At 42.4% G+C, this 71,841-nt stretch overlaps 1 protein-coding gene across 2 annotated transcripts; it reads right to left on the bottom strand.

Moving 5' to 3' along the window:
- Window positions 1–16,836: 16,836 nt before the first annotated feature.
- Window positions 16,837–41,839, bottom strand: cnih3 (cornichon family AMPA receptor auxiliary protein 3). 2 transcript variants are annotated; one of them, XM_027022445.3, is made up of 6 exons: window positions 41,220–41,839; window positions 37,277–37,345; window positions 33,603–33,650; window positions 24,867–24,979; window positions 22,318–22,461; window positions 16,837–18,446 (listed from the first exon to the last, which is right to left on the bottom strand). In XM_027022445.3, exons 1-6 carry the CDS (start codon window positions 41,295–41,297, stop codon window positions 18,419–18,421), a joined length of 480 nt encoding a protein of 159 aa, XP_026878246.1. In that variant the 5' UTR covers window positions 41,298–41,839; the 3' UTR covers window positions 16,837–18,418. The 2 variants fall into 2 exon arrangements, with proteins under 2 accessions (XP_026878246.1, XP_081574385.1); XM_081718259.1 differs by having other exon boundaries at window positions 22,318–22,465; window positions 24,868–24,979.
- Window positions 41,840–71,841: the final 30,002 nt, after the last annotated feature.

The raw sequence follows: 71,841 nt of genomic DNA, 5'->3' as shown, positions 1-71,841 counted from the left end.
TCTTATCCTGAACGCGCCCATCACTCTGGAACAGGGTAAATCTGGACTCATCAGACCACATGACCTTCTTCCATTGCTCCAGAGTCCAATCTTTATGCTCACTAGCAAATTGAAGCCGTTTTTGCCGGTTAGCCTCACTGACAAGTGGTTTTCTTAAGGCTACACAGCTGTTTAGTCCCAATCCCTTGAGTTCCCTTCGCATTGTGCATGTGGATATGCTCTTACTTTCACTATTAAAATTATCCCTGAGTTCTACTGTTCTACGATTTGATTTCACCACACGTTTAAATGATCACCGATCACGATCATTCAAGATTTTTTTCCGAACACATTCTTTCGTCGATCACGATGTTTCCCCACTGTCCTTCCACTTTTTAATAATGCGTTGGACAGTTCTTAACCAGATTTTAGTAGTTTCAGCAATCTCCTTAGATGTTTTCTCTGCTTGATGCATACCATACAATAATTTGACCCTTCTGAAACAGATTAACATCTTTTCCATGACCACAGGATGTGTCTTTCGATATGGTTGTTTAACAAATGAGAAGCTACTCACTGCATCAGTTAGGGTTAAATAACTTGTTGCCAGCTGAAACATTATCACCCATGCAGTAATTATCCAATGGGAGGCTCTTACCTAAATTTAGGTGGCGACCTTTATTTTTGGCCAGGCAGTGTGTGTGTGTGTGTGTGTGTGTGTATATATATATATATTTAGAGGTTATTTTATGCACTCTGCAGTGACCAGTAAATATTGAATTGAAGCAGGAGATAATCACATACTTCCTGCTATCATAACATTTTGAGGAAAATACTGTGCAGGACCTTTAAGAACAACAACAACAATAGATGAAATTGTATGGCCATGGTTACCATGACTACATCAGTGACTGTTGCATGGCTTACCTTCACTTTCACTAAATCACCATGAATGACCAAGTTTGATTTTGTTTGTTCATCCAGAGAGACGAGCTAATATTGACCGGCACTACCTCCTGCTTTATTTTCTGAGAGGTTAGTCAGATCACACAAATTATTGCAGCTCTGACCACACAATTCACTGTATTTTTAGAAACATGGCAGTCAAGAATCTCAGAGAAGAAACCTGACTTGATGGTTTATCTTTGCAACCAAAAGCTTCGGTTTAGGACCTTGGTGTAACCCATGATAGTCAATTATCATTAGTTTCCCATGAAGAAACTCAGGAATATTGCCATTTGATCAGAAGTTATCCAGTGACTCAGTGAAAGCATGTTTCATGTTTGAAATGTTAATCATTCAGGGAACATGGATAAAAGAATCAATTTACATCTATGAAGTGGAGTTTTTTTTTGGTTGTTTGTTTAATGATACTATTAACTTTAATGCAAATTTCCACAGCTGTTGACTATGAAATGGCTTTACAGGCCAGCGGCTCAGGTGTTGCGGGACCCACTCCATCCTGTCCTACCTCCTGAGACATGACGCCATGGAAACCAGCTCTGCAGCACACTGTTTGTTCATGGTCAAACTGACAGATTGTATGTTGCAATGTGTTACTGGAAGGAAAGTTGATAGCACACACTTTAATAGAGGAATGCTACATGTCCTATACAAATCTGGGTAATTCTGGATCTGTTTTTGGCTCTGCATTGCATAACATGGGCTTGTCTGCATAAAAAGTGCTCTTCATTAAAAGTGGAGTTCCTCATAAAAACGTTGGTAGAAACAGCAGCATGTCTGGGGAATCAGCTATGAATTCTTTCATTATTGTGAGCAGGCAATAAAGCAAGCCACCTCTTGGCACAAAAATGATTACAGAGGAAAGACAGTCGTAACAACTACTGAAGCAGTAGACTTCAACATATTCCAAAAAGTGCCATCTCATTCAGAAAAGAAAATAACTGCAATCAGCCTCTCCTCCTGTTCCGTTACTCATCTTACACATATTCATTCTGAAGCATCATGAGACAGTAGGCAAAGCTAATGTGGCAACCGCTGGGGTCACAGAGAAGAACAAGTCTGGAGAAGATGTCTTGTGACCTTGAGACCTTTCCGGCTTGCCCTTTTCTTCTCCATACTAGTGGAACATTGCAAAGCAAACATGTCCATTTTGTAATGGCATGCAAGCTGAATTTACCACAAGTAACTGCAGAAGAAACACCACAGACAGGCTAGCACTCTGGAATGGTGTATTGCATGGAGAGTATTGATGTCTTCTCATATGCAGTGCATTTTTAACGTGACATTTTAATTGATCTCTCTCCAAATGGCAAGCAGAAAACATGATAAACACAGGCCAGAGAAAGCAAATTTTAAGTTGTGCATAACAATGAAATACGCTTTCATGCAGGGTGGCACAAAAAATGCTTTTTACTTCAGTTTAGTTTTTTTGGTTGTGCTTGCTAGATGCGGAGATTCTGCGGTTTACTTGTGTACCGATCACATTTTTACTGACCCGTGAAGACTCTCTTAACAACCTGTCTTAACAATCAGTGTTGACTTACTCAAGAGGGGAGATCTCTTGAAAATAACTATCAGTAAGTGCCAGTGATCAATGGGTCACCAGCAGATGGAATGCCAATGAACAGAGAGCAGTATCCAGTTCAGACAAAAGCCTGGATTCTTTTGTAAGTCTTGATTTCACCTTCAGTGAGGGTCCAAATGCAGATAACATACCTGCAGTACAACTAATCAACAGTGTCTCAGCCTGGTAAATTTTTACTGATTGATTTATTTTTTGCAAATAGCTTTATGAATGGAAACTAACCACTCCTCAAGCTTCTGAACAAAGTACAGCTGAGGTTATCTGATTGGGCTGTCATCTTCCCTTGAGAGGGCAAGGGACCTTCTGCTTTAGTAAGCCTATTGATTATAACCCAAAATGTATGCTGTAGTTGGGCCATACCTGACTGCACAAATTAAATTGCATCCTATTGTCCAAATGCATGAATATAAAAAGCTGCTTCTGAAAAATTATATGACTATGTCCTTTCTTCTCAATCAGCGGATGCCGCAGAGCATTGTGTTTAACTGTTGTTCCTGTATTTGGCTGAATATTGGGACAGGATAGGAAAAGAAAAGGTTTGTCTGTGTGTGTGTGTGTAATGGTAGTGCACATCAACCTTATTATCTTAAATGAGGCAAGAATGTGGAGGCTGAGGGTGTCCAGACATTCTGCATATGCACAACATGAACATGTGGAGTAAATGTTTAATGCTTGGCTGAAATTATTCTCTGCTCCCTTAATGTTGGGCATCTTGCTGCTTCTAAGTGCTTTCTCTATACGTGTGTGTGTTTATTATGATAGTATACAACAATAAGACACAAATGAAGAACTGAAAACCCCACACTTTCCTCATGCCGGTATCATAATTGCTTTGATCACTGCACCAAGTATAATTAATGTGTCCAAGAAATAAATGATTACAGAGATAACTCATTCAAGCGCAGAGAAAAGTAATCTGTTTTTTTTTTTTAAATTTATTTATTTTTTACACTTCCCTTAACAGACTGCAGCAACCAGTTCTACTGTTTCTGTGCTGGGTATTTGGTTGGCCCAAAACAACCATAGAATACTGCTATGTTCAGAACGATCTCAAAACCTTTATTTTATACTGAAAAATCAGCTCTATGCAAAGCATTATTATATTGAAAATATTTTGTGATTAAGTAAACATTATATTGGTTTGCTCAACACTCTGCAACTCTAGTCACACTCCATTGCATAAACATACAAATCATGTTATCATGCTCCCACCTGAGCTACTAAGTCCACATCTGTTACACTAATCCCAGCATACACCACCTGAGCTATTCTATCCACATCTCTTTTACGCTAATCCCATCATACAGACCAATTGTATAATGCTCCAAACTGGTGAAAATCTGGCCAGCAGGAGCCATCTATGCTCTTCAGGACTGTTTTGACATTTAAGTTCTTCAGGACACTTGTTCATAGTCATGAGTTCAACATTCAACACAATCATTCCTCAGGGTCTGATTGAAGAGATTGCTAGGCGTCAACACCTCTCTGCAACTGGATCCTGGATGTCCTGAAATGGAGACATCAGTCCATCCAGATTGGGACCAGCATTGGGTCCAGGGGGACTAGTAGCTCAGTGGTTAATGTACTGGATTAGTAATCAGAAGGTTTCCAGTTTAAGTTTCACCACTGCCAAGTTGCCACCTGAACAAGACCCTTTCTCAAATTGTTTCTCAAATTGTATTCAGTTGTATTCATTATTGTAAGTTGCTTTGGGTAAAAGTGTCAGATAAATGCTGTAAATGTAAATCTACAACACCTCAGGGCTGTGTGCTCAGTCACTCTTCTGACTCACGACTTTGCAATGCACATCATCAAGTTCACTGATGACCAAAACATGGTGGCAAATGGACTGGTGCAAATTCAACAACTCTCAATGTCTCTCAATGAGGATAAATTAAAAGAGATGGTTGTTGTATGGGGTGATCACTCTCCACTCCACATCAATTGCTGCTCGGTGGAAATTGTGATGAGCACTAAGATCCTTGGGGTTCACCTAGCAGAGAACCTCATATGGGCCCTGAATGCTAGCTTCACCGCCAAGAAAGCCCCGCAGTGACTCCACTTCCTGAGGGGGATGAGGAAGGCTCTTCTCCTGCCCACCATCCGCACTATGTTCTACAGAGGGATGAGAGTATCCGGAGAAGCTGCATCACTGATTTAGGAAATTTACCATCTCGGACCACAGGAGCCTGTAGAGAATAGTGAGATCAGCCAAGATCACTGTTCCCACACACCCCTCATATGAACTCTTCCTTCTCCTACCGACTGAGGAAAGGTACTGAAGTGTTTGGGCCTTTTCTGCCAAACTGTGCAACAATTACTCTTCCCAAACCATCATATTCCTCAGCTCCCAGAGGCTGACCTTACAGTCCACACACACACACACACACCATCTTACTCCCTGGCTTTTTCTGCACCTCTCTTAACTGGATTTAACATAATACTGAATCTCACACTCCTGCAATATTTCACATTTCCTAATAACATCTGCTGCTACAATATTGTACTTAACATACATTGTATCACATTCAACAAATATTTTATTCTTACATTGTTGTACTTACTACTACCTTAGTGATTGCTGTGTTCATATATGCTAAAGAACATCTGCTAAGTACTTATATGTCATAGTATTTTACTTACATGCTACACACATCATTTCCCTTCACCCAGTCCCGTGTACTGGTTGTTAATGCCCTATATGTTATCATGATTATTGGTCCAGAATTTCATATCTATTGTTTGCACAACAATAAGTGTAGGAACCTTATTTAATTGTAGTATATACATTACTTGCATGTAGCTGGAATGATAATAAAAAGTCTCTTGACTCTTGACTGTTCTTTAGAGTAAAGGTTCAGACACCTTCACTTCACCCACATCAGCAGTGCACTGTGGCTAATCTTGCAGATAATCTTGTTTTACAGTGTAGTTTAGTGGAGGTGAATATATAAGTAAGAGTGAACCACACATAACATCTGATCCTTTATAATCTGATAAAAGAGCCACTAAACTATGATGACTTGGCAATTTTTATTTTTGGGTGGGACAAAATGGCCAAAGCACTGCAGATGTAAGCCATTTCCGAAGCCTTGGGCACCCAGCCCGAGTGATTTGACATGAAAGGGCTGGTATTCAGATGTGTGGATGGCTCCAGAGACAGGCATTGTGTTAATGAGAGTGCATCTGCCCAGAGAGCTGAGCTGTCAGGCGTACGGCTTGGAGCAGGCAGGTCTCTTCTTCACAAGTCCCTTGCACTCTAGATAGACCTGCAGCTGCTACTCTGTGATGCTGGTCATCTTAAACATGGCTTTGGAATGAAAGAATGCCTGACATAACAGTGTGTCATTCCGTGTCCAAGGTATCTTCAACTTCACCTCAGTATTTCAGTCTTATTTCAGTAAAGATTTGACCATGGTTTAAGACCACTGCAACATTTTAGTTAATAAACAGCCTCTTTTGCATTTCTTTCATTTTATTCATTAATAAATAACACAAAATTTGAAAATTTAATTTAAGGTTCAGTTTCAACTAAATCATGCCATAATGTTGCAATGAGGTTAACATCTTGGTGTCCAGTGAGTAATCTCATAGATCACAAGGCACAAAATCATATTTTATTTTTTCAAAATCATTCTGTAAAAAAAATCCTTTAAAATCATTCAAGACCTACTTGATGTCCCTTACTGGTTGCCTGCAGTTATTAAAAAGTCATCATGTAAGCGGAGGTCGCATTTCCTGGGAAGTTCATAAATATTTAGAGGTAGCATGAACTGAGGGCTTAATGCAATAATAAGGTCATTTCCACCACATGGCACTGGTACCCAGTGTGTGACCCCTATAATGAGGTCGACTGGATTCTCTCCCTCTCGCTGTGCACACGTCTTGAGCTGTAGACCTGTACACAGTGAGAGAGCGAGAAAAACCCAATCGACCTCATTATAGGGGTCACACACAGTAGCTGCAGCATTAAGCAGGCTGTGGGAGCACAAAGCATGTTTATGTCTAACAAAAGCTTCAGAGTGTTATATGAAGCTAAGGTCCAAGGATAATTAGAGTTAGTGAGAGAAACTGCCTGCTTTATTAGAAAAGAAACTCAAGAGAATTATTGTTTCTAATATATGCAAGTTTACAGGTCATACACACAAACATTTATTTTACTTTTGCTTTGAATACCTTACTCAAGCATATTTGATTCTAGACAGATTTATGTAAAAGCCAGCACCAACTGAACTAATTAACTCAAACCATTTCTGTGGCTTGTACTGACTTTAAAGTGCTTTAAAATACCACTTTCAAAATGTTCTTTACCTTCAAAGCTAATTCTAAACTGGGTCTATTCTCTAAGTCTCTTAATCCTGATTCATACAATGTCCATTAAAGATGTGATTAAAATAGCTCTTCATCCTGTCATTGTACCATAGCAACAGAATACCTTGGCAGGATCTGGCTATCCACACTAGATCGTAGCATCATATAAAAGCCATTAATCAGCTGAAGGGTGCATGTCCTTTGAGGGTTTACAATGTCACTTGTTACAGTGGGATCAATACCATTACTATTGTGTGTAATAGATCAGTTTTCCTGTCTGAAAAAGACAAATTAATTAAGGCATTTGGTCACCTTCCATGGCGCGGCAGTATTCTGGAATCACCCAGTGCTCGACACAAAAGCAACAAACTTGGTTCCAACAGACTTGGTCAAGAAAAGATGAGTAATCTTGCTAAAAGGCTCCATTAGACTGTAAGGAACCCGACGAGATGCATGGCTTTCAGTGAGTCTTTAGCAGTCTGGTGCACAGCTGATTTATCAAACGCATTTCAGTGGATGTTTTCCCCCTCTGTTGAAAAGTTCAAAGCTGGTGGTGCACAAAGGCAGCTCACCCAGGAGTCTCTTCAGAAGCTCCCGCAGAACCCGCATGCTCTCTGCTCTTTGAAGCTTGCTGACGACCGAGAGGTTGGAACAAACACTTGAATTATTCACTCCTGGTGGCTTTATTTTTTTATCACTCACTGGCACAGCGTGATGTCTTTTTGAACATTACATAAGCAAAATATATGTGGTTATGTCACAAACGTAGATGGACTGAACTAAAATAATATAGTATTCACCAACCCAACTTAGCAAGTTTATCCAGGAAATATTTTTTAAATTAGTCATATTAAACTACAGTAAATGGTACATGGTACATGCTTTCCTGGGTTCTTGTCTGAATTAAAGGTACAGAGACATGACTCCCAGACAAAATAAATAGTTTATAAGCCTCTGTTGACCTCTCCCATATTACCTTATCAAGTAAGATGTCAACATCAGTTGTGAATGATGGTCAGCCTTGAAAGTAGAGAATGCCGGAACATTTGGGATTCCCGTTGCAGGTACTTTGTAGTTACTAGGCTACAGTAAGACTGGATTGTGTGTCAGCTGCCATGGACGGTGCATGAAGAGGTGCCTCTGCTTTTTGCACAAACGTTAGGAGACGTTATTTATAACTTAAGAAATGACAGAACAAGCCAACAAGTAAGCAAATCTAGGCAAGCACAGACAATACAAGACAAGACTAGCCAAACATGTTTGCTACAAATGGAGAGACACATTTGAACTCTACTAAAGCAAAACCGAGCATAAACAAAGCAAAACTGAACCTACTTCAATAAATGAAGGTAAACCAGAGCACTTCTGTGTTAAAGCAGCCTAGCAACATAGCAACTCCAAAAACACAACAGCTACAAAAACAAGAAAAGACAATTAGAAATGTAGATATTTTTTAGCCTAGTTTAACCAGTTGCCATTTACTGCCCAGTATCCATGTGTTATTAAGCCAAACTAGCATCTGTCTTAGCAATGTAAACTTCACTCAATTGACAAAAGTGTGATATGTACTCCAGGATATCTCTGATGTTAACGGTCTTCATTCTTACTTCTAAGAAATATGTTTAGATTCATAGATCCATGCTGTCTTGATAGCTGTCTAAACTGCTGCTTAGTGTGTCAAAATAGTCAACTTAGTATTTTGAAAGCTCAACAAAAAGTTCCTTTGAACTCATATTTATGCTCACTTTGGCAAAGGGGAGGTGGTCAGTCATGTAAGACGCCAACCGTGTCCTTATGAAAAGAACATTAGCTAGCTAGCTAAGCATTTCAGTTTGTTATGTAAGCGGCCTTCTGGCTGTGACATACATGTTTTTATTCATGGAATATAGAACTATTGGATCTTATTGGCTATCTGATTCACCAATGTCTCTAGGGCAAGCTCAGTTGACTCCTCCCAATTCCTTTGCTGAACCAGTTGCTGAACCCCTAAGTCCACTTTAGTCGTTAGTCTTTGTCGGTGTTTGACCCTATGTATACTGAGTAGCAGCTGTTTCGCTGAAGTCAGCCTGCCTGTTACGCTCTTGGTGTTGCTAGTGCTGAATGTTCTTCGTGTTCGGTTTTGTTTTATTCCATGTTCTCTGAGACGTCTGTGTATGTTTCACATGGCCTGTTTTTGCATCCTGCCTCGCTTCCCCACATTACAAAAATGGCCACGCAGCAAAACCTAAATACAATGTATGCTAAAATATGGATGTATATGCCAGGAATGGTCCAGTCAGTATAGGTGTCAAGTTTCACATACGGAAGCAAACCGCAGGTGCTAGATCACACTGGAGGGTGGATAACAGTATCTGGAGCAAAGACATTCGCTGAGGTGCCAGGAGAAACAACGAATATATGTGAAGTGAAGTGACGTGAAAGTGCTCTCTCGTGTCTAAATGGACAATCGATAGCATATATTACTTGCATATTACTTATTATCTGTGCAGAGAGGTCTGACAGAGAACCCTATTGAACACAGCACATGTCCATCAGAAACCTATGGACCTTTTCCTCATTATCACATGCCAAATCTAGTCCAGACTGGGACAGAAGGACATTACACTGCTGCGATTATCATTAGACAGGATGATGGGATACTCTTTGCAGTCTGTCTTTGTGTAATGGAGAGACAGAAAATGAGAGATCCGAAACAGGTCCCATGAACTTGGGATGCGAGTTTGCCATTGGTTATATTGAGTTATGTAAACTGCACATTGTTAACACATACCAGCACATAGAGCACAGATTATGTCTTAGTTCAGAGTTACTCTGATATCATAGCTAAGCCATGTCCTGCAGAGCACCTGCACAGAGCTCAAACCAGCACAGCACCTGCAGAGAGGTGATACCTGTGAAAAGGCAAAGGTCCTAAGGGAGAACTCTGAACATCACAGACGGTATACAACAAATAGCAGTAGGATTTCGGTCCAGGGAAGTTGTATCACGAAAGACGAATCATTCCCCAGTGATTCTTAAGATCAATGTTTAATGATTGTGCTTTCCTCTCTCCAATATATTTCCCATCTTGCCATGATACCAACCACGATTTTACATAGAAGCTACACATACTGACCCGCCAAGCTTGTGTGGAATGGTAAGTTTAAACAGATCCTGTGGCAACACAAATCTAAAAGCTCTAAAGACCAATATCGAGTTAATAGTACAACACACTGCCTTAGTTCAGCCTAGTTGTGTGTAGTATTATATTCATTATTAATAATTTTAATAGAGGCACTTCAAAACGACTCCTGTATGTTACAGAATTACGTGTCATTAGAACAGATACATCAATGACCAGCTTCTTGCTTGGGTTTGACTAATCTATTGCCACCAAAACTACTACATCTATTCGAGATATTGTGTTGAGAGCTAAGCGTCCTTTTTCCACTACTGCATTTCCTTCTCAGGGGCTGGCACAGGAATAGTGAATCTGTGAAATGCTGTGGTCTGGCAAGGCTTTTAATCCACCTGTAACAGCCACAGAAAGGACAGAGGAAGGACTCAGTAGGTCCCACTGACGTTGTCATTACCGCCGCACCAGTCATTATCGTGTGGAATGACTTAAAGCATGACCAATTATGATTAATACACCACAGGGTATACATGTTGTACCGATACCATCAAATGCCAGAAAGTCAACGTTCAAGGTAAGGCTTCCGTAAAAACGGTTCCTCTCGGCTTTGTGTCCAGTAGACACTTAAATTCGTGGAAGATGTAAGAGCAGCTTGTTTTCCCACATCCCTGTGCTGTCATGTCAGAGTGGCTCCTGTGTGTCCTGTGAGTAGTGAAGAGGAAGAGTCACATTCTGTCCAGACAGAAATAGCAACCCGTTGTACAGTCATGTGCACAGACACACAGACACAATACAGAGCTCCAAAAATACCCTGACAGGAGCGCATGACAGGCACACGTAGACCAAACTAAAGTAAATAATGATAAAAAGAGAGAGGTTGCAAAGCAAGAGGTGAAGAATGGAGGGAAATGTGTGTATGTGAGAGAGAGAGGATAGAGGGGAGAAGAGGGGAGAAGAGGGGAGAAGAGGGGACAGAGGGGAGAAGAGGGGACAGAGCGGATGTAGAGGAGTTCTCTCTGTCTCTGTACGCTGCTGCGGGACAGTCCAGTAGCCCCTCTCTGGAGCCTGGAGTTATTTCAGGAGCTCCACCTTGCTGGCCATGGGAGCCTCCGGCCTGTTTGCAAAAGATTTGTTTGCGGGTGCCCAGAGCCCTCTTGTGCCTGCCAGTGTGGTCTTTAAGGATGAGGCTACAGTGTATGGGGAAACAAGAACAGGCTAGTCGCTATGCTGTCTGGGTCCTACTGACAGACAATCTGTACACTATATATTAATTCAGATTTGTGAGAATAAATGTGTTTTGTCTGTAAGCTGGTTTATGATGTGAATAATGACAAGAACGGCATCAGGCCTGATCTGGTTTGGATTTACTTGAATTTACTGTGTAAATGTGTGTGTGTGTGAATTTTATTCCAATATTTATATTTATTTGTTTTTGAGGCTGACTTGGGCAAAAGGTTTGTTTTACATGTGTACCTACATTTTATATGCAGCCACTGGTTTCTGGAGGAAGATTAAGTATAGTGCAGGACTACAAGGATTTTCAATTAGCAGTAGAATATTTTGTGTATTCTGTAAGTGGGAGAGTAATCCTGTATGTAAACATGCACTAACATTCACAATGTTTATGCCTGACACATTACAGGAAGCATGTTGCTAAGCACATCTGCCTGGGACTATGGTGTACATGTGGTGATGAGCTGAGTGTACCCCCCCCCAGGTCAGCTCTTCTGCTGGCCAGTCTTCAGAGCTCAGTCCTGGGCACTCTGATGAGACGCGATCTGGGCAGACAGATGGTCCCTGGATGCCATCGTAAATCAGGCGAGCATCAGGGACCCAGATCGCACAACAGACCAGAGGTCCATTAACTCCAATTGTGTCCCTCCTCGCTCCCCAGGCACAGAGGAAGCCTATCACCAATACCACTGTCCTCCTAGATACAGAGACACCGCAGTTGGAGGGAGCCAGCTGCACTCACCCCTGCCGGAGGGATGAGCGGGACATAATGTGTCTGTAGTGTAGAATAAGATGGGCTGAAGGCTGGTTCTGCTACTGTGGAGGATGGGGCTCAAAGAGACATTTAATGGGTTAGAATGAAATTTGAATATGACTAGAAGTTATGTAAAATGTGTTGACCTTATACACATGAGATTTATGCACACACACACACACACACACACATACACACACACACACACACACACACACACACACACACACACACACACATTATATATGTGGGACTTTAAAGTTTTCTTATTGTAATTGTAAAATTAGATCCTATTTTGTAAACTGCCACACTCCACTGGCAGGATGTAGAAGAAGTGCTAATAATCCATGGACAGTTGAGTGGTATAACCTTTTAAAAGAACAGTAGCCAGCAGATTTGGCTGGAAAAAAAACATTAAAAAAAAACACTCTCAGACTCCCCTCTCTCTCTCTCTCATTCACTCGCTCTCTAGGTTTTCGTTTCAAAAACAAATCCGACAAACAATTCAGCTAGCACATTACAGAACTGCTACGACTGTTCTGTAACGGAAACAAATTCTGTCTCGCTGACAAAAATCATTAGCTCCGCATTCACCAGGCGTCTAATTAAAATGCTTGTTTCCAGGCAGCAGCGGGTAAAAAAGCTTTGCTCCTCTTTCCCGCTCTTTTTTCCGCAGCTGCTATGCCCACACTCGCTGCAGACACGTGCACGTCGAGTAAGACCCCGGGCAAATGGGACAGGTCAGAAGGTCAAGGCTGCATGGAAAAGCAGTGGGAAATCGGTCCTAATTAAAGGACTCCATGAGGGCAGGCATCTGTGTGGGATCATCAGCTCTGTCCATGCCAGGACTGGAGGCATAGGCTTGGCACGCGTGCCTGCTGATGGACTCCCTCCATAGATGAGAACCGCCTGTTAACGCCAATAACTACTGTTAATGGCTGTTAATGCTGAGCTGTGGAGGGGACCTTGCTGTCCATCCTGAGCTAGTCAACATATCCTGAAGACAGAAGTGACATCCTACCGAAAGCTATAGGCTGTTGTTGGAATGCAGAGCAAATATGCTGGAATATGGAAATGTTAGTGACTTGCCATCATTTTCAAATGTCTCCTGTAATGGCTGTAACATTTTGGTTGTTCATGCAGCTTTGATTATATGTATCATATACTGATCTGAGATCAGATCTGATCTACTTTGTGGGGGAAAAAAAGGATTCTTAATCTAAAGTAATGAAAGATCACTGATATGAAGCGTCCAAAATGAAAAGCGTCTGTGGAAACTCATGTTGACCCTAGTCCATAGTTGGCCATATCTAGATTATTGCCTTCTGGCTTCTGACATCTGCTTTTCAACATGATCCAAGTGACTCTTCCTAATCTTACTTATTCACCCCAGAATGTCACTCTCCGGAGTCACTCAGAGGAAGATGGATTCCCCCTCTGAGTCATGTCCCGTGCCGAGGTTTTTTCCTCATGCCATCTCAAGGAGTTTTTCCTGAACCCCTGTCACACTCCGCTTGAGCTGGATTTCTGCAAGGCGGCTTTGCTTAAAGTGCTCTACAAATTAAAATGAAGTGCTTCTTTGAAGGAACAAACAGACTAAATATTTTCATGTCATACCATCTATTAGCAGTTCATGAGGTACATTAAAAATGCATAATAAAAGAACTGTAATCTACAACTACAGTAAAGGACCTAATAGAGTGGTATAAATATCAAAAAGAGTATCGTGCCCTTGGGGTCAGGGTTGTTTATATAAATTCAATTTATATTGAATTGTATAAAGTAATTTTTTAAAATATTTGCTACAGATTCTTGAGATCTAGCAGTGAGGTAGTCATGTGTGAGCACTCCAGGGACTCGAGTGACACTGCCTGCCTGTCACTTTATTATGTGCAACTGAGTCAGTCAGACTGATAGAAGCAGCAGTGTTTCAAAAGCAGGGCCTTCACTGGAGTCAGTCAGACATTGCTGTGTACCAGCTGAGTTTACATCTACATTTACAGCATTTAGCAGACGCTCTTATCCAGAGCGACTTACAAAAGTGCTTTGTCATTTACTCATAGAATAGTTAGCACAAAATACCTGCAGCACGGGGTGAAATTTTGCAATGAACACATGCTGTTTTCAGCATTACAAACAGTTGTTTGTAACAGACATTACATGTGTGATTATTTGTATTACAACGTCTGTATTGTTGGACTGCAATATGCAATGAGGAACAGCAACAACAACAAGAAGAAAGAAGTGTGTTTTAACAGTCAAAGATCTGAAATGAACATTGTACCACCTTTCTGACATTTTATTATAAACTATTTTGATATTATTTCATTAGTATTGTATATGGGTGCTATGTGGGGTGTTTATACTGGTGATATGAGAGGTGTTTTTACTGGTCATATGTGGGGTGTTTATACTGGTGATATGAGAGGTGTTTTTACTGGTCATATGAGAGGTGTTTTTACTAGTCGTATGTGGGGGATATTTATATTGGTTCTGTGTCATGCTTACAAAATGAAAGTCTCTGGGTACCTGGGTAGAAACAACACCAGGAAATATTTTTGCAGTTTGTATCACACTGCTTCACCATGTTGTGGCCTTGGTTGAGGTCATTGTCAAACCTTCCCAGTAGTTTTCCCAGCATAGAGAAACGTTAAGAGTAATGGAAGCACTCAGCACAGTAGGGCAGCACTGCAGGCCATCAGTAGATAGTAGTAGATGTTCTTGCTCTCTCTCTCTCTCTCTCTCTCTCTCTCTCTCTCTCTCTCTCTCTCTCTCTCTCTCTCTCTCTCTCGGCTAGTGGTGGGAAATCAGCCTATAAGCAGTCGCGGTGTCTGCGCCCAGCATCTGATACTGCAGTTATCGTCTGAGTGCATCTCCCACCGCTGTGGTTTGAAATGAATCTAAGAAGGAAGTGCTGGCTTGGGCCCTGTTTCTTCTCCCTGCCCCTGGGGTCCACCAAGGGGCTGGCCAGCTTATTAACCTTCCCGTAGACAAATGGTCCAATTTAGAGAGAAGTGGATTCTTTTCTTCCTGGAACAAATTTGACCATATCTTTTTGTGGTCCGCTGGTTTTTATTTTTCTTTCAAAACCTCATTTAGATATAATGAAATACTAGCTGGGTCAATGAAGGGAAGTGCTAGTTGTCCCCTGTAGAAAAAAATTCTAAGTTCTGTTTAGATTATGGAATACAACACATGTTCCATATGGGTGTTTTATAAGGGTCTTCCATACTGGTGTTCCATGGCATTGTTCCATACTGGTGTTCCATGTCATTGCTCCATACTGGTGTTCCATGTCATTGTTCCATACTGGTGTTCCATGTCATTGCTCCATACTGGTGTTCCATGTCAGTGTTCTTGCATAGCTATTTTCCTCTTTATTATATTTTTTGCTACTATAATACTAGAACTAAAAATGCTAAAAAAGACTAAAAATGCTAAAAAAAGCTAATGTTACAGAGGTTCATACTTTTTAAGTCATTATTAATAGCGGCATTGTCCAAGGGGAAGCTTATATGTGACACATAATCTGAAAGCATGCTCCTCTGTTTAAGGAGAATGTGTGTGACCATTGATTAACTTGTCTTTAACATCAAGGCTGATTGCCAGTTCATAATCTCAGATATTGTTCACTGCAAAACCAGTACATGTAGATTTGGAACCAAGAAGTCATTGTGTCTTTCACTGAGCTGTTCACTGGAAAACTTGAAAAATATATAGAAATTGAAAAATTAAAACAAACCTAGTTATGCAGTTGATAAATGTGGCATTTATTTATGAGACATTTGTAATGAAAAGAGTGAAAAAGTCACCCAAGCTTAGCTTTAGAGGAGGCAGGCAAAGCCCCTGCTCAGCTGGCCTTCTGGGTAATGCAGTCTGACAGGCTGGGCATTTGGGGCACCCATGAATCTGACAGTTTGACCATCCATTACTGTGGGAGGGATGACTACACTTGTCAAACCACATAATGCTTAGAGCTGTCTGTTCAAGGGCACAGGGGAGTTCATGAAAGGACACTGAGTCAACAGGACAAAGCCGAGAACTTCAGGAAGTGGATGAAGACAAAGCTTTGGAGAAGCACTAACTAAACCCAAACTAAACAAAACCCAAAGGGCACAGTTTATTACACAAGACAGAGATAGATGGCTATTCGTGAATGTCGCCAGCATTCATTATGACATCTTGGCAACTCTCTTTGCCCATAACTACCTATTTGATTCCGCTCAGAAGCAGGTTATTCATTAATTGCCCCATGTTCACTACACATGTCAGGTGCTGCAGCAGACCAGTCTCTCACTTCATTGGGAGGGTTGGAGGGGATGCAGATGGTACAGACAAAACAGTGGTGGGCTTTCCAACTGCCTTCTCATTCCCCTGCTCAGCACGCCTGACACACTGTGGTTGAACAGGTGGAATTGGGAGGAATGCCTGCCACCGATCTGTCACCAGCATGCTGTGACATGGGCGAGCTTGGCTTAGAAAACACTCAGAACTGACAGGTAGGAGCTGACATGCACAAGCCTCACCTAAGCCCCGCTCACTGAGAGCATCACTGAGCAGATCGTAGGACAGGTGGAAAGGACACAGAAGCAGGAAGAGGGCCACGTCCATGTAAGGCTAAGAGATGATGTGAGAAACTGCAGGACACTAACTGATCAAGGATCCTCTGTGCAAATAGCTGAGAAAAGTTCTAAATTTGTGTAATGAAATTTGGAACTTTAATCATCTAAGTAGAGCAATCACATGGGGTTGAACTACCACATGTGGTCTGAAGCTTTTTGTATTTTATTTAATTAACTAAACAACTCTCCTGCTCTGACATAAGGCTGCATATGAAGTTGTTTTACTGCACTGTTTACATCGATAGCCTTTTACTACTGTAAACTGTGGAAACAGTTGATTTTAAAATAGCATTTATTTTTTAATATACAAATATCTCAAACAATATTCAGAGGACTTGTACACAGTAAGGATATAAAATGTTTGGTCACTGTACATCAAGAGTAAGTATACAAGGCATACTGAAGACAGCAGGCTACAAGAAGCTGCATCACATATTTCTAAAGGGATGAAGTCTTATCCCCTTACGTCTTAACCAACATCAGAAAGGATCTCCTTTCCAGTGAACTCCAGTGCTTACAGCAGCATCACACACCTTATATTGTTGAATAATGATAATGTGATGTATGCATCGTGTGGCTCCACTATGTCTGTAGTGTGACATACAACAGAAATCAGATGGCTTGTTCTTCAGAATCTTAGGCAGTAGATGGGAAAAGGAGCAGGTGGGGGGGGGGGGGGGGGTCTGTCCAAAAATGGAAGTGACATTTCTAGAGATGGAATGAACAAATAAATAAAGAAAGAAACATTTTCAGAGAAGACTACAGGCAGCGTTTGCTGGAACCTCTTGGCTTTAGTTTTGTAAATGTTCAATCTGTGATTACTTCATATGATATGATTGACTTAACTATCAGATTAATTCCTTTATATTGCTATTGTTATGCAAAAACCAACCAACCAACAAACACAAAAATAGCTTTAATACTGATCTTGTAATAATGAACAACTGAAATCTTGATAATGTGTTTTGGTGAAAATTCCAGTGACCTTAAGACAAATGCAATACTGAATTTTTTGTTCACCAAGATAGCTTGATACACTGTAATACTAAATATTGGAAGACTTTACTGGTATTCTGGGTATATAAATATAAACTATTTCAACACATTCAACTACTGTAACAAATTGTGCAAACTCATAACGGTTGTGCAAAGATGTGATATTTTGAAAATTAGCTCTAGCATTCTACATAAAGCCTTAATATAAGCATATATGCTTTTAAAATCTGAAAATGACTGACAACACCAAAAACATCAGAGCATTACACAAATTTTGCTATGTACACAGAAATTTCAACATGTACATTTCATATTAACATTTGCCTAATGTAGAACGCACAAATACACATATATCACAAAGCCATTCACATAGAATTTAGATTGTATAACCAATTGTTCTAGTTTGTGTCTAGTAAAAATTCAGCAATAAGGTTGGCCATAATTCCTTCAATTTAACCTCAAATCTACACACAACGTTTTTGATAGAAGTGAGGAGGTGGTTCGGCGCAGCTTCCTGATGTCCTGCGGGATGTGTGCTATGCCTGAGACAGTCTGTGCAAACGTGTGAGGATGTGTGTGATAGCTGTGTAGCATCCCACAAGATATCGGCCCAACCCTTCAGTCTGCAGCAGCTGGGTGGCTCTGAAGCAGGGCAAGTCCACAGTAAACTACTGGGTCTGTGGTTCTGCTCTGCAGGGTTCTTCAGGAGGCCAAAAATGTAAATCAAAAGTTCTCCTTTGAGATTCAGATTGTTAGTTAATCGCCTAGATATACAGATTTCCATAGATTAGTTTAACACACAGATTTTAGGAAAAAAAGTCTTTGATATCCGGAAATTTTCTTCAGTGTCAGGAATAGTGTTATGAAGTCACCAAATTGTAGATCATACTGGAAGACAAGAATGGAAAGCAGTTAAATACTGTCAGTGTAAACAAGCAACTCATGCGCATTAAAAGTGGATTAAAAGAGGGGAAAAAGTGGCCCTCAATAGTTGCACAATAAACTGATTTACATCTCAGATTTAATGTCCTGCTGGCCTGTCTTTAGGAAATGGGGCAGTTTTGCAGCAAGTGGTTTGTATTGAAGTCGTTAAAGAACAGTCACAGTGTTGGTGCCAGAGAAGGTCTGAGTCTTCAAAAAGCTCAAAGCAGCTTGGAGCAAGTTCCACTGAATCTATATTTAATTAATAACATCAATTCAACCAAGTTTGGCATTAGTCATAGATTTCGGGAGATCAGAGAAACCAGGAAAGAACATGTGTGGAGTTACATATACTCACAAGCTGTGTGAACACGTCTGGAGCTAGATTTACCCACAAGTTGTGTGAACTGTTCAGGAGGAATCTTCCAGTATACACCTATGTTTCTTCCATATTAAGGTACGGCAGATATGTAACAGTTGCCAATTTAAGGAGGTGTGTTGAATGGTTCCTGACTGACCACACTTTCTGACTCATCTCATCTCCACACTTGCACTGCAGGTCAGACTGATTTGAGTTGGGCTCTGGGTGCTTGCTGGAGGTCACACTCTCATTACTGTAACCACCAAATAGGTGTTAGGTATCAGCACTAATTAACATGAAGTGCTAAATCGAGAGCGTGGAGAGCAAACAGCCACAGTTAAATCAAACAGCCACAGTACATACCGGACACTACAGACATACCAGTGCATACTGGACATTGGATGCCTCCATAAGACTTTACATGTTAATTATGCTAATGTTGTATAATATACAGCAGTATGCTAATGTTGTAACCTTTATTTTAACATAACAAGGACTGTTCTAGATATGATCACTGAGCTGCTAAGTAAACAAACAAACAAATACAAAAAAAAAAAAAAAAAAGTACTGTGCCATGTTCTGCTTTCCTGTTAAAATCTCCTTGGTAAGGAATAGTAAAGAATTAATCAGCAAATATGCATAGCATGTTTTTCTGGACTTGTGATGATGAAAGAAGTGCATGTCTATGGGCGTGCTCGGTCTGTCTGTGTGCATCTTAATTACAGCTTTTCTTTCCTCGTTTGCGCCGGGTGCCAAGAGCGCTTTGTCACCGGATTTTATCCCTCCTCCAGACAGCAGCCTCCCTCTGTCTCCCTGCCTCCAGAAGGCCAGACAGTGGGCTTCAAAGCTTCCACCATAGCCACAGAAGTGCACTGACCCACTGGCCGCAGGATCCCTTCAAAAGACCAGGGCCCGCCCCAGGGTGCGCGCCTGGGTTGTGTCACGCCAACATATGCTTCACTTGTGCACGCCGGAGGTTCTTGGTCTCCTGCGCCAGGCCCTCAGGCTCATGCTTTCATGAGGAGACCCCCTGCTAAAAACTGAACTAGCACTTTCTTGCATTTACAGTTGCGTGACCAAAGCATGTGCACAACACTAAAGGTTCTGGTATTCTAGGACTTCCACATGAGCATGTATACAGCATGACATGTATATACAGTATGATAATAATAGGCAATGTCTCTTTAGATTTATAGCATACATCAAAAATATAAATATTTTTATTAATGTGCTCTAGAAATGGTGTAAAAATGGTCTTCTTTTGCAGACAACTAGACTTCTATGGATCTAGCAAGTACAGCTTGCCTAGACAAGCTGAGTGCCAAACAGTTCTGATAGTCATGTATTTCTACACCGAGCCCACAGCCTGCAGCAGTGCAGACAAACCGCTGTGACATTTGCCTGGCTAAGGCCCTGTCAATAGGGTGCATTTGGAGCATGCTAGTCTCGTCAGAGTGACACCTTCACTTCTTGTGTCATCGGCTGCAAACCGCTGTTCGTCTAATTGGCCATGACAAAACTTACAGCAGCAGTCTGATGAGCACGGGCAGAAAATGCCCATGTTTGATTTGCGATTGATATGTGAGTAGGATTCCTTCTCCCCCTGCAGGAATTCCACAGGCTTGGTGTACATAATTCCACAGGCTTGGTGTACATAAGGGGATTAGAGATTAGGCCACGTGGAAATGCATCTTAGACCCAAGAAGCTGCCCAATAATAAGTGTACAGGCAGCCCGCACCAAATCAAACATTAGCAACATTCATTCTGACTCGCTTCAGTGCACAACACACCGAAGATCAGAGGCAGACTCTGAGGTTGCAGGCAGCACTGACGAGGACTATGTGAGGTTACCCATATTGTGGTTAAGAGGCTGGTGCTTGTGGAAACTGAGCCAGGGTCAGCAGAAACAGCAGTGAGGTGTCTGCTTGGGGATGAAGGGGCTTGCAGAGCTGTTTCTAAAACAAGAGCATAACCATGGAGACAGAGACCAACTCTGTCATGTCACCACCAGAGTTCTGAGCAGGAGGCTGAAGTCCAATAGGCACTACAGGAGCACATAGGTAAAGAGATCACTTTTTAAATAGTGAATCTCACTTACATGTGGTGGGAATAGCAGAGCAGTTACAAAGGCAAAGTATGGAAGCTATACCTGTGGAAATAGGCTTCATTTACATCTACATTTAGGGCATTTAGCTCTTATCCAGAGTGACTTACAAAAGTGCTTTGTCATCTACTCATAGAACATGTCATAGCCAGTACAGTAGATTAGAGTTCAAGATACCAATATACTAGAATACTGTTGAAATACAGGGATCAATGCTGATGCCTAGAAGTGCAAAACACAAACAATACCCTAAAATATGTACTAGAGTTTTAGTTAGTCAACATAGGAGCAGGATCAGTGGTCATTTAAATATTCCACAAATAGATGGGTCTTCAGTCTGCGTTTGAAGACTGCATGGGACTCTGCTGTCCGGAAAGCCAGTGGAAGTTCATTCCTCCATCTGGGAGCCAGGATAGAGAACAGTCTCAAGGTTTGTCTTCCATGGGAGTTGAAGTGTGGTGTTTCAAGCCGACCCGTACTTGAGGTTCGAAGTACTCGAGGTATGGATCGGGCTTTGACTATTGACCTCATGTATGAAGGGGCTGGTCCATTTTTGGCTTTGTAGGCAAGCATCAAGGTTTTAAATCTGATGCGTGCAGCTACTGGAAGCCAATGAAGGGAGCGCAGCAGTGGAGTGAATGCAGCAGCGGAGCTTAACATATATAACTTCAGATTCCAAACGGTTGTACTCAAGATTAAAATGTGCTTATATACAATTGACATTTGTGGGTCTGTAAAACAATGCTGCTGAATTACAATAATGCAATACAAATATGACAAAACTGCACTGCTGGTTTGCCTTAGAACATTAGTTCATTATGTCGAGATCCAAACAACCCAAGCTTGGGGCATGGTGTCTCAGTGGTTAAGGTACTTGACTAGTAATCAAAAGGTTGCCAGTTCAAGTCCCACCACTGCCTACTTGCTGCTGTTGGGCCCCTGAGCAAGACCCTTACCCATCTATTGCTTCAGTTGTATTCAGTCATAATTGTAAGTCACTTTGGATAAAAGTATCAGCTAAATGCTGTAAATGTAAGAGTGTTTGGTTGTGTTACAGTTGCATAAAGTGAATCCACAATGTGAAGTAGAAAAAATAAGAACATATAAAACATTACTTCCTGTTTTAGTATTCATCTTTGCTATGCAAAGTTGTATATTTTTGCTATGCAAAGTCTATAAGTTGTAGATAGTTTGTACAAAAACAAATGCACATATTAAAAAAGCATCTCCTAAAGATATGCAAATGGACAATGGGAGTGTAATACCATTCGTAGACAAGTACGTGACCTCGGTTAGCAGCAGTTGAAGGTCAAGTGTCAATGGAAATAACAGAGTAAGTGATAGAAGGGGTCAAAGGTCTAAAGGCACCCACCAGTAGAGATAATAGAAGAATGAAAGTACGAAGAAAGACATCTTGCACCAGGCCTCTTTCTGGCAGAACCTCAGCGTGTCCCCGTTCATGACGTAGGCAGGGTCGTACAGCAGCTCCTTAGTGTCTGTGGGGCTATGGAAGTACCTGCCAAAGAGGGCAAGAAGGCAAAGACTCCCTGGGTAGTTCTGCCTCTATATACTGCCTCCACTGTGAGTGGTAGATCTTCCTCTACGACAGGGGTTGTAAATCCACCCTTCAGGGGTCTCTAGCCAATCAAGAGCTCCTCAGGTTACCTTGGTTACCTGGTTAATGGACCTGTGTTCCTGGGTCACTGTGGACTGGACCAAGAAACCCTATGCCCGCTGTGGACTCATTGGGTTCTGTTAAACTGGGCATGTGTCAGACAGAGGATGTACAGTATGAACAATTTCCTGCATGAGGTCTGTGAGAATTTTATACCTATACTGTCTTACAAAGCGACTCTGTTTCTACCGTACTCATGTTTACAGATGTTTACAGTGTAGGCTCCTGCCAAGTACGAAAAAGTACTCATGCCTTTGCTTTACAGGAGACAGCTTGGAATAAACACAGATGCTGTTAGCTCAGGCATCGCTAATATATAATCAGTCTGACAGTAAGATGGACAAAAGACGCCTAGTAGGGGCCTGACAAGAACAAGGTCTGCTTCTCACTGTGGCTATTCAGGTACAAAAATACAGAAAGAGCTGACAGACAGACAGAGACAGAGACAGAGACAGAAACAAACAGAGAGAGACAGAGACAGAAACAAACAGAGAGAGACAGAGAGAGAGACAGACAGAGACAGAGAGAGAGACACAGACAGAGACAGAGAGAGAGACACAGACAGAGACAGAGAGAGACACAGACAGAGACAGAGAGAGACACAGACAGAGACAGAGAGAGACACAGACAGAGACAGAGAGAGACAGAAAAACAGAGAGAGACAGAAACAAACAGAGAGAGACAGACAGACAGAGACAGAGAGAGAGACAGAGACAGACAGAGACAGAAACAAACAGAGAGAGAGAGAGACAGACAGAGACAGAGAGAGAGACAGAAACAGAGAGAGACAGAGACAGAGAGAGAGACAGAGAGACAGACAGAGACGGGTGGGGGGGAGTGAGGGACACACATGGGGAGTGATAGAGCACTAAAAGCATGGGAACAGCAGTAGGGAGGCAGGGAGAGAAGGATGGATGGATTTCACGCTACATCCTCCTCTCTTTCCCTGCAGGACTCAGAGCAGAGAACCAGCATCTGCAGGCATGCGGCATCTGGTGCCAGTGGCAATTAATCTGATGGAGACTCCAGAACTACAGCTGGCTCCAGTGAGCATAACACATAATGATAACAGCACATAAGAGCAAAGCAAACCTCAGTAAGCTGACATGGACAGTACACAGGAATGCTGATTTGTACATGTGCATAATAACATTTTTAATAATAATATTATTATTATTATTATCACAATAACACAGGTTATCATGCACAAAGCACCTCTCCACCTGCGGCTGAGGAATCAGATCTTATCCAGAGTGATGAACTGCCCCTGCTCCTTGCTATTAAATTTAGTTCACCTTGTTTTATTTTTCCCAGTAGTGACTTTGGCAGTGAAAAGCAGACGTAGACCCTCTGATCACAGGCAGACTGTAGTGACTAGAGACTGTAGTGACTGGAGCGTAGCTCACTAGATTACGCTTAGAGGTATAGCCCACTAGATGATGAATTTAGAGGTATAGCCCACTAGATGATGAATTTAGGGGTGTAGCCCACTAGATGATGACTAAGCCTGATGTGGAAGACAACAGGCACTAGAGCACCCGAGTCACATGGGCCAGAGATGTTTAAGACAAGCCGTGTTACCACCAATTAAGTCACTTTCTCTCCTGGGAGAATATGACACCATTTGATGATTCTGGCCTGTGAGCCCCAACAGGAATGATAAAACCATTAAACCAACAATCTTCTTTTGTTTGAGTTGATTATGTGATTGTATAATTGGGGCCAAGAATGTTTGCCTGATATATAAATGAACATTAAAAACGTAAATAACAAAAAGTCTGAGTGATGTACCTAAATTTAATACTAGAAGTTATGAGCAATGCTACAACCTGCTATAATTCTCCCTTACCTCTTAACCATAACCACACAGCTTTGCATATGAGTCACCTCAAGTGAAGTCGTAAGAATAGGTACCAAGCGACATGTTGAATAACATGTTGAAGGTGCAGAATCTCTGAGTCGGACGCAAGCCAAACTTAGTGGGGACGTGGCGTGAGGAAGCTTTATTTGGCTGGACACCACTTTAGGACTACTCTGTGATCTTTGTCACATCTTCAGACACCATAAACACCTCTGCACTTTAGTGCACTCTAGTGTGCTGGGAAGTTGTTGAGAATGACCTGAAGTAATTATTTTTGGAAATGGACCATCTTCAAAACCAAAAGCACAGGATGGAACCAGGACCCTGTGAAGATCCTAAATATTTTTTGAACTCATAAATAAAGTAGGCTGGTTCAGAGCCTTACCTCCATGTGTTGTAGAAAAGGAGGGGTACGTTCAGTCCCACAGTTAACCACTCCTGGGCACACAGGAACATGACACAAAAGAGACCGTGGATGGAGTACTCTGGAAGCACCAGCTGATGGGAAGACAGATGGATACGGTCTATTAACCTCTACTGTGATTGTTATGGCGACCTAACTAGTCCCACTAACATATTAACATGTTTGACATGTAAATAAAATACATACATTGTCTAAAAGACGAATCATGTTAATAGTCTAACATAATACGGTGTAATAAGATACATAAAATATACATGTATGGAAATCCAAATAAAAAACAGAGCTTAAAGTTTGGATGTTTCAAAATATCAGGCATCTTTTAAATCCCACCGTCCTCCCAACGTTAGTCATTAAGCCAGTTCCCACCCACTGCCTGGCTAGCTGGCTCTCCTCTGTCTTCTGACAACTACCAGCTGTGGAGGGTGCTGTGAGTGTGTGCTTCTTCGGAGACACATGAGGCCAAACGCTGCTGCCATGCTGCGACGCAGGGCACCTTGGAAGAAAGCACCAACTGCATATGTCAGCAAGTGTGAGCAGACAGACATGTGGTGTCACTGTGATTGACAGGGGGCGGTGTAATAGCACCCCTCCCACTCAGAGAGCAGTTCCAATTTGGCTCCCCTGGATTCCCAGCTATGGATTCATGTGGTGTCTCTGGGGCTCAAACCAGCGAACCCACAACAATAAGGCAAACACTTTTCACTGTTATGACTTCAGCAAAACACCATTATGACCTCAGTGAATTCACCACAACATGAAATCAATGTAGGACTCAAGAACAAGTACACACACACACACACACACACATACACACACACACATAAAATGTCTGTATACCTTACATAATGCTCCCATATACCCCTGAATTAAAGATGACGTTGTGAAATCTCATGAAGATCATTTCATTTAAACGTGCTGGAGCACAGAGCCAAAACAATAAGATGTGTGTCAATGTCCAATTATGGGCTGTGCTGTAGTGGAAAAGAATTAGGTGGAAGCACACTTTTCTGGGGCAGAGCTACAAGATACATGCATTTAAACTGAAGGCACTAGTGAACACAGGCAGATGACTTACTAATCTAGAGTCCAGGCAGCTGTGGAGGGCATTGTGGGACTCATCTGGCCTGCTGTGGTGTAATGTCTTCCTTTATAAGACCTCAGGCTATAGTCTATCAGCGTTTGACTGCTTTGGGCACAACCATTTTAACCGTTTCTCTTCACATCAGCGGTTAACACCTTGAGCCATGTACGAGATTTACAAACTTAACGACATTCTTGAGGAATCAGTAGTGAACTGTCAGGGGCGTTTTATCTGTCAGAGAAGCATTAGGAAAGATTCATGAATAAATATGCTTAAATGTATTAAATCTCTTGAGGATTTCATTAAAAGTACGCTGTGTTGTAAATTTTCTGAACACTTCTGAGTCTTCACAATATGCTTTACTGTTTTCATGTCAGTTTGTGATCGTTGGTGCATAACAAGTCTGCACATCCTTTGATCGCTTTTTGTTACTGTACAAGGTGGTGATGCAGGCAGGAATTTTGTTTTGTAGTTCTTATACCAAGGGACAAAGCCTTGTGTGTTGGAGTTATGAAGATATACCACAGAGAACCACAAACTGGCTTCTTATGTGTACTGGTTGATTTTAATTTTATGATTTTTGTTCCTCACTTTACTAAAAAAACATCCCTGCTATTGGCATGAATTGCAAGACCAAACAAGATAAAAATGTCCCGGTAACTGTGAAAAGTTATTATAATTTTAGAATTATTATTCTATTTATAATGAGGAGGAGAAATCATAGTGTTTTGGGCAAATAATGCACCCCCTTCCTTGTGTCACTAATGCAGCCGGTCAGTATGCTCCAATTTCCACAAGGTCTGCGGGACTTTCCTCCCCGGACTCCCTCACTGGCCTATTGCGAAGCCTTGAGATTTGGGTCTTTCAGGACCTTTTCAGTTTCCCTGGTCTGCCTTGGCTCCTCAAGATAAATCTTTCAATGTTCACTGGACCTCCAACCATAATCATCCTCGGCTTGTGAATTCTTCGTTCTCGTCTTCATGTTCTAGCGCACTGCCCACGGTCCATGCTCATGATCCCTTCAGCGGCCCGCACTGCTGACTCTGCACTCTTTGCCTCCCCTGCAGAATTTGGTACCGCTGCCTGCTGCAGCCTGGCTCAGTAGATGGTGGCCACCAAAGACTTTGCTGTGAAGCACCTGATCCCAATTCCAGAGGCTTTTTAATTTTTTTCCCCGAAGTTCATATTTTGGATTCCTCTGCTATGTTCTACGCTCCCATTGTTGGCTTTGTGATCCCATCATCATCTCCCAGTTGCTATGCTAACTATGCCAGCTCGAGCGAAAGAGGTCACTTTCCAGGCACTAACTGTGGCTTCACTTCCTCTTCCTGTCCTGATCTGTGCTGCAAGTCAGGTCATTGATCCACTTTGTGTGTCTCAGCTTCCAGCAGCATCTGAGCTTTTGAAGTTTATCGCAGCATTCAACCATTGGACTGTGCTGTTCTTTTCTGGATATCAGGCGTTGGTGGACAACACAGCTCTAGCCTGGTCACTGTTCTCGCTCTACTGATGTGCTGATTCTTCTAGCTTTCTCTCAATTCTTTTCTTCCAACAGATTCTGAGTTTGGCTCCAGTTCCAGTGAGCCCTGCAGTCCAGATTTCAGTTGTTCTGCCAGCCCCCACAACTCTGTGCTTTTGCAAAAAACAACACCCCCCCCCCCCAAAAAAAAAAAAACCCCAACCCAGATGTCTTTAATCCTTCAAGATTCAAGATTCACTTTTTATTATTGCTGCATGCGCAGCTTGTCCCCCAGGCACCAGTGAGATATATAGTGATTGTCTCAGCCTGGTCTCCTGTTCCTATGGCTTATGTTATCAAGGCCTTTGGCACCCATCACCTGTAGACCCTGTTTGTAGTGTTCCTGAACATGGATGTCTCTTTGGACCCTGGGCTTCCCTGTAGTGAGTGTTTCATTGTTTCAGAGTCACCTTACACCTCTGTCTTCCTGCTTCTCTTCCACATCTGCTCCCAGTGTTCCCAGCTGTTCTCTGGTCGAGGTTTTATCACCCTGTGCCTGTCTAAGCCTTCTTGAGTCTCAATGCCACATCTCTCACAGTCCTGTTTGCTTCCAAGTGTATTCCCACTGTTAATTCACTACAGTTGCAGGTTTGATATGGTCACAGTGGGCTCATCTCCTTTTGAACACATTCTCTGCCCTTATTTTAGCCATGTCTCTCCATTTCACTGAATCCCAAATAAAAAGTCAAATGCCTATAATTAACCATCTAGCAAGTTACCCTACCTATCCATTAATTAAAGGCGTCTGTCTCCAAGGCCACTGAGCTCGAGTGCGATGTTCCCGGAGCCTGTCCCGGTCCCCCCACTGAAGAGACCTGGGGGTAAATGACAGCCTCTTCAAGCATCGGTTACCTAACGAGAGGTCTGGTTTTGCCATGCTATCCGCTGGAGTACCCACATATGCGTGCACGCTCTCTCTCTCTCTTTCAACCACTGAATACCACTTTCTGATAATTACACACTGCTCAGCCTGGACTGGGGTCACACTGGTCCAGTGGAGAAGTACAGAGTGCGCTTCAGATCTCGTCAGTGAGGACTGGGGGCCTTAGACGTTCAGTCTGGATGAAGAAATGAGAGTAACCATTTGAATGAAGGGAACTACTGATTATGAGATATGCCATTATTATGAGATGTCAGAGTGAACTATCACTGCAAATTATGATTGATATTCCCAAAAGAGTGATTTTGCCTTATTTGTTACTATGCCAGAAAAGAATGGACTCTCTTAATGCACAGAACTGCTCAGAGCACAGACCACTTTCCCTCGTATGGCTCACCGATTTTTCATCTAAATGATACTGATTTACTGTATACACGCAAGCATGTGCACTACAGTTTTCCTCCCAGTTTCTCTGCTGGGGTGACTAATCGGGCTGCAGTTCTCATTTTAGCTGCAGCAAACCGTCCTCAGCCTAAGGCAATCAAAAGAGCTCCTAGTATCCAATTACTGCCCTTCTCTCTCAGTAGCAGCCGTAATTAAGTGCAACAAATAATTACACACATTTTCTCTTAAAAGGACACCTATTCTCCCAAGATGAGAATTTATCTGGGAAATTGGACAAAGAAGCTATGGATGTGTACAACCAAGCAAATCAACCAAATGAACACACTGTGTATAACATGAATGTAGTAATACAGTCTCCTGAGTATAATAATAATAATAATATTATATGTACTCGAGTCAGTGGCTTTGCAGTCTCTTAGCATGTCTCTGTAGAATAAGGATGACAAAGGACTGCGTTTGGGGCTTTATGATTCTGTAGCAGGAACATCTCTAGACTAATCTTTTTGGTTGAAAGGACTAATGGAGAAATGCTCTGCTGGAGGCCGCCTTTACCCAGCGGAGTGCTCTGCTTCCAGCCGGGCTCCACTCTCAACCCCAAAGCGCCTGTCCACTCTCCAAGAGTGTGGCAATCACAAACTGCCTATCAGCGAGGAGCGGAGCGCAGCACATGTGCGCTGCGTCTTTAGCGTGTGTGTTATTGCCAGTACTGGAGGACGGACGGGAAAAGCCTGTGAGGTGGAACGAGAACCGGACTGGAAGCCAGTGGCTGACCGAGAGCCAGAGAGGAAGAGCACTGCAGGTCCGCCAGCAAGCACTGCCTCCCCCACTAGTGACAGGCCAGTGCAACTGGGATGTCCCTCATGAGCACTCTGGGGTGGCAGGCCAATGTGCTCTGAAGCAAACCAATGCTATTTTTAAAGAAAGCTGACTTTAAGGGACACTGAACTGTTGGGTTTTTCTTGTTGTTTTCAATGTTTTTTCTCTACAAAGCTAGATCTATCTATCCATCCATCAATATATCTATCCATCTATACATCCATCTACCCAGGGAGCACCATCGCTGTTGGATGCTCATGTAGTCTTTCTAGGTTCTGATTGGTTGCACATATTTTGCTCTGTCTGCAAGGATGTTTTTGCAGACCACGGCGGAGGAGGTGCGCATCCTGAGCTCTTTGCCCTGGGCTCATTGACAGTGAGTCAACCTTCTGCTCCAGGGTAAAGTGGATATGTTACTGACCACAGTGCAACTTCTACCTGAGATGGGGAAAGAAACCATCACTAATGAGAGGAGTCTTGACCCACCACAGTCCTGTGCTGTAGTGTTAGATACATGCTTAGCCGAGACATTCTGTCTAGTGCAGTGGTCAGTCAGATCCCTCTTCTGCCTTGGTCTGATAAAAAAGAGCATCTATGGTAATCCAACAGCCTTTGCCAATGTTACTGAACTTCAAACGTATTGAAATTACAAAACTTCCTCAGCTGAACTTATAAAATGTCGTCAATATAAGCCATCTCACCCAAAATTCAGTGCGTTAAACAAAATGTTAATTTTTAGCCCCGACGTGTCACTGTGAGGAAACACACATGGCCAGAATGCCCCTTTCAGACCTTTATTTTAGGTTCTGAAATTGGATGGCATCTACCTCAAGGATCATTGTACCCAAAATGCTAAGAAACCCAACAGTAAAAAAAAACCTTGAAATGACCCATCATCATACTCATGTCCCAACGTTAGTTTATCCAAATGTTATTATGTCCCAAATTTTCTTGTGCTTCATAATATAAACTGTGTCACTATACACTGCACACCCAAACCATGTCCTTGAGTGATTATACACTGCACACCCAAACCATGTCCTTGTGTCACTATACACTGCACACCCAAACCATGTCCTTGAGTGATTATACACTGCACACCCAAACCATGTCCTTGTGTCACTATACACTGCACACCCAAACCATGTCCTTGTGTCACTATACACTGCACACCCAAACCATGTCCTTGTGTCACTATACACTGCACACCCAAACCATGTCCTTGTGTCACTATACACTGCACATCCCAAACCATGTCCTTGTGTCACTATACACTGCACATCCCAAACCATGTCCTTGTGTCACTATACACTGCACACCCAAACCATGTCCTTGTGTCACTATACACTGCACACCCAAACCATGTCCTTGTGTCACTATACACTGCACACCCAAACCATGTCCTTGAGTCACTATACACTGCACATCCCCAGTGCAATTATCTTGCCACCTTCATGCTCCTTTCCAATTTTCATAAGCTGTCAAGCATGGAACCACAGGCCGGTGTGATGAACTATGGCTGTCCATCAATAGCTGAAGGACCTCAGTCACTCATGACGTACAAAGTCACGCTTCATTCACATTCGCCTAGAATCATCAACTCAAGCTGAACTTACACTGCAGTACCTCTGAATGTTTGATGTTTGTAAGTGTTCCTGCTGGTCCAGTCTGTGGAGTCTCAACATTCATACGAGATCACATTTCTCTTTCCTTTAAGGTGAAAGAGGTATGAAAAGCCACAATAGAGAATGTATGTTTGTTTTTAATTGGTAATAGAGCAAATTACAGCTCCACAAATGCGCAACTGAGTGTACACTGTAATAGTCAAGATAAAAATTTTATTTTTATGAAGCCAAATGTCCAAGATAACTATACAGTCATAATGCAAATCAGGGTTTTTAGTTAAATTTTTTTTTTTGTTCTACAATCTGTTTTATATGATTTATTTCACTTTATTCTACAGACAGCTTCAGGTTTCTTTTCATTAGTTACAAAAACTCACTTTGTCAAGTAAACAGAAAATATTCAAAAGCAGAAATTAATGAGAAACAGTACACAAGTCCTACAAAGAAGTGTTATGAACTGTATGAGATACACATACACATACACAGGCACAGCCAAAAACCTGCATGACTCAGCATAACAGAGATGTTACCTTTTGCTACCTGAGCTAAAACAATAACTGCAGTGAAACATAGTGTCAGTGCTTTGAATGTTTGTGCTTGCTACAGAGTCCCCATTCAGAGACCATTCGCCATGTGCTCTGAGACAAAAACGTCCATATGTGCTTCAAACACCATCACGAAACTCAAAGGTTACTTTGTTATGGCACCTGACAGACTCTAGGGATGTCCAACTCTAGTCCTGGTGATCTACCTGCTGAGTTTAGTTTCAACCCTACCCCAACACAGCTAATCAAATCCTTCAGTAACGTCTTAATCTTGAGGTCAGTAGATATCCAGGAACGGATTCGGACACCCCTCACTTACTCTAATAGAGATTGAACCAAAAATTATTAATGACCACTTATTGATAAAATAAAATATTTTGAAGGTCTAGGGTTAGTGCTATTCAGCAACATTAAATAAGTGATGTAAAACCTCCATAAATAAACTGCACTGGGTCAATGAAGCAAGGGCACAGAGGTCCTGTGGGATGCTACACGAGACTAAGAGTTTACCACAGATAAAACAAACAACACCTGCCAACCCCCTCAACATACAGACCCTGAGAGAGAGAGAGGAATGGAACTATACCCTCTGTCATATTGCATGACACACTAGGAGAGCACAGTCTTTATAGACAACCTTACAGAAATGCAACATTCTGGCTGATTGAGATGAATATCAAAAGAAAAAAACAAAAAGGAGTGTCTAGGTTTTAATGAGCATTTCTCTTTAACACCATCTTGTTTTGTTTTTAAATAAAAGCCTCATGTATGACCCTACAGCTACTGTAGCCAGATAGCCTGTGTGTGGTAAGCTCTTTTGTCTGGCCATCCTTTTACATCCGTTTTTTGATATGTGGTCATGTGACTCCATAAATCTTTGTAATCCCTTCCTGCTACTTATAAACAAGTCCAGACTCATAGTGTGAGCTACGATGTGACAAATCTAAAAGAAAAAGGGTGTAGAGATCTTCTGCTGACCCAGGAACTGTCCTGACCATCTATTCTAATCTAGAACACATTTGGCATTGTCCACCTGCTGAAAACAAAAGCCATGTTCAGCAAGATTTCAGTTTTTTTCACTTATTACCCAGCTATTGTATTAGGAACACCTGCCTTATTACCTGTTACAGACACCTGCCTTATACATACACTCACATGCATTTTATACATGCATTTTATAGCTGTAAAGTTACAGTGTAGGCCATCTGATAGCATACACAATGTACCAGTCACCAGTTTCTTACTGGTTTATCAGTGGTAAGGACCAGTACAAACTGGATGTTACTTGTGTGGCAGAGCGTTCTCATCACAGCATTAACACTAACAAGGCAGTGACGTAGCTGTGGGTGTTGAGCTGGTTCGAGTTTAATCAGACCAAGCGGTACCACTTGGGTTTTTGCACATATCAGCATCACTGCTGGTATAAATCCACCCAGCAGCAGACATGTGGTTCAGAACTGATTACTGATAAACGTGTGAGGCAGGGGTGTGCATCCACACATCTACCCTGAAGAGCTGAGCTCCAACACACTTGAGTCTGAGAACCTGGGTAGAGAGACCAATTACCAGCTCAAGGAAGGAGAACACAAATTATGCAGAGCAGCAAATGAGCGATAGAAAACATAAAATTGAGTTTAGTTGTAGTTTGTTCCATGTCTTATTGCAAAGGTCTTCCAGTACATGTCAAAACTGTGAACAGATTTCTTATGGGATCATGTGGAATTTGTGGTGTGGTATTCCTTACCTTATGGGATCATGTGAAATTTGTGGTGTGGTATTCCTTACCTTATGGGATCATGTGGAATTTGTGGTGTGGTATTCCTTACCTTCCGAAGGAGGCAGCATATCCTCTCAATGTTTCGAAGTCTTTCTCGCTGCAGGAACAAAGAGAAACAGAGGAAACGGTAAATCCTCTGGAACATTCATTTCGAACTGCTGATCCCAAGCACAAAGCTCACGGGCGTGCCGATGGCCATCGGCTGCCAAACCCCTGACGTGATTGGACTTAATCTGGAGAAGCTGCATTGTCACTGAAGATGACCATGACCTTCGACTGAATTTCATCTTTTAAATTGTATTTTATTAATTTATGTAGAGCAAAAAGCTTGAATATATGTCATCCTTAGGGAAGGCTAGGACCAGGAGAATGTGTGTGTGTGTATGTATGTATGTATGTATGTATGTATGTATGTATGTATGTATGTGTGTGTGCTTTGCCAGCCTAACCTACAGCGCTGGTCTTTCCCAGCTCATGACCCCATTCGCTGGTGGAATTGTGGAGCACTACACACTGACAAGGACATGAAGAGGACAGAAAAATGGACAACCAGACAAAACCAGCACCAGCACAACTTTGTAAAGGTCATCTGAAAATGGCATTTGGTGAGTACATCAAAACACGACCACGTCAACTACTGTCATTTTATGAGCAGATTCTGACTAACTTTTTTTTTGCTGCTGTATGATGTCATATAAGGGTGTTTTTAAAACCATTTCATTCATTTAACTGAGGGATTACGAAATCACGTCTTCGAGTAGGTGATGACAAACCGAACATTTACAGATTTTGGAATTGGCTGGGTTTTGAAGTCTGCAGTTTTCTTCAGTACAGCAGTATGTGTAAATACACTCGAAGTAACATGAACACAGGAAACCTCACATGGGCAGTAAAGTGGAAGCAGCTGGATGTGTCCTGTTCCTGTTTCCTGTCGTCTTTCACAGTGTGGGCAGGCTGGTCAATGCAGTGGCTTACAGGGAAACGTCAATCAGTTCACCAGTTTTGAAAATACCTCCCTGAAGACGGGACATGTCCTGTTCTCTGTGTTATTCAAACGTGCAGCACATGCTGCTGGATGAAGTCCCAGAGTCCGTGGTCTGTCCGAACAGTGCCACACACCAGGAAACACCACTGTAGTGCCACTCAGACACATTTTCTCCAAAACGCTTTTGCATTATCTGGAAGATAAATATATGTTTAAAATCCTGTCTTAGTATCTGAATTTTTTATGTTACTTTTTGATCTTATATAAAGTTCCCATATATTTTGCTAGTTGGTTGCTAAAAAATCTTAGAATTAGTACACATGCAAGGTAACTGGTTTTCGGAGAAGCCTTAAAAGGAAGGACTCTTGGGATCCAGCTGCTATAATAAGAGCAGATGCATGAATGCTTATGAACAGGCAATTGCATCCAGTTCCCTTTAAAATCTGCGTCAACATGAACTCTGCTTGGCATAATGTAAATAATAAAAACTAAAAGTAAACTTGAGATGGAAAGTACAGAGCAGGGAAGGAGTCCAGTCTGCCGAGTAAAGAGCTCCAGAGCTGCAAAGACTCAGGGATGACGGAATGAAGTGCTGAGACCGACTCCCAATGTGTCGCCTCATCTGCCAAGACAAAGCTGGATCAATCGACGGCGAGGTCCAGCTGGGGTCTCTGCTGTGGGATTCTGGGGTCTCTGCAGTGTACTAACACAGTCTCGCAGGCTGCCTGGGTTATAGTCTTGTGCTCTGATGCATTGCTTCATGCTGCTGAATGTTGCTTTGTATAACAAAACGCGTTAGGGTCTATGTGCTTAGTAATCTATACCTCTGTAACTACATTAAGTACTGTAACTAATAATCACAATGCTTGAATTAAAAGACAGTAGGCAAAACTATATACACCTAAATCAAAATGGCCAATTAAACAGAAGATCTAATTAATCATGTAGACCAATAAAATACCACTGGTGGAATTTGCAATAATTTTTCACAAACAGTAAGGATTGTGGATGTTTTGAGAAAATTCGGGACTTTTCAACTTTGATTACCACAGGACGTCCTCTCTAAATACAGCAACCAGAAGAGCAGACTCAAACTAACTAACCTTACATTTTATCCAAATCTTCTAAATAGTTAAGTATGGAATATGCCCCCCCCCCAAAAAAAAGCGAGAGAGAGAGCAATGCTGATTTAATTCTGACAACTACTGACGTGTTTCAAGAATGAAATAGTAAGCCTTGCATGACTCAGTTCACTCTGTCAGGACTTACTGCCACAGCTCAGCAGTTTACTCTGCTTCCGGACGTCTGACTTTTTATCATCCGCATAAACTGGCAGGGTGGGCAAGCTAAACCATACACCTCTGGAAGCAGAGGGGATGAGAGACACCCCCTGAGAAAGTAGCCTGCCATTGGCCGCCATGACTCAGAACCCCCGCTGGGGCAGCATGGATGGGCCGTATGGAGTCTACAGCCACTGAGCCATGACTTTACCATGAGTGAGAGGCTAGGCGTTGGCATGGTGCCTGCTAGACCTTCCTGGGTTTAACGGGCCATATTTTGGAAGTGGCTCCATGTTTCTCAAAGTCACTCTCTGCAGAGGAATGTTAAGGAAGGGCTGCCTGTATTATATGTGCATTGACTCAAGGCTGAAATGTGTTTCAGCTTTTCACGATGACACTGTGCTATAATGTGGTGCGCTGGAAACTAGCAGTGATTGGTATAGATAGTATAGATAGTGTGGATAGTGTAGATAATGTAGAGTGTGGATAGTAACTGCAGCAGTCAAGGACAGTTGAATGTCACAGCTAGTAGTGCATATCTCACTTTCACTCTCATTAGTGCTTTTACTCACTTACACACACAGTTCCATTTCACCCTTCTCCAGACAGGCTGTTCCCAGCCTCTGCCTACAGTCCCACTGGACGATTGAAGGAGTTCCCCGTTTCTGCCGCCTCTCCTGTGTACTGCTGCTACTGCGGCCTGGCTGAGCCTCTGCGGGTGAAGCCCCACCTCCACCAGAGGCCTCCACCCACTCAAGACACCAATTAGTCATGCAGGGTGCTGTAGAGGATCGACTGAGAGATGTGATTAATGAGGAGGCCGTGTAACCTTCACCACGCTCCCTCACTCATCATCATCATCACACACCACCACCAGAGCCACCCAGCCTTCCAAACCCGCTTTTGGTGTGTGAGCGTGAAACTACAAGTCAGTCTGAATTCTGCATGATGTTCATGGGAGCGAGGGTGGACGGAGTCTGACCAGTTGCGTAGGTCATGACCGAGGCGAGAGAATGCAGGCAAAATCATGCACTGCAACAATAGCCGGGTTAGTGAGGAGCACCAGCAGTCTGCGCCCTGCAGCTGCGCTAACCACACCCACACTGGCACTGAGACATAGTACATAAACGAGCTCATTTATGGGGGGGGGGGCACGCAAGCTGGTACTGCTGGACAGGTGCTGGATGTGCTGGACAGGTGCTGGATGTGCGCTGGATGGCAATGAGTGCCCTGGCAGGAAAAAGCTACGGCTGGTCGCAATTCCATTTCTACAGAGCTGAAGACGACGACGATTTTCTGGAGCTCAGAGGAAGGGAACACCTGGCTGCCGCCAAAGATGTCACGCCTCGTTTTGAGATTATACTGTAACACACGCATGCATGCACACACAAGGGCATGCACACACAAGGGCATGCACACACACACTTAATTTAAACCCTCCATGTTTGCTTTACTTACTGCATGGAGTGGATTTCCTTGGTCTATTGGCACTTTGAAATCTGCTTGGAGCTCATCAAACGCTGTTATCTAGAGATGGGGGAAGAAGAAAGAGTTCTGTTATGGCAGCCATTTCCTGGGCTCTCCAAGGCTAATCTTGGTGGTGCCATTCCTTCTTGTCTAGAGTTCCCGTGCTTTCATTTAGCACAAGAAATATTCCCAGCAGGGTCAACCTGATTAAACCAGGGCAACAATGCCACAACTGGGCAAGCACAGACTATTCTGCTGAAATGTACCATCTGAGTATAACAATGAAAACATGCTTAAATAAGTGAAAAAATAAACAATGAGCACTTTATGAGGGATTAAGCTTTAATAAAGCTGCCATGACTTCCTTTCTATAATTACGTTTATGGCCTAGCAAAATATATATATTCAAATATTCCAAATAGTGAGGGTTAGAGTTAGAGACACACATCACCACGTAAAACCAGAATGACAAAATCAGACACACATCACCCATGAAAGCAGAGAGGCAGAATCAGACACACATCACCACATGAAATCAGAACTCTTGCAGCAGCTAGACCAGGCTCAAGCAAAGGTTGCACAGAATTAGCTGAAGTTATTTTCCCAATTCCAGACTGTACTGCTGTCTTGCCCTGAAACTGCCCGCTCCTCCTAAGCCATTGATATGTCCGTGCTTGACTCACCACTGGCCACATGCTGCAGGGACATGTAGTTTCGGGCTAGCATTGACTGGAATGGAGGAAGTAATGAAAGACTTTCATTAATCCTGCACTCTCCCCGTGTGCTGTGGTAATGTGTACGTTACTTAAAAGACAGACCACAGCTACATTATTCATAACTACCCACTTTGTAGTAATTGCATACAAATTCACATCACAAAAAGAAAAGTCAGCTCTGGTGGAAGGACCAGAAGTGATGGCTAAATAATTGAGTGGGTCTCTTTAAATGTTAACAAGGGCTGGAAACCACTCAAACCTGGTTAATTTTACTCCATATTTACAGCCTGTGCCTTGAACTCCTAATAACACACCAGCTTTCATCAAAGCATTCATCAGAGTCTCCCTGCCAGGACCTGTGCACGGATGTGGTGCATGGGGAATTTTTAAACATCCTCAAAAGCAGCACAAGACGTAAAAACCCAGTCAACAGGCAATGTGAAATTCTACAAAAGGATTAACAGAAAAGCTAGAACATCACTAAAAGCTTTGTAAAGAGACCATCATAGTATATAGGATACATCGTATAGGGGATTCTGTTATGGACACGTCAGGAAAACCCACTTGAAGTAAGATGCTTTTTTTTAGACAGGTGCTCTACTAATGTACTTTTTCATCAGTTTACAGCAAGCCTTGCACGAAATGTTTCAAGTGATGTTTTGAGAATCAAATTAACTAAAATTAAATTGACTTGTTGAAAGAAACAATGCATATCTAACAGGAGATTTATTTAACTGTATAAAAGACTCCATCTATGAGACAGTGCTACCATGTCTACCATTGTCTTGGCCTGCCCCACAGTAGATTACAGCACACCGATACATGTGTCTGCTGCACATTACAAACAAAACCAGCAAGCTTAACCTTAATACCTGACTGGTGTCAGGTGTTCAGTGCTCCCTCCCACTCCTTAGCCAAATTACCCACTCTGGGTCATCTCTCTTTCCTCCAGAAATGGCTTCTCCCCGTTTTAGTGCCAACATCAGCTACTTTTCCTGGCCCAGTAACCGGATCAAAGCTGTGGCCCATGTTCTCAAATAATCCAAAAGGTCCTTTAAAACAACATCTGATCCGATTCCACCCTTTTCCTCACTGTTCTTAAAGGAATACTCCTTCCAAGAACTGTTGTGTTCCTAGGAATAAATTAAGGCATATATGTGGTCACTAGCGATGTGTGAAGGGCTGACTCTAGATGATCCTCACTCACCTGTAAGACATCACTCACAGGTAAATTACTCTAGAACATCACAACTGATCCAGAGGCAGGTTTCAAACCAATCTGTTTAGCCAGAGTTTAAGGATAGTAACATAATAAACACTCTTCTCAGTGCAGTGAGCTGGCCCAACAAAGACACTCCATCAGGCAGAGTAAATTGCGTTAACTCCTGTCCTCAGAAACTAATAATCATACATGTCACAAGATGATTCTGGAAAAATTGCTGGCTCAGTGTAGGGGACAGTTGGAACTGAAAACCATGATGGTTTTTAGTGCCAAAGATAAAGAAAAAGGGGGAAAGAACCTGGATCTCATCACACCAGCAAGTTGGCATGCAGGTAACAACATTTACTTTGGTTCCTGAAGGTTAGTAACATGGGAGAGGATTTATACGGTTCCCAAATTGGTGCCATCTAATTCTTAGCTTTTAGACATTCTAGTCAAATCTTGAGTTGTATAATGTCCTGAACAGTATAATGCTGCTTTGACATTTTGGGCAAATAACTGCTTCCTTTAAAACGATAAACAAGACAACCGAGTATTGTGACCCTTCATGCGGTGATATTGTATACAGTGTATGAACAGAGGCCGCAGGGTACAGAATAAAATGAGTTAAATCCATTACTGGAAACCCCATGATACAACCCCTGTACAGTGTGAGTGATACAGTCTCCTAAGACTAAACATTACTTTGATGTTTATCATTCACAAGCCTCTTGAATGTAATGCAATTTCTGGCAGCCAGAAATATATAACACATCATATTCACTGTTAGTAAAGAATGCCACATATTACTTCGATGTTACATTCCACTCAGTTAATATTCGGTTTCGGTGGATAAACAATGAAGTCCCAGCACAATTAGAACAGACAGGTCTTCACAGTGAAGCTTTTAATTGTATGCTAATTATTATATTTGGCCATTTGTGAAAGCTTAATGAAGCCTTGTTAGCTAATGAAAGTAAAAAGGTACAAAATCTTTTTTATCCATTCAGTTCAATGATATGCAAGTGATCGAATATGACAAGATTTTCACATTATCGCCAGATTAAACAAATCCACATGCTCTCAGAAATATAGTACACTCCAGCACTGTGGCGCAGTCCTACACACGGTGGGTCAAAGAAGCCACAGGACGATTAATTACCCCTCCCCCTCACTTACCACTTTGATCTATTATGTCTGTTGCTATGCAAAGCCAGACCCAGGGCAAACAACTGTGCAGCCCGACCCAAATCTAGTCCAGGTCTGGAGACAGGAAAGCACACTCCTTATTTAGCTAGCCCTCTTTGGGGAGATGCTAACATAATATGTGCTAAGAAAACAGGAACACAGCAAACTCCAAACAATGAGCTGAATTGAAAATAATTTGTTCAAAAAAGGTGACATCTTATTTGGAAACAGGTTCACACACACACACACACACACACACACACACACACACACACACACACACACACACACACACATAAGGAAGTCAAACTCATTCCTCAAAAGGATGTTCAATGGGCAAAATCCTCCTTTGTAGTGTCCAGTGTTAAACATGTATCTGGGAAACTGGACAACAATGTATTTCAAGGTTCTTAATGTAACCTTCCCAGAAATGCGGAGCTCTTTGAACCTCTCAAAGCCCAAATGATCATAGTAATTGATTCTACTGGCAAGGAAATAATTTGCACTGGCAACAGGAAATGTTCTTTCCCTGAAATGTAAGTGGCCTCAAGCAAGCTGGTTCAACTACCTACATGAACTTCAATTGCTCATAAAATCCTAATGTCTGACCTACTGAAATGAGTATAGATAGAGTAGAGATGGCACAGCCTGATATCTATGCCATATAAAGCCCTACAAGCCCCTATTCAACAGTTTTGTATTTATAAGTACTGACCCCCAACGTAGATGCACAGCAATAGACAGAAGTATCAGTGCACGCGTGTTTGTAACGTGCCTCCCTAAATAGGCAAGCAAGAAAAGAGTCCTATGTGTAGACGCACACACTTACGTGCCATATGGCGAAGAAGATGAGAGACGCACAAAGGACAAGGGAAAGCATATAACAGAAGGCGGCAAACGTAAACATAATTGATAACACCTGCGACTTATTTCCCCCAAAAAAGGATCAGTGAGATCAGGAAAGAAGCTGTTACGCTGCAAGTGCCTGCAAGGACGACAGCATGCTCATTAAAATTGTTGTTCCGTCGCGAGACTCTCTCCCAACTATACGCTACTGAGCCTTAAAACGACTTTCTCGCCCGGGATTTGCCATGATGCAGAAGAGAAACTAAACTAAACTCCGTGCCAAATCGTGATGGAGGCATTCTAGGTTCAGAGTCGAATAGCATCAACTGTAAAACATCCCAAGAGAATCAAATCCTGTATGCCCGAAGATCTTGATCATGCGTGAAACGATCCAGCCAAGTCGCGTGCGCCTAGGACACGCGGAGCGTCCATCGCGCGCTGAGCGAATGGAGATCACATCAAAGACATCTGCGGAACTCTGGATGCGCAACGGAGCGCCGCCTCCGGTTCACACTTAACCTATGGCACACAGACCGTGGCTCTCACGAACAGGTGGGTTTAGAGCTCTCTCTCTCTCTCTCTCTCTCTCTCTCTCTCTCTCTCTCTCTCTCTCTCTCTCTCTCTCTTCCTCCCTTCTCTCTCTTTCTCTCTGTCTCTCCTCTCTCTCTCCTTCTCCCTCTCCTTCTCTCCCCCTTTTCTCTCTCTCTCTCTCTCGCTCTCTCTTTCTCTCTGTCTCTCCTCTCTCTCCCTCCCTCTCTTTCTCTCCCCCCTTCTCTCTCTCTCTCTCTAGCTCTCTCTTCCTCCCTTCTCTCTCTTCCTCCCTTCTCTCTCTCTCTCTCTCTCTCTAGCTCTCTCTCTCTTCCTCCCTTCTCTCTCTCTCTCTCTCTCTCTCTCTCTCTCTCTCTCTCTCTCTCTCTCTCTCTCAGGTTAGAATTAGGTCATTAGGCTGCGTCAATTCATACTTGACTTACAGTAAATAAAACAAAATATAATTAACCGAGATCCAAGTGTGCTGTTTTTGTTTGTTGGTTTAACATACCTAAATTGGGATTTTCAATCATGGAAATTAATTTAGATTTATCACGAAGAAGTTTCGTGAACGTTGATTAGATGCCGAATCATCTATATGTAATTTAGAAAACAATTAGAAAGGCATCTTTCATTGCCTATAGCACACTTTGATCTACACTATCGCTTAAGGGGCGAATTGATGTTATTTTCTGTCGCCATCTTGAGGACTTTCTTTGAAATGTCACGTTGTTTAAGTCAAATAACTCCTATAATTCCTCCCTAGGTGTAGTTTTTGGAGGGGAGTGAAAAGAGCGCGTTAGTTGTGCGAAACTGTTCCCAAGAGACGAGCTCTTTCCCACGGAAACGCTTTGTTACTGTTTACCTCCTAAACGTCTGTAGGCTGAAATCCACATCAAAGACAGGCGCACACCGGCAACGCCCCGTTTTCAACACCACGCTGTGAAGCGACATCTTTTGGCCCTGACGTTTCCCAGCCGGCGTACTGGTTTTGTGATGGTGTTATTATACATGCACTCTGAGAGTTTTACATCGACTGGGCCAGTTCTAAGCGAGCACCTCCCTGAAACTCGTTGGTTTGAAAAAACGTCGAAATTATTGAACGTGTCATATATGGGGGCGAGAACACGGATAATAGACTTATCTCGCACTCAAGAAAACGATGGAGAGTTCGGACCTCATATGAGACACGTGGATGTCCTCACAAAGTGAGTCTCGTACGCCTGGAGCATATTAAAGGATAGTAACAAGCTTTAAAACCTCACAGCAAGTCGTAGCAGCCCAGTTGGGTAAGTGCTTTGCTTTGGGCGCTTCAGTACCCACGGCAGACATGTTCATGAGCGGGGGGTTTGCTGTGGGTTGGGTAGATCTGTCAGAGGCTCACGCCAGCTATATTCTTATGTTTATCACCAGTAAATGTGCTTCTTTATCAATGGCGTGTTTGGGGCCCGTGATACTGATTGATTCTCAATACCACCTGTCACATGCGGTCAAAGCGTGTGAACGTATAGGAGATGTTACTCAGACTCTTAAAGCTGCTGTGCGAGCCTGACAATAACGCCCCGTTCCCCGCTCACACCCAGCTGCCGCGCGAGTGGAACCTCTCCCACGCTCTTCCTGATCCCGCGCTGATGTCATTTTCACAGCACTTTTAACGAGAAAGGGTTCACATAGACAGCGCGCAAGCTTTATTATCTCACAATAACGTAAACTGAATTATAAGCCATTATATGCCAAATAATAAGTGAACTATTCAGATCAACTACATATAACTTAAATAACGTAATATCTGAGATGCCACTTCATTATTGCATTTAATAGAAATAAAAATAAATAAGAGTTTAAATAGACTGAAAGAAATGGTGCTGATAACGCTGCTGTAATTCATAGGGTCCTCTATGATTTTACAGCTCCTCTCTGTACGTTGTTAGTTTCAGGTGATTTATAGCAATACACACGATCACGATTTACACGTCTCAGTCTGTGCTTGTGTGTCTTTGTTATGGGACACTGGTATAAACCGGATTATATTACACTCTTGGACTTTTTCTGTAAACTAATCATATGTCCAAGGGAATATCAAACGTGTAAATGTAAACGTAAATGTAACGCTCACTGGCTACCATGTGCATTTAGAGGCCCATATGGCGTCCCAGTCAGAGTGGACTTTTTACCCAAACTTCGGTGAGCCAGTAACCTACCATGTTGGAAAGCGATGTTTTATGGACAAACTGCACCATGGAAATAAAGATTTCAGCTCAGAGCAGACCCTAGAAGCAACTATGGGGAGAAACAAATTTGTTGAGTTTATTATTATTATTATTATTATTATTATTATATTTACAATATGATTAAAGATAGCATTATATATGTATACTGTCAAATTCCTTTTTGTCAAACATTACTCTTTGCTGAGGCTGGGAAGCAAATTCTTTACAGTAAATATTCTAGCTATATATGGATTTACTTAACCATTATTTTATATGTATTCTTTAATTGTTTAGTATAATTTTGTTTCAGAAGGGTGCTCTATTAATAATAGGCTACAACAACTTATTAAATGTAAACTGGTTGTGAAGAATGCAGACCTTGGGAAAATTCATTCTAATATGGAAGCTTGTCTTTCCGTGTGGACCTGTCAGCCAAACCCAGGTACCATTCAGCCTCAGATTGCCGGTCATTCCTTGTACCGGAATACAGTCCAAACTTCCACAAGCTTGGATCCACAATGCCTAAAAGCAGTTTTGGGTATGATCTTAGTGTCTCAATCTTTAGTTGATTGGTTGTATTGTCTTACTTTCAAACCTTTCAAGGAGATTCCACATTGTATATTTATACTGACTTATCTATTTATATACTGACTGTTCTCTGGAGTTATGGTGTAGCGGAATCTGCCATGTGGGTTTTAGTAGGTAGATGGTGCTCTTGGACATTTATTGAGCAGAACCCTGAAAAAAAACTATGCAATAAAATAATGAGCATCAAGCATGCTATGATTTTAGATGTTCTTAGGTTCTATGATTCAGCTGTTGTTTGTTTGTTTTGGTTAGTTATCCCACCATCATTAAAGCAGACATATTTATTGCCCTCCAGCCTCAGCCAGAGAAGATGTGGTAGGTTATTCATAAAGCTGTAACAGTTGACCTTATGAGCAAACCAAAAAATCAGACCAGACTTTTACAGTACAGATAAAATATGCTATCCCTGGAGCAGAGAGAGAGGTTCACTGACAGCTTGATGCTGTGGTTTTGTAGAATTATTGTGGTGCAATTAATATTCAACCAATCCCTCCTTGTGCTGTCAAACAGTTTATATAGCTCGTATGTGAAATTCCTTGGGGAAGACCACTGTTACTGTGTTACGACTGTCACTGTGTTACTGTGTTACGACTGTCACTGTGTTATGACTGTTACTGTATTATGACTGTCACTGTGATTCGCAGTTACTGCATTCAGTGTTATGACTAAGTAGTTGTATATGGTGTCTCCCTAGTATTCCATATGCAGAGAAAAAGAAGATTTTGGAGCAAGAGGAGGAAATCAACGAAGTAAAGACCCTTACAAACTAGAGACCGGCACCTCGAATCTCTAAAGAACATGTTGCACAACATAGATCATCACAGGCCCTTTAGCTAGAAGCACACCTTTTCATGTGCTGCAACAAAAGTTATTTTTTTAATAGCACTTAATTAATTACTTGATTAAAGAGAGAACCGATTTTAATCTCACCTATACTCTTTCTGGGGAAGTTTATGATGATGTCATGGTGGTGTCATTCCCATGTCACAGTGTTGTAGTTTTATTTCACACTTGTTACGGCTGCTCCAGATCCAGCATTTCCAAAGGCCATAGGTTCATTAACTCACAAATATGTATTTGGCAACATGGTTTCATAGTGACACTTCATAATCATTGTGGAAAAACCATAAGAAATTAAATATTTTGAAAATCATTTGATATCCTGTATCTGCATATTATATACATGACTGTAATGCAAATAGCTGTCCAGTAATGATATTGTATTGACATTTACTGCTGTATTTTATATATCTAGCTGGGCTTGCAAAGGAGATGTGTAACTCAGGTGTGCCTGGTACTGGAGATCTGAGTGTAGCTCCTACACACACATGGGTCTGTCCTGGAGGTGCTGCCAAAGGCCTGAATTAGCTGAAGCAGGTTTGTTGGGTCAGTGTGGAGGAAGAATTGGGCAGGGTAGATGTTGTCATGATCCTCAAGGATGAGCCCAGCTGACCCCCTCACACACATCTGTCTTTAGGCTTTTTCTGTGCTTGTTTGTGTTTAGGTTTGTGTAATTGTTGTGTTCCTTTTGTTTTGGCTTTGTTTCTGTCTTAAAATTAACTTTACATACGTTGAAATGCATATGTGACTAAACACAATATTTAGTACATAGAATATAGTGACAAAGCAAACAGAAAATTAACTTTTTTTGTATCTAGTGGCTTTATAAATGGGCAGATTTCTCAAATCTGATCCTAAGCAACAGATTTGCCCTCTGAGGCAGTCACTGAACGCTGTCTACACATAAAGCTGTGTATAAATGTGAACGATTTATACACAGTACAAACAGTCACAAACACAACTACAATCATAACGATAGCTATAGTCACCAACACAACACCCAGGCAGCGGAACAAAACCTGTGCCACTTAGCTCCAGTCACTGTCTGTCGGGCGTTGCGGCACGTCTCCTGTGTTAAAGCTTTTAATAGCTTTAGGTGATGGTATATTGAAGAGCTACCATATCAAGATCATTCAGAAAGTTGTTTCTGCCTTTCTTACTTCTCTTTCTTACTCAGTTCCCAAGGCCCCCTATAAGGATATAGGATTCTGAAGCCGCAAGTGCTGCACATATAATATCTACAGCCTGGCAGTGTTGCATGAGAAACAAAGCCACACATGCCTATGGGAAGCTAAACGGCCTCGCATCTCCAGGTATCCTACGCTAAGGAGAAGACTGCTTATTACTATTTCTGTTACTATTATAGATTTTCAGGATTTAAAAAAATCACTAAACCCCCACTAGGGGGAGCTGTTTATTTAGGTCTGAGAATGATTTCAATGACGTGGAAATACCTGAGTGAAAACAGTGGCAGTGTCATTCTGTCATAACTTTGTCTCCATTTATAATAATGTACTTATCACCCATTTCATTAGAAATATTTATTAATTAGAAACACTTTGTAGGTGTATAGTTGGCCCATCTGTTGCCATGTATGATTAGTTTTGGCCACTAACCAACTATATCAGTGGTCTGTGTGACTGTAGGACTTCAGTTGGAGTCGACTGCCAGACTAATCGTGCCTCTGACATGTGACTAACCTTGACCTGTGCTGCTGTGTCTGGTGCATTTATGTCTTCAACATGGAGAATGGTCAGGTGAATCTCTAAGGTCACCAATCGTCCATATTTAGTAATCCACCGCAGTGTTCTATAAATGCTGCTTTATACAGAAGGTGAAAAGGTCAGCACAAAAATACCCAGCGTGAAAATGCATGCTATTTCTTTACATGTCCATTTCTTGAAGTGTGGCGCATTTAATGAAGAATGTGTAAATATAAGACATTAATGAAGTGTGTCTCTGTGCAAGCTACCATTTTTGAGGTTATTTTAGGAGTGATGCTCAGACATTCAGTACATTTGGAAGGGAAAGTTGCAGGAGGCCATTCTCTAAACTGACAAATTACATGAGGAAAAGCAGTTCTGTGGTGCTCTTGTCTGGCTATTGAGGGTGAGTCATTTCTGCATGTTCATAGCTGGGTGTGCATTTCAGTTTTTTCTATCGACTCTCCAGGATTAACACTCTCCAGGATTAAATCTCTCCAGGATTAACACTCTCCATCTTGTACCTTCTTGTTGTTATGTGTCAACAGCATTGCCTTTGCTCTGAGCTGGAGCCTCCCATGCCTCATCCACCCCTCTCCCTATCTACCCTCCTTCCATCTCATCCACCCTGCTCTCTCCTGCTTCTTAGATTTGATTACACTCTGATGTTGTTGGACTGCCTGATGTTAGACGAACACCCTTAGAAAAAAACCCCCCATAGTTGCTCTATGCATGAAAATAAACAATGACGATCAACATAGTCTCTTGACTCTTCATTTTAACAAGGGTGTGTGGGATGATCCACAATGCTGGGTGGTGTGTGGTGTAAATGTCTGTGATGGAGGGGAGACACACCTTGAGTGTATGCCCTTCAGCATTCGTACATGGCTTCTGGTTGGCATGTGTGGTCATCGTCTTGGAGACAGAAATGTCATCAATTCACCTGTGGGTGAAGCCAGTCACTGATGCTGTACACTCCTCCAGGTTGATGGACTCACCGTTAGTTGCAACCTCCCTAAAAGTGCTCATATCAGATGTCAAACTTGCTTTCCTACAAAGCCAAAAATTGGATCTGATCCCACCTACTTGATGGCAAAACCCAATCTATACTTTGAGCCCTTTGAGCTTCAAGTATAGCCCAGCTTGACCCACAGTCATTCACAATTAAAAGTTCATCAAGACTCTTCTCTGTCCTGGCACCCAGTTGGTGGAATGAACTTCACTGGCTGTCTGAAAAGCAGAGTCCCTGCCTGTCTTCAAACACCAGACTCATCACTTTGAACTGCACTAATCATATACTTGTAAAAAGATTTTAGATTTTCACTTGAGCAGTCTTTTTAAGAAATATCACTCAAACTATCATGTATTCTATTGCATCGCATCTCTCAATCTAGGCTTCAGCACTGACAATTCTGGCAGTGAGTGAGCTAGGACTATTTTTAGACTCTATTTTTAGAATCTATTTGTGTTAGATACTTTTGTAAAAAGCACTTTTGTAAGTCACTCAGAAAGTTTGACTGCAGTTACTCCCTGGACTCATCTTCTCATATATATATATATATTATATTGTTAACAGTGTTAATTGAAAGCAATATTGAATAAGTGTGTTTTGATCTAAGTTGTTCTTTAATTCCCTGGAATCGTCTCTATAGGGAAGGAAGAAGGGTTTGATCCCTGAGCAGGATCCCTGTCCAGGGCAGCCTATAGCATGTCTGTATGTCTCGGATATCTGGCATCCTGAATGCTGCCCCACATGTTCACAGGTACAGCCCTTATCCAGCAGATACAGGGCCTCCACCGCTGTACTCACATGTAGAGTGTTCTTGCATTCCAGTTCATTTCAAATCTTGCACTACAATCTGGAAAGAGTAAATATGAAGACGTTCCTTTTTTGTTTTGCTTTGTCAGGTGCTTTAGTCTTCTCAAACATATAGAAAAATCATTACCACTAGGCATAAAGACATCCAGAGAGTCAGGCTTAAAGATATACTTCTCCAGATATGCAAGATTTGAGTTACACAGAAGATGCTACCAATGTTTGCGTTCCTCATTTGTTCCAAGCCTGTTTGATGCAGTCTGTCTAGGAAAAATGCTGAGGTCTGTATTTCAAAAGCTCCAGAATGACCTTGAACTGTTTCAAATGAGTCAGGCCTACCAGTCATGCTTGTTTGCATCATTAAGTTCCTTTTGTCATTTGTTCCTTTGCATGGGCAAAGAAGATGGCAGAAGGCCTTGACTCAGAAGGCCATTACTGGGCATGTTCATGTTTATTTGTGCAGAAAAAAAATCATGTTACAAATTAAAAGACAAACAGACTACTGGAGCTTACGGTGAGTTATTTGCTGGAATCTAACAGAATAAAGCTGAGAAGGTTTATTTGTCCTGCTGAAGGTCATGTCTTTCCCTGTAGCTCACACACATTCAGGCAGCAGGTCTTTTAGGAAGTAACCTACTAAGATTTCACTGTGATGTTACGAGGCTTAAACAGGATGTGGGGACGAGGCACATTGAAACAAAGGTTTGTAATAACACAACAAGGATCAGGTAGACGACACGAGAGGGCGTGGCACTACAGACTAATAAACACACACACACTGAGACGTTTGAGGAGGAGGGAGGGGCCGTATCATGACAGAGCCGCCCCCAAGGGCGCGACTCCTGGCGCGCCAGCCTAGCGGGCTGCGGACGCGGGACCAGTGCCAAACGGCGAGGCCAAAGGACCAGGCAGTCCTCCACGGGCCAGCACGAACAGGAGCGTGGGGGGGGAATACCGGCACTAAGACAAAGACAGACACAGGAACACATACACTAACACGCACTGACACAGACACAGAGGGGAACAAAGTGATTGGTACATTTAAGGTAACAGGAACTGGCACGGTGACAGGGACAGACACATGAACAACACCACACATATTCAATAGTCTGGGGAGGGGAGAAGCCACCCCAGACAGTCCCCCAGTCATCGGCTGGTTTGGAGGCTGACTGGCGTCGGGAGGGAGGATTGTCCTTCTTTGGCTTGGGTAGCAGCGTCTGTCCTGGTTTTGATGCATGCTCGCTGGGAAGTGCACCAGCCATGTTGCCTGTAGGCACTGATGTCGCTGCCTTTTTGCCTCCACGAGGATTAGGCGTAGGCACATGCGCTTTGGGGCCCTTTGCCTTAGGGAGAGGAGTGTCCTCTTCTGACGATGCTGCCTCCCTGCTAGCCACCCAGGGCAGCTTGCTTGTTCCGGGGCGGCGTACTCTGGGCAGAGCCTTAGGTGGAGCCTTGGGTGCTGGTGGCTCATCATTGCTGGCTCTATTGGCATCGCTGTGGGAAGGAAGATCCCTATGAGGGTCCTCCTCCACCTCCATTGGAGTGTCCCCCTCTCTATTGGACCCCACGTCTGACCGCAGACTAATGTTGCTACACTCCCCTCTCTCCATAACCAGCATAGCCCCTATAGTCCTCCCAGTAGGGGTCATAGGATGCAGCGGAGTCCACCTCCGAGTGCCGGTTTTCATAATCCGGTTGGTCTTCGGACCATATACAGGGCCGCACCAAAATTGTCCAGTGGGTTCCTCCCTCATCGAAGATCCCTGGAGCGAAGCCAGGATGAGTGACGGCCTCTGCAGGATAGTTGAAGTCCATGGACTCCGACTCTGAGGACTGGAAATCATTATACCAGTCCTCTACCTCCACACCTGGCCCACGCTCACCTCTGGTGGGCATCAGGAGGTGCCCAAGGTCACAGGGGGCTTCCCTGTACGGCTGTGGGAGGCGTCTACCTCCCTTCTTTCTCTTCCGTTTTCCTCTCTCAGGCATCCTTGGTCGGTCGGTGTTTCTGTGACGCTACGAGGTTTAAGCAGGATGCGGGGACGAGGCACGTTGAAACAAATGCTTTAATAACACAAAACGCCTACACTTAGCACACATGCTATATTGCATCAAATACCGACAAACCTATGACAACACACGAGGCATATATATGCACACACTCAAGATGATTACACACAACAAGGATCAGGTGGACGACACCAGAGGGCGTGGCACAACTGACTAGTGAACACACACACACACACACACCAAGACGTTTGAGGAGGAGGGAGGGGCCTTATTGTGACATTCACATATTAACCTCTTGACCATTTGTTTAAAAAGGGATGGCTAACTTTTTTCATAACAGTGAAAACTGAAGGTTCAGTGCTGGTAGACTGGTGTGAGATTTTCAGGGCATATCAACTGACCAATGGCCATCTGAAGAACACCCAATCCTAGAGGTTGCCTACCTCAGCTCAGGCTGCTGGGGCCAAATCAGTTCTCCCAGGCTGAGAAAAGGGGTGATACTTGCAGGGAAGATACTGGGATTAATAAGACTGTGATAATGCTGGTTCCCCTGTAGTGATCCCTGTGTGTATTTGCTTGGCAACTGTCAGGCTGTTCCATCATCCGTGTAGGCTGTTCCTTAAAAAAAGGGGTGGGGGTGTTGGCTGTTCCTTTATTAGGGTTGGCTGTTCTATTATCCAGATAAGCTGTTTTGTTATCAGGGTAGGAAGTTCCATTATCAGGGTAGGCAGTTCCATTATCAGGGTAGGCAGGTCTCTCAGTTACTAATTTTGTAGGCAGGGCAGATAGTTGCTCTCAGTCAGACTCAATGTGCTCTGTGTGGGTCTCAGGTAAACACAGTCCAGCATCTTTGTGTACGCATGCATCAAATGTCACATGCAAGACTTTTTTTTTCTCCTTAATTTTAATATAGCTAGTCTTCACAAATTTAGGTAGTAATGAAATAATAATGTGACATTCATAAGGCAGAAGTGGTAGGTAGAAATAGTGAAAGCTCTTTACAAAATTGTCAGTTTCTTTGCTGGAAAGGGTAAGATCAAACAAGCTGAATATGAAGAATGTAAGTCATCTTTCACTGCAGGTTCAGATGCAATGTTCAGTCTCAGCTTGGTTGTCCACATGCTTTGAAACAAGCATTATATTTCAGGTTCTAGTGTAGTGAATAACAATGTTGGGTTCATCCATGGGAAATAGCAGGATGGGGGCATCACGTCAGACTTCTTGACATAATTTCTAACCTTCTGCCTTTTAAGACAAGCCTCTTTTCAGGAGCCAAGTGCATACTGGTATGTGCATAGTTTTAGCTTTCACTGACAACCGAGTGCCAAAGCAACCCAGTGGATGGGAATCAGTGGGAATTGTATATGTCATCTTTTCTTTTGAAGAATGACACTAATTGATCCAGTTGGACTATATAAATTATTGCAGCTGCTATTGTTTCATTTTCCTATAGCATAAAGTGCATGTTTTGTCATGCCAGTTAGCTCACACAACAGGTTTGTGTGGAATTCTAAGGTCAGAGCTGTGTTAAACTTCCTTACCCCTGTAAGACCAACCATGATGTATGAAATTACTATTACAAAGTGCCTGGCACAGTTGGACTGGAAAACTTTAATCTGGAACTCATCAGAATAAGCGAACATATCTGATGTTTTCCATTCTGATGGTGGAAGGTTCTGTTGGTGGAGTGAACTTGAATCGTTAATTAAGCAACATGCTGCATAAATCTCAGCCAATTTGGTATTTTAATAGTTTTCTATAAGTTGTTATACTGGAGTCAGGATATATGGTTTGGCATTTCTGAATGTGCTCTAATTAATGACATCTATTAATAAATTATATAATTAGAATGATATAATTACATTTATGATAAACAGTTGCAATATTTAGTATACAGTTATATTAAACAGCTCTGTTTATATTAAACAGCAGCAAGTCCTGTAAATTGCAATGTGGTGCCTCCATGGATCAGACTTGTTTTTCCAGCACATTCCACAGATGCTTGAATGGATTGAGAGCTGGGGAATTTGGAGGCCCAGTCAACACCTTCAACTCTTTCCTCAAAACATTACTGAACAATTTTTGCAGTGTAGCAGGGTGCATTATCCTGCTGAAAGAGGCCACTGCCATTAGAGAATATCATTGTCATGTACTTGGTCTGTAACAATGTTTAGGTAGGTGGTAAATGTTAAAGTAGCATTTACATGAATTCCAGGACCCAAGGTTTCCCACCAGAACATGACCTAGAGCATCACACTACCTACGCCAGCTTGCCTTCTTCCCAGAGTGAATTCTTTTGCCATTTCCTCCCCAGTTAAGAGACACATATGCACCCAGCCATCCACATGATGTAAAAGAAAACGAGGTTCATCAGACCAGGCCGCCTTCTTTTACTGCTCTGTGGTCCAGTTCTGATGCTTATGTCCCCATTGGAGACACTTTGGGTGGTGAACAGGCATCAGCACGGCCACTCTGACCAATCTACGGCTATGCAGCCCTATAACAGAACACCCAGAGCATTGCTGCATGTTAACACCTTTCTGTCATAGCCAGCCTGAACTTCTTCAGCATTCTGTGCTATAGTAGCTCTTCTGTGGGACCAGATGGACTCACCCTCCCTTCTCCCTCCTCACGTGAGCCTTGGGCGCCCATGACCCTGTCACCGGTTCCCTGGTTATCCTTCCATGGACCACTTTTGGTAGATACTAACCTTTGCGTACTAAGAGCACCCCACAAGACCTGCCGTTTTAAAGATGCTCTCACCCAGTCATCTATCTATCACAGTTTGGCCCTTGTCAAATTTGCTCTGATTCTTACACCATTTTTCTTGTTTCCAACACATCAACTTCAAGAACTGACTGTTCACTTGTGGCCTAATATATCTAAGCCCTTGACAGATGCTGTTGTAATGAGATAATCGATGTTATTCACTTCACCTCTCTGTGGTTTTATGTTGTAAGTGCAATAATATAGTGTGAATTCTCAGACTACAGAAACTTGAAGAATCAATCAAATCAAAGGCCTTTGACTTTCAGTAAATAATAACAAGGTTTCTCTGAGTTATATGAGTGAAAAATCCTAAATATACTGTAGTATATTTAATATTTATGCTCAATACTGTAGTTTAAGACTATATGAATTTCCTAAATGTTTTATCATTTTTAAAGTCCATACCTTTGATCTGTATTTAAGTTTTGAAAATCTAAGCAACCACTAGATGACACTAGATGTTTTTTTATTTTCCTTTTTGTTTACAGGCCTTACAGCTTCCCAGTATAGATCTACAGTATTACAGTACAGCTTCCCAGTATAGATCTACAGTATTACAGCACAGCTTCCCAGTATAGATCTGCAGTATTACAGTACAGCTTCCCAGTATAGTTCTACAGTATTACAGTACAGATTCCCAGTATAGATCTACAGTATTACAGTACAGCTTCCCAGTATAGCTCTACAGTATTACTGCACAGCTTCCCAATATAGATCTACAGTATTACAGTACAGCTTCCCAGTATAGATCTACAGTATTACAGTACATATATATAAATGTGTGTGTGCAATATATAGAATCAATGAAGATTCCTGGTAAGTAGGGATAGTGAAACTTGCAGTGATGTACACAAAATTTCTAGAGAAAAAGGGTGAGAAAGTTGGACCATCATCAGTTGTGCAAGCAAAGTGCTTCTCAATTTCTAGGAAGAGGAGCCGGTTTATATATGAAAAAGTAGATGTTAAAATAATAACATTAATTCCATGGGGTTCTTAAGTTCCAAGAGTGTAGATGAGTTCTTTTTCTTTGAGTTTCCTAATTTCATTGCTGCCATAGCAACAACTGGCAATGCAAACAGATGTCATTAATGCAGTATCTATTAGTATTAAAATGTCTTGACACTGGTAATGACAAATCCTTAATTCTGACGGTCCAAAGGTGTTCAACACACCGATCAGCAGGCCTTCTCTTGGTTTCCCCAATGTAAAACTGATTACATCTCTTACAAGTAACACAGTAGACAACTCCCACAGTGACGCACAAGGATGACAATTGATCCTTAACAATTGATCCTCCAGTTATTTTAGTGGCTGTGTTTCACGATTGCCACCCTCCTCACGTCCCTGATGTCACGGTTTCCCGGTCTTCCTGCACTCCCTGGTGCCTTAGTTTCATTTTCTCCACCCCTGTCTGTTCCTCTATTCCACTCCTGGTTTTAGTTTCCGCTGTTCCTATGTTCACCTGTATCTGTTTAATGTCTGATTGTCTTGCTTATTTAAGCCCTGTTGTTTTGTCTTCTGGTTGTTGGTTATTGTGGTAAGTTATGTCTCCCTGTCAGGTTTGCCTTATCGTCGGTGGCGCTGCTTTTCTGTGTATTCCAACCGTGTGTTATATTACCCTCAGCACCCCTTAGCCTCTGTTTGTTTTACCCTTCGTATCATGTTTCCTCCATTTAATAAACCACCTCCTGCAATTGCATTCTACCTCTGCCTGTTCCTGTCGGAAGTGTTACACTGTGTTAATAAATGTACATGTAGCACATCTAGAGCAGTTGCAGACTAGAGTACCACAGTTATTATCTCAATCTGAATCTCACTCTTGATGAGCACGTCTTTGATGTTTTTGTCTCATCTGTAGAAGATTAGTGGAGGATCCTTAAAAAAGTAGGCAGTCTCTGCATCGTCCTGGATGATTCTGAAGTGTTTAAGTATATCAGCCAGTTATATTTGTAGGATGATAAGTCTGCACAGTATGTTGTTAACAGTATGTTTTTTATAGATCAGTGCATCTATTCTCTGAACAAGTAAACAGATAAAACATAAAACAGGTGAGCAAGTTTTCCATTGATCAGATTATTTGTCAGTCCACATTAGAATGGGAAAATCAAGTGTCTTTGAACGAGGAATGGTCATCAGACTAGCAATATTTCAAAAACTTCCAATCTTGTTGGGTTTTCTCATACAATGTAGACAAAGTTGTACAGAGAATGTTGTGCTTGGGGATCAACATCCAGTGAAAGGGGATCTTGTGGCTGTAAAAAGGGGTCAGGAGAGGAGGTCAAGAATAGTTCTGATGAACAGGCGGCGCAGTCAATCATGCTGCATCCGAATGCAATGCTGGTGCTCCAACTAATGTGTCCAATGCACAACTCATCCTTCATTAGCACAGATGGGCCATAACAACAGATGACCAATTCAACTGCCATTGCTGTCCAAGAGAAAAAGAAAGGCAAAACCAATGGGCAAAAGAGTATAACTGAGCAGTGGAAAAACATCACCTGATCAGATGAATACAGATTTTTGCTGCATCAAACTGATGGGAGGGTCAGAATTTGATGCAAGCAGCAGGGATCAACAAGACCTTCCTGGCAGGTGTGAACAGTTCAGGCCGGTGGAGGTGAAGTAAATGTGTGGGGAGTGTTTTCTTGGCACATTCTGTCTCCTCTGACACCTGCTGATGGACGTTTGGACTGTAGGGCTTACCTAAGCATTGTGGACAACCAAGTTCGTCCCTTCATGGCAGCTGTTTATCTTATGGCAGAAGGACACTTTCAGCAGGACAATGCACCATGTCACAAGGGTCGTATATTTGTGGATTGGATCCAGAAATATGACAGCGAGGTTTCCTTGCTTCCCTGGCCTTCACAGTCCCCAGATCTTAACACTATAGAGCATCTCTGGGACTAGATTGAATGGGCTGTTTAGAGTGAGAAGCCAACTGCGAGAAGCCATCCTGTCCATATGGGCCAAGTTTCCTGAATAACAATTTTAACACCTAGTGGAATCTATGACACGAAAAAGTTTTGCAGTTTTGAAGGCCAAAGGAGGTTCGGCGAGCTACTACACCGGTGTCTCTAATAAGCAGTACTAATCATAAGAAGTAATAAAGCAGTCCTAAATTGATCTTAGACCTTCAGGTATAGAATTCCAGAACATAGGGCCTGATTAACTAACTACAAGCATGCAAGCTGGGATTCCAGAATGACAACCTCAGAGAAATGGCTTAAAATAATAATATAATACTAATATTAATTCATTATTAACATATGTTGCTTAGGTAGAAGACTGCAAGGCTGCAGCTGCTGCAGGGATCTCACTGCAGATTGTTAATGGAGCAAGCGTGCAGGACAGATTAGATAGTACTTAGCCCAGATGTAACGAGAGATGTAGGAATTTCTTACTATTAGCAATGGAGGAAATGTTAAAGGCTTTAGAGATTTTACAGAAGTAATAATTTGCTGTTTTATAGGACTCAGCAATATTGTTCTTATAACTGAGATCACTGTGATTACACCTAGATTCTTAACATCCAACTAATTAAATTAAATTCTGAGACTTGTAGGCATCAAGTGCTAAGGACAGAGGACATACATAGGTGAATGTTACTTGTCTTTTATTTATTTCTCTCTCTCTCTCTCTCTCTCTCTCTCTCTCTCTCTCTCCATATATATATATATATATATATATATATATATATATATATATATATATATATAATGAGAGAGTGTGAGAGAGAGAGATAAACAATCAAAAAGTGTGATTTTTATTTACATACATTTACACATTTACATAATCTGAAGCTCTTAACTAAATAGTCTTCTGTTACTTTCTGTAAGGCACATTTTCCCCTACTGCACCTTTATTTGGGTGAGTGCATCAGAGCTCACCCCTCAGCCCGGGTGTCCCTGTGTGGCTGTGCTCCTCCCTCACACACTGAGCAGCAGTCCGTGTGTGCAGGATGCTGTGTGCCGGTTCAGCGTTTGAGCCCTGGCCCCAGCCCCAGTTAGAGCTGGCGCCAGTGTCCGTGCCAGTATCAGTGTTGGGACTGACCGCTGCTCTCCTGCCAGCCTCCCTATCCCCCAGAGTGCTTGCTGTTATTCAGTGGGGCTTTTTAAATGAACTTTAGTGGGTGGTGAAGTCAGCAGACCTTAAATCAGCATGCTGAACGGGCACTCTGGACTCCAGCGTTTCCAGGCCAAATCCAGGGCACTTTTGTAGCACAGCGCAACTTCACCTTGATGAAAATGCACTCATAATCAATACTATACATTCCAAAAGCAACAGGATTGCTTTAGATGCAGTCTTTTACTCCAGGCTCATTATAGATCCCCTCATGGATCCTTGCCCCGGTGTATTTTCATTTTGCTTGTTAATAGAGTGTGCTGTTTGAATGGGCTTCTCATTTTTTTTGTTTATTTATTAAATTTGATACTGAAACCCAAAGCATCCATGCTAAAGGGAAAATAAAATGCTGGGTGTATGTAATCTGCAGATAGCTGTGCAGAAAGCTGAGAGGAGATAGTGAGCAGTGACACCTTTTCCTGGAGTGCTTGAATTTACACGTACTATCCGCAGTCGATGAAAATGCATGTGCAAACAAAAAGAAAAAATACATTAAAAATCCCTGCAGTTATCAGCATGGCCTCCCCCTTCCGCTCGACGCCTCTCTGCTCCTCACCTCCGGAGGTGCTAACGAGCACACTCCGTGCTCATGTGTGAGAACAACACAATGCTTCTTCTCTTTGCCTCAATCGAAGCTTTTAACACGTTTTAAATCACTATTCCACAGCCTGGGGCAGTGGCTCAGTGGAGCTCTTCCATCCCCTTTAGCTTCACCTTGGGCTCACATGTGTCCTCAGAACCCCCGTGTGTGTGTCTGGAACCGCCACATGTGTCCTTGGAACCCCTCTGTGTGTCTCCGGAACCGCCACATGTGTCCTAGGTTGCAGGGGTTTAGAACTGCAAGGGCATGCCCAGACCTTTCTGCTCATCAGGACCTAGTGGCACGTTGACTAATCCAGAGAGCTAATGAAAATACCCTGCAGGATGCCGCTTTCATTTCAGCTGCTTCAAATGGCCACGTCTATAAACAGGGAAGCGCTGCACAGTTCAGCTTCATGCTCTGTTCATTAAGACAGAGAGAGATGCTTAGCACTGACCCCGCTGTTGTGCGGAAGTGCTGGAATCTCGAAATAACACGAATCGATTAGCCACCTGTACTCTTCGAACCTACAATATGTATTTTCATATCCAGAGATAAAGTATTGCATCTGTCGTAACTTTCAGAGGAACTTGTAGTCTTTCACTATAAGCACTCTGAGTTTGACATGCTCCAAGTTGGAAATGTTTGCATGTTGAACAAGTTGTTATTCAAACAGCATTCTGTCATGCAGTCCCAGACACTTCGTCCTCCGCACCAGGCTAGCTGCGTTCACAACCGCCCGCCCACTGACCATGAGCACCCGCTCAACAAGCCTGCTCCCAGACACCAGTCGACCTACTTGAAAGAGTCTCTCAGTGTGGCTACTCCTGGCAAAGTCTTGCCAAGTCATTTGAACAGTCTGAGCTCCAAGACAGATTCCTACTAAGTGTAAGATGCCTGGCACTTATAACCAATTCCGATTCTGATTCTTTTTGCCTCTATTGTGTTATCTTGAATCTGACCTTGTTTGTTACTTCAGTGCTGAGCTTGCTTTGATGTACTTGCCTGCTGTGTTTCTGAGCAGTATCTGGACAGCTGTCATGGTCAAAGCTTTTATTGCTTTGTACTCAGTGATCCAGCCTGTGCCTGGACTTTGTCTATTCCTTGTGGAGAAGGCTTTGTGTGCTGGGAAAGTGGGCCTGCTTCATTCTTCCAGACAAACCCACAAGCACTAACACAACAGGAACACAACGATAACCCAACAATAATGCAGAAGAATGAGCACAAAGCAATGGTGAGAAAATAAAACAACATGACTCATGTCTGTGCTGTCTGTAGTCAGGTCCTGAAATGCTAACATGCAGCTTGCGTTCCAGACAGAACTGGGATCGTGGAAAAGTGTTCGGAGAGGCCATCGTTATCCGAGCAGTGTTGTATTATGCAAACCTAATTCTGTTCTGTCTTTCCCTGACCTCATTGTCAGGTCCCAGCACCCTTAGGGTGTTACCGTAATCACAACAGCACTCCTAACACAATGAAACCTGGATTCATCCACAAGCTGCCTTTTTCCTCCTGCTTGAGCATTAAAAATAGCTAGGGGAGGTGTGAGCAGTGACACCATCAAATGAGAAAATGAAAGTGTGTGTGTGTGTGTGTGTGTGTGTGTGTGTGTGTAGTGCAAGGTTTAGAAAGATTTAAAAACTGGGACCAGGTTTCTCCACCTTTCTCTTCCCATTGTTTTGGCAAATGCAATTTCTGTAAATGGCCGCTCACAGCAAAAACAACATATTAATCCTGATGCTGTGGGTTTGGAGAGGTGGACGTGCAGGACAGTGAGTGACCATGCTCTGCTCTGCCTGTTGCTCTGCCACCTGGTCTCTTTTATGGTAAAAGCTTTTGGAAAGGGCAACAGTTATGGCTGCAGGATTTTGGCCCCTAGTAACTGCTGATGCAGGAAGACCACAGCCTTTGGAACAGCATCTCAGTATGTAAAGTACGCTATTGAACAGTCAGTAATCGATAGCTCACTGCAGTGACATGAAGATGTGATTTTTCCCCAAACTGCGGTTAGTAGTAAGGAAATCCATCGCTAATTGTGCTTGCCTGGGGCCAAGCAAATGAGGTAGGCTTATTTGTCTCTGGTTGATATAGAGCAGGTACCAGTATTAAGGTCCAGTGTTCTTATCGATATAGACCAGATCCAATATTAAGGTCTGATGTTCTGTTCGACATAAATCGGGTACCAGTATTAAGGTGTGATGTTCCTTGTCAACTACCATTTCCTTTCTTAGTCATCTGGTGGCAGTGGTTGTAAAAGGTGGTGGTGGTGGTGGTGGTGTAGGTTGTAGTGGTGGTGGTTGTAGTGGGTGGTGGAGGCTGCAGTAGGTGGGGGTAGTGGTTGTAGTGTGTGGTAGAGGTTGCAGCGGGAGGTTGTAGTGGGTGAGTTGGGGCGATGAGGGTTGTTAAGGGTAGTAGTGGAGGTTTAGTTGGTGGTGGTGGTTGTAGTGGGTGGTGGAGATTGTAATGGGTGGGGGTTGTTGAGTTTGTCTCTCCTTTCCTTTGCCAATTCAGTAATTCCCAGCTGACACACGGAGCCTGGCACTGCTCTTGAAACCATTCTGAGAGCCAGTTTGACAGATGCTTAGCACGCGTTATTACACATGACATGCTCGAGTGACAAACACGGACAGCATGGAGCCATTTCAGTCATCTCTGTACCACTTTGGGGGAGAGCAAAGAAAGTTGACATGACAGGGGTTATACCCATAGGGGATGAACACTCTCTGTGGTGTTACACCCATGGGGGATGAACACTCTCTGTGCTGTTATACCCATGGGGGATGAACACTCTCTGTGGTGTTACACCCATGGGGGATGAACACTCTGTGCTGTTATACCCATGGGGGATGAGCACTCTCTGTGCTGTTATACCCATGGGGATGAACACTCTCTGTGGTGTTACACCCATGGGGGATGAACACTCTCTGTGCTGTTATACCCATGGGCGATGAACACTCTCTGTGCTGTTATACCCATGGGGGATGAACACTCTCTGTGCTGTTATACCCATGGGGGATGAACACTCTCTGTGCTGTTATACCCATGGGGGATGAACACTCTCTGTGCTGTTATACCCATGGGGGATGAACACTCTCTGTGCTGTTATACCCATGGGGGATGAACACTCTCTGTGGTGTTATACCCATGGGGGATGAACACTCTCTGTGGTGTTACACCCATGGGGGATGAGCACTCTCTGTGCTGTTATACCCATGGGGGATGAACACTCTCTGTGGTGTTATACCCATGGGGGATGAACACTCTCTGTGGTGTTATACCCATGGGGGATGAACACTCTCTGTGGTGTTATACCCATGGGGGATGAACACTCTCTGTGCTGTTATACCCATGGGGGATGAACACTCTCTGTGCTGTTATACCCATGGGGGATGAACACTCTCTGTGGTGTTATACCCATGGGGGATGAACACTCTCTGTGCTGTTATACCCATGGGGGATGAACACTCTCTGTGGTGTTATACCCCTGGGGGATGAACACTCTCTGTGGTGTTATACCCATGGGGGATGAACACTCTCTGTGCTGTTATACCCATGGGGGATGAACACTCTCTGTGGTGTTATACCCATGGGGGATGAACACTCTCTGTGGTGTTACACCCATGGGGGATGAGCACTCTCTGTGCTGTTATACCCATGGGGGATGAACACTCTCTGTGCTGTTATACCCATGGGGGATGAACACTCTCTGTGGTGTTATACCCATGGGGGATGAACACTCTCTGTGGTGTTATACCCATGGGGGATGAACACTCTCTGTGGTGTTATACCCATGGGGGATGAACACTCTCTGTGGTGTTATACCCATGGGGGATGAACACTCTCTGTGCTGTTATACCCATGGGGGATGAACACTCTCTGTGCTGTTATACCCATGGGGGATGAACACTCTCTGTGGTGTTATACCCATGGGGGATGAACACTCTCTGTGGTGTTATACCCATGGGGGATGAACACTCTCTGTGCTGTTATACCCATGGGGGATGAACACTCTCTGTGCTGTTATACCCATGGGGGATGAGCACTCTCTGTGGTGTTATACCCATGGGGGATGAACACTCTCTGTGGTGTTATACCCATGGGGGATGAACACTCTCTGTGCTGTTATACCCATGGGGGATGAGCACTCTCTGTGGTGTTATACCCATGGGGGATGAACACTCTCTGTGGTGTTATACCCATGGGGGATGAACACTCTCTGTGCTGTTATACCCATGGGGGATGAACACTCTCTGTGGTGTAAAAGGAAAGGAAAAATTGCGTGAGGCATGCCAGACTAATAATAATAATATCACAATTCCAGCTTCCAACTCCCAGAAGAAACAAGTGAACTGTCATGTACCAACTGAATTCTGATTATGTTCACTTGTGGCTCATTTCCAATATTTCCAATATCCAAAACCACTCGTTAGCTAAACATTTTGTGAAGTATTTTTACTGATGTCCCCACTGCTTATGGAGTGGTTTTGTTTATTCACTTTTTTGGCCTGTTTATCTGTTGCTTTCTGGTTTATCGGTGCTTTTGGACTGTTTTTTTGACTAGGGGTTGACAGAATTTTGTGCTCTGACTACCCTTTGTGACCTTTCTGTAATTGAACAGTTTTCTACACTCTGCAAACAACTGTCGGGTCATGAAATAATAATAATAATAATAATAATAATAAGAAGAAGAAGAAGAAGAAGAAGAAGAAGAAGAAGAAGAAGAAATAATTTAGGAGCAGAACTTGCATGTTTAAACTTTGCAGTTTTAAAAATCTCTCTCTCTCTAAAAAAAGTCAAAGAACAGAGAAGAGAAGTAGCAACGGGTGCAGACAGTGAAGAAGACTAAAGACAGCAATCTGCATGGAAGCAGTCTGTAGAAGACAACTTTTTTATTTCCTGAACATGGAAAGTAAACAGTTTCTTTATCTTTGACCTCAAATGTAGTTGAACAGCAAATATTAATTTTGTTGTGACACAACCAGTTACTTGGCTCTTGCAGCTCTTTTTTGCCTGGTAAACAAGTACAGGAGGAGGTGAACAATTTCTGAATTCTCTTTGATATGTTTAGAGCTGTATAACTAGTGTAGGAGGGACAGCCTCACTGCAGACATCCTGCTTTCATATTTAAATATAAATGTAATCTCATTAAATCCCCTATTTTGGCAATCCCTTACATTTCTGATTCAAACAAAACATTTGTATGCACAGGCTATTTCAGACAGACCCAGTTTCAGGAACATCATTTGCCTTGCAGAGTCAGCAGACATCACTTTAAGGACAATGCTGATTCTATAGACTATAAATCACTGTACTTTTTATAAAAACACTCACACTTGTGTAGTATTTAAATATTTAAGACATATATTCTTTTCTTTTTCTTGCATGTCCAGATTTTATTTGCTCCCACATGTCCACTCTTACACCTCCATTCATCTGAAGGTCTGAAGGCTGTCTGGTCATCTTCAGTACAGTCTGGCTGGTCCTCTTCAGAACACCTCTTTACTATTATGGTCAGGCTGGCAGACCGAGCAGGTTACTAATGCTAAAAAATGATATTACATACATGCTCTTAGGAATATTAAACGCATTTAAAAAAATGTTTACAAGTAATGACTGTCATCACCATGGGCTAAATTCAGAGCAAAGTATATTCTATATCAAAATGGCTTGAGTTGTTGTTGTTGTTGTTGTTGTTGTTGTTGTGGTTTTTATACATATTTCACATTACTTATTAAATGCCACCATAAGGCAAATCAAAGTAGAGAGTTTATATGGTGCCCAGGGAAAATTTCACTTACTGTAGGCCTCCTGTACATCATGGGAGAAAGATATATGAGAAGGCAACATAAAAGCTATTTAATGATTGTTAGAGGCACAGTTCCTGAAATCACAATTTAAGTGAGCCTGATGGATGATATTTCAGATGACTTGCAAGTGCGGTTGTGGGTTGAGACACCTGTTGAGACACTAGCAAACATGTTAAATGTAAACAGTGTGTGTGTGTGTGTGTGTGTGTGTATTTATTTATTCCCCCCCCCATACATACATGGATCCTGGAATGCTTGAGGCTGTGTAGCATCAACAGGACTCTAAGAGCCTCCATCAAGACCTCTATAGGGCTGTGGAAGATGACCCTAGAGGCCAACAGCACGAGTCGCCATCAAGTGCGATATTTACCAAGGAGATACCCTGTCCCCACTGCTGTGAAGCCCATCAGTGAGATCATCACTAAGCATGGCTACGGATACTGGCGATGGGATGGAGCAACCATCAGCCACCTCCTCAATATGGACAACATCACGCTGTATGCCAGAAGTGAACAACACATCGACTCACTAATCCATCTCACCAGGATGTACAGAAAACTACATTAGAATGTCAGTCGGACTGGATAAATGTGATCGAATGGTAGCAAGGAGAGAGAAAATAGTACTACTAGAAGGTAACATAACAGATGTTGAGGGCAGCTACAAGTACCTGGAATCCCACAGGCAAATGGGAATCATGAAGAGGCCACAAGGAAAGCAGCCAAATACCTACAAATACCTACAGAGTGAGGCAAGTTCTGAGAAGTCAGCTGACTGTGAAGAGCAAGCTCTGGGCTATCAAAACCTGCACTCTACCAGCCATCGGATACCCTGCTGGCCTAATCAGCTGGCATAGAAGTCACTGACATCAAGACAAGGACACTCCTCACAGTGCATGGAGGGTTTCATCCAAAATCTGAGATTGTACACTAAACGGAAGGAGTGGGGCTCAGAACTAGTGAGCGTCAGAGCCCCTGTCCAGCATGAAACAACAAAGATCCAGGAGTACACCAGGATGATGACCCCAAGTGATGATGTGTTTAGTGAGTACCTCAGTAAAAACCTGAGGAGGTTGGAAATGAGGAGGAGCAGAAACCATCATGAGAAGATAAACCTCTTCACGGGATGTACCACCAGCAAATAGTAGCACTTATTGTTTATAGCGCTTATCATTGTTTAAGATAGACCGTATGTATTTTGGACTTCTAGGTATCAGCATTCATCCCTGTATTCTACAGTATTCTAGTTCATTGGTATGTTTAATTCTAACCTACTGTACTGTACTTGGATATATTCTATGAGTAAATGACAAAGCACTTTTGTAAGTCGCTCTGGATAAGCGCATCTGCTAAATGCTGTAAATGTAAATGTAAATTATCAGATATGGATCAGGAAGTGGATAATATGGAGAAATCCTACCAATGGCTGGATTGAAGGCAGCACGGAGGCACTAATCATGGCAACATAGGAACAAACTCTGAATACAAGATCAATAGAGGCTGGGATCTACCACACCAGATGAAGGCTGTGCAAAGATGCCCCTGAAACAATCCAGCAAGGGACATAACAGCAGTGTGCAAAATGCAAAATGCTAGCAGGCCAAGTGGCGTACACCCCCAAAGGTGGTGAAGAATGACCATGCTAAGACCCCATGGGACGTTCAGATACAGACAGACAAAATAGTAATGGCTAATTAACCGGACATAGTAGTGGTTTATAAACAACAGAAGAGGGCTGTAGTGATAGATGTAGCAATTAAAAAGCATTTAATAGCAACATCAAGAACAGGGAATACGAGAAGCTCGAGAAATACCAAGGGCTGAGGGAAGTGCTGGAAAAGATGTGGAAGTTGAAGGCAACATTGTTTCCAGTAGTAATCTGAGTGCTAGGGGCTGTGATCCCCAGACTGGAAGGATGGCTGCAGCAGATTCCAGGAACAACATTCTAGATCTCTGTCCAGATGAATGCAGTCCTAGGAACAGGTAAAATATTACACAGGACCCTCAAGCTCCCAGGCCTCTGGTAGAGGAACTGAGCTTGAAGGAAAAACAGAGTGGGGAATTATTTTGGTAAGAATAAGACAAGTAACATCTAGTTATATCTGTCCTCTGTTTTTAGCACCTGATATCTATAAATTTCAGAACTTTCTTTAGTTGAACAAAGATATGACTGGTTCTAGTTATCATAAAGAATACTTAATTATGTCAAGACTGTGTTGTTTTTGACACTGACCTCACATTCAACAACAATGTTACTGAGCTCTATAAGACACATTATTACTTCTGTAATATCTCCAAAGTCCTTAATGGTTCTTCCATTTCTAATAGTGAGAAACTCATATATCTCTTTGTAATCTGGGCGAGTTCATCTGGGCAAAAGTCCCAAAATCAAACAAAGCACATTTTTATTGCAGTGTTTGTGAAGCGTTGTTGTTGTGGTATAACAGACTGAACTTTCTTAATGGGAGACATGTGTTCATAGTGTTTATTTAGTGTTGAGGCTACATGCAATCAATATTTTTATGGAAATTTTAACCTGTTTGTACAGTCATATTTAATCTTGATGCAGCCCATAACCATGGAGAGGTAAATTACACAGGCAAACTGCACTTATCTCTGACCCACACTTAGTGGGCAGATGCAGGCGTTGGTTGCTTTCCATTCCCATACAATCTTTTGTCTTCTAAACTCTAGCTGAATTAAGCCTGCTCAAACCTCAGTACCATAAGGCATTATTCATAATGTATTTCTAATGCAATAATGTTGTTGTTGTGGTGGTTGTTGTTGTTTTTTCCATGGAGTCTAAGTTTCATTTGCATATTCCCCAGAGATCTCACAAGCATCCAACGGGAATGCACGACACCGCGTTTTTTTTGTTTTTTTTTAACTGCCACAATAATTGTGCGCTGGCAGTTTTAACAAAAGATTTATATTATAAGGCCTCAGCCACCCTTAGAGTTATTTCGAAAATTAGGCATAGACCAAAGCAAAAGCAGCATGCGGGGAATTGTTAGTTTATTTATGGCTCGCCTTGCCTTTTTCCTGAGCACTGTGATTCACTCTAAACCCCTCCGCAATGCTTTATGTACACGATCAATTATTTAGCATGCAGTTTGCACAAGCACTACCTCCTGCCTTGTGCTCTGAAGGGTTTTTTTCCTGCCTAGGGGATCCTGCGCGTGCAACCCCACACTCCCCACTAATACCATCGCCACCAGAAGGAACATTCTAGTGCATTCCGCCAAAAAAATATTCTGTTTCTCTGCTAATTACAGCAGGAAAGCCAGACGATGATTGACTGAGTACACACTGCAGCATGAGCAACACCCCTAACCCCCTCTAGACAGAAAATGAATGGGATATGCTATCAAGTTCCGTATTCCAATACATACAGAATGTTCTGCCATGAAAGTCAGACAATTTTAGCAAGATTTAAAAAAAGACGAAGAACAGAGTGGAGGTGGGGGTTGAGGGGTGGTACTTGTGATGGAGAGCACAGCCGACAATGATGTATGAGCTGTGGCCAAAAAGGACAACAGTTTGTAAAGCTTATAGGTGAATGGGGTGATATTTCAATATGTAATTGTTGCCCGTCAACAAATTTCACTGTTGTATACACACATCTGTCTCATCATATTTCAGCTGCATTGATCAGAAGCAGCTCTTGTGTATGCATGGAGACAGACAGCTCTCACGGGTCCTGTTTATTACCTGTTGCAGCCAACGTGCTGGTATTTTCACATGGTATTTGTTGAATAAATGTAATTGGTAATTTAATTATGGAAATATCTTCCTTCTCTGTATGGTATCAGGGCTTATAGCCTGCACAGTCTTCATTTATTGCAATCCAGCCATAATATAAATACACATTTTTAAATTTAGATTTTGTAACACTTTATAACATTAATAGAAGTGTCTTGATGTTATTAAAACTCATCTTAGGAAAAAACATGTTGCATTTGACTCCTCTTCAACACAAATTGGAGTTTTTTTTTTTAAAGATAAGCTTTTTACATGAGTGCAGGGATTCTCCTTAAAGAAAGACCAATACACCACCTCCTGCCAGCTGAGCTAATATGACAAGTCTTGCTCTTTTGGTGACGGTGAGATGGCTTTAACCTTTCTATGCCCTTTAAAAAATGAATGACCCAGAAGACCTGGCCAAGCTGTGGTCAGTAAATCCAGTCACAGGTGTCCAAGGTTTCCCCCTTTTCTTCTCATGAGAAACGAATAACCCATATGTGTCAAGGAAGAAACCTGAGCGCAGAGATAACTTAGGATCAGACGACTATTCTCCTCATCATTACCACAATGTGTAATTGTGGATGAATTTTGAGTCCAGCTCACTGAAATGAGCCGCTGTCCGTCGTATCAGTAGTGTTGAGTGGATAAAGTAGAGGGGTGAGTTGTGATTTGGCCTGACAAGGAACCCCTTGCTGTTTACACTCTGATTCAGAAGTTCTATCCTTCTTAATTATAACCCACTGACTACATTTGAATGTGACCTGACTCACAGCTGTCTTTACCGCCGCCGTGAGGCTCCACCTCCTGGCGTCTGTTACACAGGGCTGCTGTGTGTGACACCGGCGATCAGTTCATGTGATCACAGCCAACCCATCCAGGGGCTCAGAACATGTTTGGATCTCAGGCGTTTCTGAAGGTTACTGTGGCAAAGCCTCACTGCAAAGCCCTCATGTAGCTGGGTGGAGGGTACTGTGTGAAGAGGAAAAAGATAAACAAGTGGGTATATGGTGTTGGAGATGCTTCACATGTGAGGAATCAAAACATCAAGGACAAATTCTGATACTTCAGTACTGAAGTAAATTTGAAAATGGTCAAACAAATAAATGGCATTATTTTAAAGACTTTATAAAATGTAACCATATATATATATAAAGTCTATTTCTAATGGTAGGCCTGTTTTTGAACAGACTATTTCTGCAGTGCCATATGACATAAGTCATAGCACAATGGCTGAAGATGAGAAAAAATGAACTATCTAGGGCAAGAGCAAAAAGAATGGGACCGAGACTGGTCTGAGAATGGGAGCATGCTCTTTTAAATGCTCTGTATTCATGAAGCAACTTTGAAAGGTTCATCTCTTCATTAAGTATAACAGCTGCCAAACATATTGTAAATCAGTGAGAAATGGATGTAAATTTGCTCCCTTCTGTCACACTCGGTCTTCATTTAAAAGTGTCTATTCCAGTAGAATAAGAAGCTGTTCACCGTCACGTATGGAACACTGGACCTTGTGCCCCAACTGATCGGCTCTCTTGAGGGTTCTTCTGGGTTCAGGTTCACTGCCTACTGTGGCATCTGGATCAGTTCTGTGCTGCATAGAGAGATTGGCTCCCTCTGCTTCCCAGCTTGTCCATTCTCTACCATTTGTTGTGGTTTTCTGGGAATAACGTGTGCTGATACAGTGGGCAAAGGAAGTGCTGGGATTTACAATTGCTCCAATTTCACCGATAGAAAGCCCTTCTGCAGGCAGCCAGGTGAGGCCAAGACTGAGCCAGAGTATGATGGATTGGGCCCCAGGCCAAGTTCCGCACAAGGCATTATCAACTTCGAAAACAGCTTTATATAACGTGTTTCAATTGAAGAACTCACATAAGCTACAAAAGCTAATAATAATGAATAATAAATAATTAGAATAATTACAGCAAAAAGCAATTCATACAGCACTGAAAAAATATATCATTATCCACATGAAGGCTCATGAAATACTGTGATTAATGCAGTATTTGCTTCAACAACATTAACATCAGGCAGTGAACATCAGGTGAAAACAGAAGACAGTGCAATAAAAAGTTCAGCCACTAAGTGTCACTGATGTTAGTTGAGGATTCAATCTGCCTGGGGGTAGAAACGGTCATTAAATAGTTTGGTTAGTGTCTCAATAAAGCATAAATAAATCCTCTGACCAACTGAAGGTGTAAGAGCAATACCATGATTGGATAACTGGGATGTCTAAGTTAAAAGGAGATCTTTGTTTAGAATGTCCTGAATATGAGATGAGCTGCAGTGATTTTCTGTACCATTACAGAATGCTGGGTTACGATACAAAACTGACACACATCCTGTACCTTCACATACAGTAGTGCAGCAAATGTTACTGAGGGCTGTAGTCCTTCTGCTGCAGTTCCAGGGCTCCCAGTTTATGAACAGGCCTTGGAATGGTGTCCTTTGCTGGTTTTACTAGCATGCATATCATACTCTCTTGGATGTGCACTGGACTTTCGGCTGACCTCCTCCCCGCAAGGCCAGTTTATAGCTTCACCTTTCCTGGTGGTGTAAGTAGCCTTCAACCTTCTCTAGTGTCATGAGGCCAGACACAAAGACTCAGGGGATTTTACGGCAGAACCTCCTAATCTGGGGGTCCATCACTGTTGATCGGTACAGTTCAGTCTCTAAGACTGATGCCTGTATTCATGTAACACTATGAAAAGCCATGAATGTAATTTATTTTCGTACTCAACCCTGTGACTCTTAGCAACATGGGTACTGAAATTGCCATTAAGACCCACTGAAGCCTTCTTAGAAGCTGTGGAACCCCATCAGATATAACTAAAGTCTCAAGACCCTTTACACATTCCAACAGCACAAGGAGACCCAGTACTATTCCATGGTCCCCCTATAACATGTGGTCAACGTGATTTGTTCTTCATTGAACAACCCCCCCCCCCCCCCCCTTGCCAAATGCATCAAAACAAAAATGAGTATAAACACAATCTCTTACAAAGTGTGTAGCACTGGAAATATTTCCATTTTTGTAAAGTTCACTAGGAGAAGTATTCAAATACTTAAAATATAAATGTCACAGGGAATATCAAATGTTTTTGCTGGTTTAATTTCACCAACAAAATTTTAATAATTTAAAACTTGATTTTATTGAAGTTTTCTAATATATTTGATCCATAATATTGGCATGTTGCTGAGCTGAAAGCAGAGGTGGCAGATGTTTACTCGTTTCCTTCATCTTAACTAACACATACCTATTTCAGCACTTCATTCTGCCTCCTTAACTGTATGTTTACTTGAATTTCCTCTTCCATGCTTCTGGTTAACCGCCTCTGAGTTTCAGCTCTTAAGTTGGCCAATTATTATGCATTAGCCTATCTGCAAGGTTTATGGAATATGATCCCATTGGACAGACCTCCTGTGGGAGGGGAGATTAATGTGAACACTGTTGAGACTTTTGCACTGTGGGGATCTCAGGTAATACCTCTGTCATGTAATGGTGAACCATGAGTCCTTGTGTAATTAAGACTATTCGCCATTATCGATGAGAAACTGTCCAGTCAGTTTCCACTTCTCCCCACATCATCTCCCAAAGCAATAAATAACGAATTCCCTCTTAGTGAGAGAAATTAGTAGTGTAAATAATGGAAATGATTAGAAATGGCCATAGAAATTATAACTCACAGCCAGTGTTTGTGAATATTCCTTTAAGGCTATAGTCCAGTTCCTGGTGCAGTTGAAGATGTGCTTTTTTAAAACCTAATTTTAATAATCTTCTTTTGCATAAGTTGGGGTGATTGGAGACCAAAATCTCAATGTAATGCAATTACTGTGTGTACGGTAGTTATGTTAAAGGCTGTCTGTATTGAATAATGACTCAGCATGCATT

Source organism: Electrophorus electricus, chromosome 7 (genome assembly GCF_041902795.1).
Source record: "Electrophorus electricus isolate QZ-2024a chromosome 7, ASM4190279v1, whole genome shotgun sequence".
Classification (NCBI taxonomy): domain Eukaryota; kingdom Metazoa; phylum Chordata; class Actinopteri; order Gymnotiformes; family Gymnotidae; genus Electrophorus; species Electrophorus electricus.
Note: the sequence above shows the minus strand (reverse complement) of the source record. Positions and strands in the feature narration are given on the sequence as shown.

Bases quoted from the DNA above. Each gene is read 5' to 3' on its own strand.
- cnih3 (XM_081718259.1), bottom strand. From the start codon at position 41,297: ATGTTTACGTTTGCCGCCTTCTGTTATATGCTTTCCCTTGTCCTTTGT. The intron at 33,651-37,276 runs GTAAGTAAAGCA...TTGTTCCTGCAG, and splicing joins AAGGAAATCCACTCCATGCA to CGAGAAAGACTTCGAAACAT. The intron at 24,980-33,602 runs GTAAGGAATACC...TCTTCCCATCAG, and splicing joins TATGCTGCCTCCTTCGGAAG to CTGGTGCTTCCAGAGTACTC.